The 60948-nt window shown below is 45.4% G+C and overlaps 4 protein-coding genes across 4 annotated transcripts in view; 3 read left to right on the top strand and 1 right to left on the bottom strand.

The window, feature by feature from the left end:
- Window positions 1–896: 896 nt before the first annotated feature.
- PAOX (polyamine oxidase) lies at window positions 897–17322 on the top strand. The gene is made up of 7 exons (XM_081191746.1): window positions 897–1089; window positions 6931–7420; window positions 9176–9375; window positions 11235–11490; window positions 13642–13754; window positions 16144–16301; window positions 17107–17322. The coding sequence occupies exons 1-7, from the start codon at window positions 912–914 to the stop codon at window positions 17248–17250; spliced, it is 1539 nt and encodes a 512-aa protein (XP_081047872.1). The 5' UTR covers window positions 897–911; the 3' UTR covers window positions 17251–17322.
- A 3599-nt stretch (window positions 17323–20921) lies between these two features.
- MMP24OS (MMP24 opposite strand) lies at window positions 20922–24096 on the bottom strand. Its single transcript, XM_081191951.1, has 2 exons — window positions 23954–24096; window positions 20922–21355 (listed from the first exon to the last, which is right to left on the bottom strand). Exons 1-2 carry the CDS (start codon window positions 23989–23991, stop codon window positions 21061–21063), a joined length of 333 nt encoding a protein of 110 aa, XP_081048077.1. The 5' UTR covers window positions 23992–24096; the 3' UTR covers window positions 20922–21060.
- Window positions 24097–24170: 74 nt separating this feature from the next.
- Window positions 24171–37578, top strand: MTG1 (mitochondrial ribosome associated GTPase 1). Its single transcript, XM_081191873.1, has 11 exons — window positions 24171–24304; window positions 26664–26730; window positions 27786–27888; window positions 28853–28933; window positions 29195–29251; window positions 30294–30384; window positions 30563–30624; window positions 33038–33134; window positions 34654–34735; window positions 34853–34965; window positions 35715–37578. Exons 1-11 carry the CDS (start codon window positions 24199–24201, stop codon window positions 35810–35812), a joined length of 957 nt encoding a protein of 318 aa, XP_081047999.1. The 5' UTR covers window positions 24171–24198; the 3' UTR covers window positions 35813–37578.
- Window positions 37579–44283: 6705 nt separating this feature from the next.
- The window catches only part of CHUK (component of inhibitor of nuclear factor kappa B kinase complex), a 30053-nt gene continuing 13388 nt past the window's right edge, over window positions 44284–60948 (top strand). The window contains exons 1-11 of the mRNA XM_081191637.1: window positions 44284–44434; window positions 46804–46898; window positions 47776–47890; window positions 49174–49243; window positions 51883–51971; window positions 53924–54013; window positions 54305–54429; window positions 56024–56131; window positions 57480–57615; window positions 58522–58716; window positions 59601–59703. Coding sequence (XP_081047763.1) covers window positions 44315–44434; window positions 46804–46898; window positions 47776–47890; window positions 49174–49243; window positions 51883–51971; window positions 53924–54013; window positions 54305–54429; window positions 56024–56131; window positions 57480–57615; window positions 58522–58716; window positions 59601–59703 — 1246 coding nt within the window. The 5' untranslated portion in view covers window positions 44284–44314. The remainder of the gene's footprint in view (window positions 44435–46803; window positions 46899–47775; window positions 47891–49173; window positions 49244–51882; window positions 51972–53923; window positions 54014–54304; window positions 54430–56023; window positions 56132–57479; window positions 57616–58521; window positions 58717–59600; window positions 59704–60948) is intronic.

Genomic DNA, 60948 nt, shown 5'->3' with positions numbered 1-60948 from the left:
TTCCTTCAGAATGGAGAGGTTTGATCTTCTTGCAGTCCTCCAGCACCATAATTCAAAAGCATCAATTCTTCGGCGATCAGCCTTCTTTATGGTCCAGCTCTCACTTCTATATATCACTACTGGGAAAACCATAGCTTTAACTATACGGACCTTTGTTGGCAAGATGATGTCTCTGCTTTTTAAGATGCTGTCAAGGTTTGTCATTGCTTTTCTCCCAAGAAGCAGGCGTCTTTTAATTTCACGGCTGCTGTCACCATCTGCAGTGATCATGGAACCCAAGAAAGTAAAATCTCTCACTGCCTCCCTTTCTTCCCCTTCTATTTTCCTGGAGGTGATGGGACCAGTGGCCACGATATTCGTTTTTTTGATGTTGAGCTTCAGACCATATTTTGCAGTCTCCTCTTTCACCCTCATTAAAAGGTTCTTTAATTCCTCCTCACTTTCTGCCATCAAGAGTGTGTCATCTGCATATCTGAGGTTGTTGATATTTCTTCCGGCAATCTTAATTCCGGCTTGGGATTCATCCAGCCCAGCCTTTCGCATGATGAATTCTGCATATAGGTTAAATAAGCAGGGAGACAATATACAGCCTTGTCGTACTCCTTTCCCAATTTTGATCCAATCAGTTGTTCCATATCCAGTTCTAACTGTAGCTTCTTGTCCCACATAGAGATTTCTAGAAATTTAACCCCGGCGCAATTTTTTATTTTTATTTTTTGCATTGCCCGCTTTCCCACGGTCCTTCCGCGCATCGCCTCCAAGCGCCGCCACGAGAGCGCACCAGAGCCGGAGCGCAGCAGGCGGGGACCAAAGACTTCCGCGTTTCCTCGTAATCACGAGGGTTTTAAAAGCTTGGCCGCCTCCTTCCCGGAAGGGAGCGAGGGAGAAGCCGCCTGGCGCCCTGGAGAGCCATGGAGCGGAGGGTCGGCCGAGCTCTTGTCCGGCCGCGGGTGCTGATCGTGGGCGCGGGGCTGGCCGGGCTGGGCGCGGCTCAGCGGCTCCTTCGCCGGGGCGGCCGGCATCTGGGCGGCGTGCGCGTCCTGGAGGCCACGGGCCGAGCCGGGGGCCGCATCCGCTCCGGGAAGCTCCGTAAGAGGCGGCTGGCCGGCGGGAATCGGGACCGGGGAGAGCGGGGCGGAGGGCGGGCGCAACCCTTCCGCGTAACGCGAGGCGCGCCGGAGCGGACTTTGCGCCCCTTTGCGCTTTTCCCGAGAGAAAACCCGATCATAGAACTGCCCAGTTGGAAGGAACCCTGAGAATCATCTGGTCCAGCCCCCTGCAGGAATATGCAGCTGGCCCATAAAAATATAAAAATGCAGGAATATGCGGCTGGCCCCTAAAGGGAGGGATCGAACCTGCAGCCTTGGTGTTATCTAACCAACTGAGCTATGCTGAAACACGTGTCTCCACCCTCCTGGCTTCTTGTTGTTGTGTTTCCTCGTGGTTACTTTGGAGTGACCCCCATCACACACACAGCCTCTAAAAAAATATTCTTTGGGGTCAGGGTCGGATTCCTACCTCCCTGAACAGCCCAGAATATTCACACATATTGGCATTCAAGAATGAAAAGCTTTACTTCTCCCATGGTTGATATGAGGAAAGTGGCTGGAGCGGATGGGTTTCTCAGTTGCTTTTGCTCCCTGCTAGGGTTGCAACTGGTTAAATAAATCAACTAAAATATTTTCATCGGTACTGTGAATTAAGTGGGCAGCAAGGTTTTGGTGTCCCCCCCCCCCTTTCAGCAGTATCCTGGATTACAGTGGTACCTCGGGTTACATATGCTTCAGGTTACATACGCTTCAAGTTACAGACTCCGCTAACCCAGAAATAGTACCTTGGGTTAAGAACTTTGCTTCAGGATGAGAACAGAAATTGTGCTCCCGTGGCGCGGCGGCAGCAGGAGGCCCCATTAGCTAAAGTGGTGCTTCAGGTTAAGAACAGTTTCAGGTTAAGAACGGACCTCCGGAACGAATTAAGTACTTAACCCGAGTACCACTGTATATTCATTTGAAAATGCAATTGACTAATCAAGTGAATCAAATCATTGTGATCTAATCTGTGAAGATGTACTGAGTCACTGAGAACCCTATTTCTTAGCCTGAGCATAGCTGCTGCTCTCATGCTTTTCTGGTTTCTTCACTTTCCCACCCACTTGTGTTCTTGCAAAACAACACCCCCCCCAAAAAAAAATCCAGCACAGCCTTCATCCTCTGCAAGTCCCCATCACTGTTGACAGAGAAGGCAAGCCGTGCTTGGTCTCTGTTCTCCAGCCTAAGAAAAGTGCTTTGGAGAGCAGCAACAGGGCTGAAATTTTCTTACACCTAACCTAAGCAATGTACAGGGACGCGGGTGGCGCTGTGAGTTAAACCACAGAACCTAGGACTTGCCGATCAGAAGGTTGGCGGTTCAAATCCCCGTGACGGGGTGAGCTCCCGTTGCTCAGTCCCTGCTCCTGCCAACCTAGCAGCTCGAAAGCACGTCAAAGTGCAAGTAGATAAATAGGTACCGCTCCAGCGGGAAGGTAAACGGCGTTTCCGTGTGCTGCTCTGGTTCGCCAGAAGCGGCTTAGTCATGCTGGCCACATGACCCGGAAGCTGTACGCCGGCTCCCTCGGCCAATAATGTGAGATGAGTGCCGCATCCCAGTGTCGGCCACAACTGGACGTAATGGTCAGGGCTCCCTTTACCTTTAAGCAATGTACACGTTAGTGGCTTGAAATACAGAATTTTCCCCAGCCCCCCGGCCCCCTTGCATTTCAAGTTTGGTGAGGAAGTCGGATGGAAACTGGTTTGAGGGGTAGAAAATGCACAAAACAGCAGTGTTTCTCAAGAAACTACAGGATAGCTGCGAATTGTGCATATGGCTTCAAATACAGGGGGCAAATCATAACGTATACATAGCCCTAGTTTCAGGTGGTACTGTGTGTTCTCCCATCTTCTCCCCCTCTGCCCATCTGCTCTCTTGCCTAAAAGCAAAGATCTGCTTCTTCCATTATAGTCTCCAGGAGTTTTGACTGGGGGCGGATGGATGCAGGCAACCTGCCTTAGTAGGCAAACTAAGGCCTGGGGGCTGGATCTGGCCCAATTGCCTTCTAAATCTGGCCCGCGGATGGTCCGGATCAGCGTGTTTTTACATGAATAGAATGTGTGCTTTTATTTAAAATGCATCTCTGGGTTATTTGTGGGGCATAGGAATTGGTTCATTTCTCCCCCCAAAAAATATAGTCCGGTCCCCCACAAGATCTGAGGGACAGTGGACTGGCCCCCTGCTGAAAAAGTTTGCTGACCTAGACAAAGGATCACTCCCGTGTTGCTGAAGGGGAAGAATTTGCATGGCCAGAACTCTCCACAACAAACTGCTTCTAGTTTTGGCAACAGTAGCAGTAAATTAAGCCTGCACAGAATTCGGTGCTGCTCAGTGCAACCCTAATAATAATAATAGTAATAATACCGTATTTTTCGCTCTATAACACGCACCAGACCATAACACGCACGTAGTTTTTAGAGGAGGAAAACAAGAAAAAAATATTCTAAACAAAATAGTGGATATATGATTTTTGTGGTTCATGCTGTGGCCACAGACATGTGATCTGACAGTGAGTTTGGAGTAGCCCAATGCAAAAATCCTGAGGATCCATGTGGATCCATGCTTTGTAACCACGGAGGAGGGAAGGAAGGGGAACCATGGATCCTCTGCTCACGACTGCAGCAGATCCCCCCCGCCACCCATAGGCATTCCCTCCATAACACGCACAGACATTTCCCCTTACTTTCTAGGAGGAAAAAAGTGAGTGTTATGGTGCAAAAAATACGGTAATTTATTATTATTATTTTTATATAAAATTTTTATTGATTTTACAGAATTTTAAAGAACAAACAAACACTTAAAAAGACATACAAACACGTATAATTTCATAACATTTTTTCATAAACCTCTTTTCTGAGACTCCCCCATACCCCCCCTTTCTGCATCCCAATGTCCATAATTTTATAGCAACTCCCAATTGTTACTTTCCAACCTCTGTCATCTTAGTTATCTCTGTGATCTGACCTTATATCACTGTATCCCTTTATTCCTAAAAACCACAACACTCTAACATTCATCAAGTTTATAATAGTCCTTAAGATAACTTTTGAATTTTCTCCATTCTTCTTCCACCGTCTCTTTTCCTTGGTCACGGATTCTGCCTGTCATCTCGGCCAGTGTCATATAATCCATCACTTTCATCTGCCATTCTTCCAGAGTGGGTAGATCTTGTGTCTTCCAATACTTTGCGATGAGTATTCTTGCTGCTGTTGTAGCATACATAAAAAAAGTTCTATCCCTCTTTGACACCAATTGGCCGACAATGCCCAAGAGAAAGGCCTCTGGTTTTTTAGGGAAAGTACATTTAAGTACCTTTTTCATTTCATTATAGATCATTTCCCAGAAAGCCTTAATCTTCGGGCATGTCCACCAAAGGTGATAGAAGATACCTTCAGTCTCTTTACATTTCCAACATTTGTTATCGGGCAAATGATAAATTTTTGCCAGCTTGACTGGGGTCATGTACCACCTATAGACCATTTTCATAATGTTTTCCTTTAAGGCATTACATGCCGTAAATTTAGTACCGGTGTTCCATAACCATTCCCAGTCAGCTGACATAATGTTATGGCCGACATCCTGTGCCCACTTAATCATAGCCGATTTAACTGTTTCATCCTGTGTATTCCATTTCAGCAGCAAATTATACATTCTTGATAAATTCTTAGTATTGGGTTCTAACAGTTCAGTCTCTAGTTTTGATTTTTCCACCTGAAAGCCAATTTTCCTGTCCTGTTTAAAAAACTCCATTATTTGGTGATATTGAAACCAATTTTGTACTTTATGTTTCATTTTCTCATGACTTTGTAATTTCAACTTATCTCCATCCTGTTCCAAAATTTCCCAATACTTCGGCCATCCGACCTCCATATTGAGTTTCTTCACTGCCTTAGCCTCCACTGGTGACACCCATCTAGGGGTTTTGTTTTCCAACAGATCTTTATATCTTATCCAAACATTGAACAATGCTTTTCTAACAATGTGATTTTTAAAGGCGCTATGCAGCTTGATTTTATCATACCATAGATATGCATGCCAACCGAAAGCATTGTTGAAACCTTCCAGATCCAAAATGTCTGTGTTCTCGAGGAGCATCCATTCTTTCAGCCAGCAAAAAGCTGCTGCCTCATAGTACAATTTTAAGTCCGGCAGGGCAAAACCCCCTCTTTCTTTAGCGTCTGTCAATATTTTAAATTTGATTCTGGGCTTTTTGCCCTGCCAGACAAATTTCGAAATATCTCTCTGCCACCTCTTGAAACATTCCATCTTGTCAAGAATCTGCAAGGTCTGAAACAAAAATAACATTCTAGGCAATACATTCATTTTAATCACTGCGATTCGGCCTAACATTGACAATTTCAAATTTGACCATATTTCTAGATCTTTTTTGATCTCTGACCAACATTTTTCATAATTATCCTTATACAAATTCACATTTTTAGATGTCAGATAAACCCCTAGGTATTTCACCTTCTTGACCACCGTCAACCCTGTCTCCTCTTGGAATTTCTCCTTTTCCGTATCTGTTAAGTTTTTTCCTAAAACTTTGGTTTTTTGTTTATTCAACTTAAATCCAGCTACCTGGCCAAACTGTTGGATTATTTCCAGGACCTTTTTCGTACTAGTGTTTGGCTCTTGCAAAGTCAATACTAGGTCATCTGCAAATGCTCTTAGCTTATAGTGTTTAGCTCCGACCTGCACTCCTTTAACCTGCTGGTCATTCCTAATCATATTCAGCAATACCTCCAGAACTGAAATATTATTATTATTTATACCCCGCCCATCTGGCTGGGTTTCCCCAGCCACTCTGGGCAGCTTCCAACAAAATATTAAAATACGATAGACTATTAAACATTTAAAGCTTCCCTAAACAGGGCTGCCTTCAGATGTCTTCTAAAAGTCTGGTAGTTGTTCTATTTGACATCTGGTGGGAGGGCGTTCCAAAGGGCGGGTGCCACTACCGAGAAGGCCCTCTGCCTGGTTCCCTGTAACTTGGCTTCTCGCAGTGAGGGAACCGCCAGAAGGCCCTTGGCGCTGGACCTCAGTGTCCGGGCAGAACGATGGGGGTGGAGACGCTCCTTCAGGTTTTATTTTAGGCAGCAGGCCTCTTTTGCAGGAGAGTGCGTTGGAGAACAGCGAACTCATTCTCAACGTGTGAGAAAGGTGGTGAGGAGCCTCTAGGTTTGCAGAAACACAGAACAAATTAGAAAACTAATAATAATAATTTTATTATTTATACCCCTCCCATTTGGCTGGGTTTCCCCCGCCACACTGGCCGGATTAAAGCATATACAGTGGTACCTTGGTTCTTGAACTCAATCCGTTCTGGAAGTCCATTTGACTTCCAACACATTCAAAAACCAAGGCTGGTTGGTTCCGGAAACAATGCCGACAGCCGAAACGGACGTTCAACTTTCAAAAAACGTTCACAAACTGGAACACTTACCTCTGGGTCTGTGGTGTTCTGGAGCCGATTTGTTCGTCGACTGAGCCGTTTTGGAACCAAGGTACCACTGTATAAAACATATAAGGTGGGGACACAAAAACTGCCCAGTCAAGATGTAAGCATGTTGTGGGGAGAAGGGGAGGCACAAAAGGAGGAACAGAATGGAGCTTTTTTTGAAGAGGACATGGCTGGCTGGAACCCTGAGCATTTTGCCATTTGCAAATTTACAAGCACTCCTGCTGAGGGTTTTCCAAAAGTCTGAAGGCTCCAAGTATCTGAGACTGTGGTTTCCCTCCTTGTCTGATAGCTGGAATAAGCAGGCCTTAAGGGATTAGTCTCTTTGAGGCTTGATGCTGTGGAAACATTGGAAAGCTGATTCTTTCCCTCCTTCCTTCTAGGAGGTAAGGTGATTGAGATAGGTGCACATTGGATTCACGGGCCCTCCAAGGAGAACCCTGTCTTCCAGCTGGCGTCGGAGCATGGACTCCTGGATGAGGCCGCCATGTCTGAGGAAAACCAGCAGGTGGAAATCGGGGGCCACCCCTTGGGGCCTTCGGCCTGCTTCTCCAGTCGGGGCCAGTTGCTAAGTCCTGACATCCTTGACTCCATGGGGCTGCTCTTCTTCGCTCTCTTGGAAGAAGCGCGCGAGTTCGTGCATGCGGCCAAAGTGCCTGTGCCCAGCGTGGGCGAGTACCTGAAAGAGGCGATCGCTCGGAAGGTGAGAGAATGGTCAGATGATGAGGAGACCAAGCGGCTGAAGCTGGCTGTCCTCAACTTATTCTTCAAGCTGGAATGCTGTGTGAGTGGGACTCACAGCTTGGACCTGGTGGCTTTGGGGCCCTTCGGGGAGTATACCATGCTTCCTGGCTTGGACTGCACGTTTCCCAAGTGAGTGGTTGCCCGCTTAAAGGTAAAGGGACCCCTGACCATTAGGTCGAGTCGTGACCGACTCTGGGGTTGCGGCACTCAACTCGCTTTATTGGCCGAGGGAGCCGGCGTACAGCTTCCGGGTCATGTGGCCAGCATGACTAAGCCGCTTCTGGCGAACCAGAGCAGCGCACGGAAACGCCGTTTACCTTCCCGCCGGAGCGGTACCTATTTATCTACTTGCACTTTGACGTGCTTTTGAACTGCTAGGTTGGCAGGAGCAGGGACCGAGCAACGGGAGCTCACCCCATCATGGGGATTCAAACCGCCAACCTTCTGATCGGCAAGTCCTAGGCTCTGTGGTTTCACCCACAGCGCCACCCGCGCTTGGCTCTCATTAAATAATAGGTTGGCTTCTCTGGTTCCCTTGGGGATGGGCTGATCGGACATCCCAGCTGTGGCTTGATTTTGCAAGTGGGACATGGGTGGCGCTGTGGTCTAAACCGCTGAGCCTCTTGGGCAGGGGTAGGCAAGCTAAGGCCCGGGGGCCGCATGCGGCCCAATCACCTTCTCAATCCGGCCCATGGACGTGTTTTTACATGCGTAGAATGTGTGCTTTTATTTTAAATGCATCTCTGGGTTATTTGTGGGGCATAGGAATTCGTTCATTTCCCCCCCAAAAATATAGTCCAGCCCACCACATGGTCTGAGGGATGGTGGACCGGCCCACGGCTGAAAAAGGTTGCTGACCCCTGCTCTTTGGCTTGCCAATTGGAAGGTCGGCGGTTTGAATCCCCATGACGGGGTGAGCTCCCGTTGCTCTGTCCCAGCTCCTGCCAACCTAGCAGTTCAAAAGCACACCAGTGCAAGTAGATAAATAGGTACCACTCCAGCGGGAAGGTAAACAGCATTTCCGTGCACTCTGGCACTTGTCACGGTGTCCCGTTGCTCCAGAAGCGGTTTAGCCATGCTGGCCACATGGCCCGGAAAACTGTCTGTGGACAAACGCCGGCTCCCTCAGTCTGAAAGCGAAATGAGCGCCGCAACCCCATAGTCACCTGTGACTGGACTTAACCATCCAGGGGTCCTTTACCTTTACCTTTACTTTGCACATATAAGTTTACGGAGGACATGTTTTTTCCTGGGGGGAAAGTTTGTTTGTTTGTTCATTGCAGGCCCAGTTGCACTGCCATGCCTGCCAGTAGTGGCTAAACGTAAGGTGTGATAAATAAACTCAAGCAGACAATGGTCTGGATTAGAAAGGGCCACAACTTTATTGAGTACAGATATAGGTGGATATTTGGCTCAGGCCCCCACAGAAAAAAATAAAAGTAATTATTTAATTTTTTTAAGGTAAGGAAACTCAGTCCCCCCCCCCAGTTCCTGCTACAAAGAACAACAACCCTGATTTTATTTCCCTTTCCCTCACTTGTTCTGTACCTTATCTTGCTTCCCACTGTGAGCAAACTACCCCTATGTGGGGGAGGTAAAGGAATTTCCTTGACATCTGAAGGGAGGGCGTTCCACAGGGCGGGCACCACTACTGAGAAGGCCCTGTGCCTGGTTCCCTGTAACCTCACTTCTCGCAGCGAGGGAACCACCAGAAGGCCCTCGGCGCTGGACCTCAGTGTCCAGGCTGAACGATGGGGGTGGAGACGCTCCTTCAGGTATACTGGGCCGAGGCCATTTAGGGCTTTAAAAGTCAGCACCAATGCTTGTGCCCGGAAACGTGTCCAAGACCAGGCTACCTCATTTTGTCTTGCTTCTCCCCCTTAGTGGTTACGAGGGCCTCATAGACTGCCTGATGGCATCTCTGCCGAAAGGGACTGTGCAGTTTGACAAGCCGGTCAAGACAGTTCACTGGAATAGTTCCTGCTTGGAAGAGGCTCCCGCAGGCCGAACCTTCGGAGTCCAGGTGGAATGTGAAGATGGCGAGAAGTTCTTCGCAGACCATGTCATCGTCACCGTGCCTCTAGGTGAAATTTCCTTGGCTTTCTGATTCTCCCCTCCAGCTGCTGTGCCTTCGATCTCTGAGAGCACACGCTGTAATCAGGATTGGCATTCATCGCATCTTTCTGGGTATGAAGTGAGCTTCAAAGACATTAGGGCTGAGGAGAGGATCATCTGAGAGGCGCTAGACAAGGGAGTCTCTCTCCAAACACTGAGCAGCGTTTCTTCAGTTCTGAATGTGAGACAGCCTTTGAAATTTGTTTTTCTCTCCAGAACTCTTAGCTCTGATTCCAACCATCAGTTTAGCAGCAGGTAGTCTCATGTGGAGGAGCCCCCATCCCATTTCTGCATGCAAGGATCTGAACAGCAGTAAATGGATCTAACAAACGATTGTTTGACTTTAACTGCTTGTCCTTCCTCTCAACCCCACACTCTTGCCGCCAGGTCAATTTAGGAAATCTTCCCAGGCTCCCATCTTCAAAGCCTCTCGCCAGGCCAGGCCCTTGCCAGCCTAGCACACACAAAAACACACCCGTGAAATTTTGCCCCTGGATGAAATGAGCTTTGCAAGTCTTGATTGCTTGGACGGGGGGGGGGGTGTGCACTTGTGGGTAGAGAGTAATAATAATTTTATTATTTGTACCCTGTCCATCTGACTGGGTTGCCCCAGCCACTCTGGGCAGCTTCCAACATATATAAAAACATAATAAAACATTACACGTTAAAAAGCTTCCCTATACAGGGCTGCCTTCAGATGTCTTCTAAAAGTCAGATAGCTGTTTATTTCCTTGACATCTGATGGGAGGGCGTTCCACAGGGAGGGCTACCAAGAAGGCCCTCTGCCTGGTTCCCTGTAACCTCACTTCTCGGAGTGAGGGAACCGTCAGAAGGCCCTCGGTGCTGGACCTCAGTGTCCGGGCTGACACTCCTTCAGGTATACTGGACCGAGGCCATTTAGGGCTTTAAAGGTCAGCACCAACGATGCTGTGGGTTAAACCACAGAGCCTAGGACTTGCCGATCAGAAGGTCGGTGGTTCGAATCCCCACGACGGGGTGAGCTCCCATTGCTCAGTCCCTGCTCCTGCCAACCTAGCAGTTTGAAAGCGAGTCAGAGTGCAAGTAGATAAATAGGTACCGCTCCAGCGGGAAGGTAAACGGCGTTTCCGTGTGCTGCTCTGGTTTGCCAGAAGCGGCTTAGTCATGCTGGCCACATTACCCAGAATCTGTACGCCGGCTCCCTCGGCCAATAAAACGAGATGAGCGCCGCAACCCCAGAGTCGGTCACGACGAGCTAATGGTCAGGGGTCCCTTTACCTTTACCAACACTTTGAACTGTGCTCGGAAACGTACTGGGAGCCAATGTAGGTCTTTCAGGACCGGTGTAATATGGTCTCGACTGCCACTCCCAGTCACCAGTCCAGCTGCCATGTTCTGGATTAGTTGTAGTTTCCGAGTCACCTTCAAAGGTAGCCCCACGTAGAGCGCATTGCAGTAGTCGAAGTGGGAGATAACCAGGTCATGTACCTACTGAGTGAAGGTAGAATTCGCACCAGCTTCTCTGCCCAGTTTTATCTCAGGCATATTTGTTCCCCAGAAGGTTGCCAGAAGGGAATGAGTCTGTTGGGCGGAAAAGGTTCCCTGCCCTTGATCTTGTGGCATTCTTGCGTATGGCTTCACAGGGAGACCCACCCCTCTAAGTCATGGCTTGTTTTCCAGCAGCAGGAACTTGGTCGGTAACAAATCCAGAACTCTTCTGTAAATCCTATGGGGAGATGATTCCCCCCCCCCAGTGCTTACTAAAGCGTTTGTACAGTCTGGTCGTGGGCACATTCCCCCAAAGTCTGTTCTTTTACTAATCTCTGTCATGTCTTTTCCTTCTCCCTAGGTTTCCTCAAAGAACACGGCGAAACCTTTTTTAACCCGCCGCTTCCATCCCGGAAGGTGGCTGCAGTCGAAAAGCTGGGCTTTGGGACAAACAACAAAATCTTTGTGGAATTTGAGCAGCCATTCTGGGAACCAGATTGTCAGATGGTTGAGGTGGCGTGGGATGGAGAATCGCCCCTGGCTGAGCCACCCGTCGACTTGGAGGCTATTTGGTACCAGAAGATTGCTGGCTTTGTTGTTCTCCATCCGGCAGAGAGGTACATGGGAAAGACAGGCTGGAATGGGTTGCAGGGCAGGCCATTCCAGGATAGCAGTCATTTGAACAAGTCATTTGAAGAAGTGTGCATGCACACGAAAGCTCATACCAATAACAAACTTAGTTGGTCTCTAAGGTGCTACTGGAAGGATTTATTATTGCTTTTGCTTTGTTTTGTTTTGTTTTGTTTTGTTTTGTTTTGTTTTGTTTTGTTTTGTTTTGTTTTGTTTGAACACAGGAAGCTTATCACATGCAGATCAGGCAAACAAGTTGGGTCTTTGCATTAAACCAGGGTGGATTTGATTTAAATCACCATTTAAATCACCATTTAAATCACTAGTCAGTAAGACTTAATTTAAATCTTTTTTTTTTTTTACAGAAAGACTCGTTCTTGCTGGTATAATCTCAATATTTACAACCAGAGGGAGGTTTCATTTTTGGAATAATAAATTTTCAGAGTAGTTTTTACAGTTACATCAGAAATTACTGATTTGGTTATACTATTAGAAATACATAGACAGATAATTATGACATTATTGTGAGGTTTAATAAGTTAACTGTTTATATTTGGACAACTTTTGTGCTGTACTTTATTGGAAGGAGAAAAATAATCATTTCCTGAATAACAATTTAAACATTTTATTTAACTCAAGCAATAATATTATTGCATATGTATTCATGTTTGTTAACGATGTGGTTAAACTTTTTTTAAAAAAATAAAATAAAAACTTAGACTGAGTTTTAGCACACATGAAAAACTTAAAACAAATCCTTATTTCCTGATGAAAAGCCTTTGGACTGTAATGTAACTTAAATAGAAAACTATCTTTAGAAAGATTTTTCCTCCAAAAGCATTTTATTTTAAAAATCTGATTTAAATTTTTAAAAATTGTTTTAAATTTTAAAAAATCTGATTTTTCAAAAAAATAAAAAGTTAAATCCACCCTGCATTAAATTGATGTGGGGTTATCAGCAGACTTTTGTGCAGCATTTCTATGGCGGCTGAGAGATGCAAACAAAAATATAGAAAGAAAGAATCTAAAAAAAGTGATACAGATGTCTTTGGCAGGACTCAGGAGAGCTAGACCCTCCCTGGACCTCAGAGCTCCTGACCTCTAGCCTGGATGACTTGATTACACAAATTTGTTGGGAAAAAATCAGATATGCCAAATGAATTCTTTACACCAAAGAAGTGGTACTCGTGTATGAGGGGTTATTTCAAGAGGACAAATAGCTCAGTCGGTAGAGCATGAGACTCTTATGGGTTGTGGGTTCGAGTCTCATATCGGATGAAAGATTCCTGCACTGCAGGGGGTTGGACTAGATGACCCTCGGGGTCTCTTCCAGCACTACAGTTCTGTGATTCTAGGAGCTGTGTTAAATAGCAGTAACAAAGCAAGTGGTTTTTATCTTGCTGATTAAATAGTAGCAGTGCACCAAAACCCACTAGTGCTCAGGAAAGAACCCCAATAGTGTTAAGTTGTGGGTGAACATATCAGACGACACAGTGATTCTTCAAACAGCTCTTGTTTATTCAGAGGCCAGAACAGAACTGAGCTGAAGGTCTCAGTCAGCCTGCTTATATAGAGCTCCAGTACAACGTTACTGTAACAACTTTCTAAAACTATCCAATCACTGAACGTCACTTTCGATCCTTCATTTGCATAACTATCTACAGTATCCCCCTGCTGGCCCAGGGTGAGAACTTCAGTACATAACAAATAGGAACTTCAGTCCAAAGCTACAGAAACGTCAACAAGAATAATTAAAAATTTTGTGCTTTCTATCTTGTATTTTTGTGTTGCAAACCACCCTGGGATCTATGGATGAAGGGTGGTATGCAAATTTTTAAAATATATAAGAATCAACTCCATACAATTTGACAGAAAAATGGCCAACACACCACCAATAATAAAAATTATCTGGGAAACTCTAAGCCACTTAGGCTGGGCGCTGTCCTCTTAGGTAAATTGCTCTAAATTATTGGGGAAACGGTTAGAATAGCTAAGAATAAAGTGTGTGTATGAACATACAGCATTGAAATCTACTTTCATAAATCTACCACTTCCAAAAAATGGATTTTTATGAAGATGAAAGTAATAGGACCAGCACCTGTGGACTCTAAAAAGCCTTTCTCCTCTTACCATACTAGATACGGACATATCTTATGTGGCTTCATTGCTGGGAAAGAAGCTGAATTCATGGAAACCCTCACAGACGCAGAAGTCCTTTCTGCATTAACAGAAGTATTTCGTAGAGCAACAGGTACGCATGACTTCTTAGCTGTTCGCAAGCGTCGGAACAAGGGGTGCAAAAACAATGCGTTATTCTGTTAAAACCGCTGGCCTAAGTTTTGCAAAATGTCTCTTAATTTTGTATAATAAAATAAAATAAAATAATAATAAATAATAATAATAATAATAATAATAATAATAATAATAATAATAATAATAAAATAATAATAATAATAATAATAATAATAATAATAATAATAATAATAATAATAATAATAATATGTATACCCCGCCCATCTGGCTGGGTTTCCCCAGCCACCCTGGGCAGCTTCCAGCAAAATACTAAAATACAATAATTCATCAAATATTAAAAGCTTCCCTAAACAGGGCTGCCTTCAGATGTCTTCTAAAAATCAGATAGTTGTTTATTTCTTTGACATCTGATGGGAGGGTGTTCCACAGGGCGGGTGCCACTACCAAGAAGGCCCTCTGCCTGGTTCCCTGTAACCTCACTTCTCGCAGTGAGGGAACCACCAGAAGGCCCTCGGAGCTGGACCTCAGTGTCCGGACTGAACGATGGGGGTGGAGATGTTCCTTCAGGTATACTGGGCCAAGGCTGTTTAGGGCTTTAAAGGTCAGCACCAACACTTTGAACTGGGCTTGGAAACGTACTGGGGGCCAATGTAGGTCTTTCAAGACTGGTGTTATATGGTCTCGGCGGTCACTCCCCATCACCAGTCTAGCTGCCGCATTCTGGATTAGTTGTAGTTTCCGGGTCACCTTCAAAGGTAGCTCCACGTATAGCGCATTGCAGTAGTCCAAGCGGGAGATAACCAGAGCATGCACTACTCTTGTGAGACAGTCTGCGGGCAGATAGGGTCTCAGCCTGCGTACCAGATGGAGCTGGTAAACAGCTGCCCTGGATACAGAATTGACCTGCGCCTCCATGGACAGCTACGAGTCCAAAATGACTCCCAGGCTGCACACCTGGTCCTTCAGGGGCACAGTTACCCCATTCAGGACCAGGGAGTCCCCCACACCTGCCCACCCTGTCTCCCCAAAACCGTACTTCTGTCTTGTCAGGATTCAACCTCAATCTGTTAGCCGCCATCCATCCTCCAACCGCCTCCAGACACTCACACAGGACCTTCACCGCCTTCACTGGTTCTGATTTAAAAGAGAAATAGAGTGTCAAGAAGGTGCCCGATAGATTTTCCTAACCTATCTTCTCTGAAAACTAGGTATTTATGGCCAAGATATTCTCTACTTTTGAGAATGCAGGCTGAAAGGTTTAGGAGTTTGAGGTGAAAAAGTGACTGACAAGATGATCTACTCTATGTTATCCTGAGATGGGTTGTCCTCAGTTGTACCAGGGAGGTGGGTGCAACTTCATTGATACTTCCTAAAACCAGGCTCAGGTGGTTTTTAATTGCAGAACTGAGGGGCTCAACAGCCAATCACAACCCATGCTTTATGCCTGGAAACGCTTTGGCTGTTGCTGAGGCTCATGGGAGTTGGAGTCCAACAACATTTGGAGGGACCCTCAGGTTCCCTTGCCCCTGCTATACATAATTCCTAGGTCCCTGTTTTTCTTTGAATTGTCAAATCTCAGTTAAACCTGATGAAGCCGAAGTAGTCTGTTCTCACCGGAAGAACCGCTTTAGTTCAGGTTTGGTGCTGCTTTAGATAAGGTAAAGGTGCTGCTTTAGAAAAGGTAAAGGACCCCTGACAGTTAAGTCCAGTCACAAACAACTCTGGAGTTGTGTCGCTCATCTCGCTTTACTGGCCAAGGGAGCTGGTGTTTGTCCGCAGACAGTTTCCGGGCCATGTGGCCAGCAGGACTAAGCCGCTTCTGGTGAAACCAGAGCAGTGCACAGAAATGCCGTTTACCTTCCTGCCAGGGCGGTACCTATTTATCTACTTGCACTTTGACGTGCTTTCGAACTGCTAGGTTGGCAGGAGCAGGGACCGAGCAACGGGAGCTCACCCTGTCGCGGGGATTCGAACCGCCAACCTTCCGATCGGCAAGCCCTAGGCTCTGTGGTTTAGACCACAGCGCCACCTGTGTCCCTTGCTGCTTATCTAGCCATGCCTCAGTGTCCTGGGTAAATTGGCTGAAGTGGCTTGCTTAACACAGCCGTCTCGTGATGTTAAAGGTACAGTGGTACCTCGGGTTAAGAACTTAAGTCGTTCTGGAGGTCTGTTCTTAACCTGAAGCACCACTTTAGCTAATGGGGCCTCCTGCTGCTGCTGCGCCACCGGAGCACATTTTCTGTTCTCATCCTGAAGCAAAGTTCTTAATTTCTGGGTTAGCGGAGTCTTTAACCTGAAGCGTATGTAACCCGAGGTACCACTGTACGTGATTTGAAATTGGGGCTAGCAGGCAAGATACTCACCCTCTCTCTGTGCACTTGGGTCAGGAAATCCACAACTTGCTCCTCCGAGGAACATCCTGCGCTCAAAATGGTACAGCGAGCCTTACACCAAAGGATCCTACAGTTACGTGGCTGTTGACAGCTCCGGAGATGACATAGATGCCCTCGCTCAGCCCCTTCCCAAAGACACATCTGATTCCAAGGTAACCCATTCTGGATTCCTGGATGTATTGGAGTTTGTCTCTCAGCATCTATCGGAACATCCACAAGCCACAACACACACTCTGCGTTTGTTTGTTTATCGATTGAATTTATATACTGCCCTATCAGAACGTCCGCAAGCGACAACACACACTCTGCGTTTGTTTGTTTGTTTGTTTGTTTATTGAATTTATATACCGCCCTATCGGAACATCCATAAGCCACAACACACACCTGGTGTTTGTTTGTTTTTTACTGAATTTATATACCGCCTTATCAGAATGTCCACAAGCCCCAATACACATCGTGTGTGTGTGTGTGTGTGTGTGTGTGTGTGTGTGTGTTTGTTTGTTTGTTTGTTGAATTTATCTACCGCCCTATACCCGCGGGGGGGGGGGGGTCTCAGGGTGTTTCACAGAATAAAATCAAGACATAAAACCACAAAATACATAATAAAAGCAACAACCCAATTGCCCCCCGGCCAAAAAAACACACACCACATTTTAAAAGGGCATAGGATGTCAATCAGATCAACCAAAGGAACATTTTTGCCTGGTGCCTAAAGGTGTATAATGAAGGCGCCAGGCAGACTTCCCTGGGGAGAGCATTCCACAGGCAGGGAGCCACTGCAGAGAAGGCCCCGTTCTCGTGTTGCCACCCTCTGGACTTCTCCAGGAGGAGGCACATGAAGGACGTTGCGTTAACAGAGACATTGTTTGATTTTCCATGCGTCTTGACTTTTCTGCCTCCCACTAACGGGTTTTCACCCAAACAGGGCTAAACTAATACTGCTATTTCTTGTTGCAGCCGCCACAGGTTCTGTTTGCGGGAGAAGCTACACATCGCACGTTCTATTCGACTACTCATGGTGCCTTGTTGTCAGGCTGGAGAGAAGCGGATCGTCTCCTTGACATCTACAATATGTCCGAATCACCACATGCTGCATTGTAAGCCAAAAGCTGAGATAGCAGTGGTTTCTTTTCCTGCTCCCAAGTAATCATTAAAAATGGCATGTCAGTATAACTACCGCCCCAGGCACCCAGTTTTTTAAATTGAGATAAAAATGCCTTGGGGGAATAATTTTTCTCGAGTTGATCACTGGAATCACAGTTGCAAAACGACATAGTTTCCACTGTGTGTAACAAATAACATCCAGTGTTAATGATTAGCCAACTCCCTGTTTTCTGGTCCTGAAATATAATTTCTTACCCTGAAAGCACTGAGCTGAATCTTTGCATTTGTTTTCTCATACTGAGGCAGTGTAGTACTTCGTTAAATTTTGTCGGTCTTCACACAAAAACATCAAAGAGCCACTCATCTCACGCCCCTCTCAAAACAGGTGCCGTAGAATATCTTAAACAAATCTTACCACATTTCCAGTGTGCTGTGTATTTTAGTATATTGGGAGCAGGGCATCCCTGTAGGGCATGGGTAGGCAAACTAAGGCCCGGGGGCCGGATCCAGCCCAATCTCTGTCTAAATCCGGCCCGCGGACGGTCCGGGAATCAGCATGTTTTTACAAGAGTAGAATTTGTCCTTTTATTTAAAAGGCATCTCTGGGTTATTTGTGGGGCATAGGTAAAGGTAAAGGGACCCCTGACCATTCTGTCCAGTCGTGGCCGACTCTGGAGTTGCGGTGCTCATCTCGCTTTATTGGCCGAGGGAGCCGGTGTACAGCTTCCGGGTCATGTGGCCAGCATGACTAAGCCGCTTCTGGCAAACCAGAGCAGCGCAAAGAAATGCCATTTACCTTCCCACCGGAGCGGTACCTATTTATCTACTTGCACTTTGACATGCTTTCGAACTGCTAGGTTGGCAGGAACAGGGACCGAGCAACGGGAGCTCACCCCGTCAGGGGGATTCAAACCGCCAACCTTCTGATCAGCAAGTCCTAGGCTCTGTGGTTTCACCCACAGTGCCACCCGTGTCCCCTCTGTGGGGCATAAGAATTCGTTAATCCCCCCCCCCCATAAATATAGTCCGGCTGCCCACAAGGAACAGTGGTCTGAGGAACAGTGGACTGGCCCCCTGCTGAAAAGGTTTGCTGACCCCTGCTGTAGGGAGCTGTGTTCAATAGTCCTTGACAAATTGCAGGGGAAGGAACAGTATTTTGACAAGTGATGCAAGTGATGCTTGGGTCCCACGAATATAGAAGGCAAAGGACGTGGAAGAAGAAAAAGATTCCTTGTCTTTTCAAAGTAGGGAAATTTTTGCTTCCCACTGTGTTAAACCTGCAGTTGATAGAAAATGCAGAGGAGAAGAAGACAAGCTCTGGGGAAGTATGAGTTGTTATGAGGAAACAAGTTCGGAAGATTAAGGATTAGAGAAGTCTTGTGTTTTTGAGCAAATGTGGATTGAATTGGAGCTATAATCGTTTAGCATGACATTAAACTGTTAGAAGCTACAAGCAAACAAAAGGTAGTCTCACACTGATGTTTTGATGAGGCTTGAAAAGTTCCTTAGCAGGTTTTATTTTTAATTAAGCATGAACAAGATTGTGTGCTCTACAAGTTAACTTTTGGAAGAGGCTGTTACCCAACATGATGAGGTTTCATAACCAATAACTTCAACTCATTATTGATCCTCCTCAGTGGCAGTGAAGGCGACAAAGACATTCTTTGCTGCCTCCATTGCATCCTCAATGTGCGTCCAACAGAGTTTTCCAGGGAGCACAGGGACTTTTATGGTTGCACCTAGAGGAGGTGGTAGGACTGACAATGGCTTGCTGAGCATGCATTCTGCTGAATATGAGACACAGTCTCATATTACTGACTCATCACATGCTACTGTGCTTTGTCTTCATAGCAATAATTGCTGAAAAACCCTTATTGCAAAGATGTGTGCCATCAAATGCAGCAGCACAGATACTGCTTCACCAATAGGCTCAGGATACTCAATGATAACTGAGTAATTTTGGTCACATGAAGCCAAAATTCCTCCAAATATTAATATTTGAAGGTCCTATCTATCACGTGTCAATTCAGTGAGTTGCATCTGTACAAATACAGCTTTGTGACATCAGAGCAATGTCACTCAAACGTCTCCTTTTTTCCAGCAGGAAAGTAATGGGGAAATTTTGACTAAGCAAATTTCAAATCACCTTTGGCTTAACAATTAACTAAGCCTGATGGCAGATTTGGTGACAGCTCATCATAAGGTCCTCGTACATGGAGTTGTTTTGATTGACTACTATAGCTTGCCTCTGATACATACAGCAGTTGCTGCTTTTGCTGCTGCTCATCAGAAGTGAGCAGTTGTAGTCAAAACAACTGTTCCTGGATCTGCTGTCTGACGTCAGAAAGAGTTTCCCAAGACTTGAACTTTCTGACACTCAGTTACTGGTGTCAATAAAACAACAGGTTTGAAGTCGTATTCGTCATACCAGTTAAGGATTAAAGCAGTACAGCGATTCCTCGGTTTATGAACTTACTCCGTTCCGGAAGTCCGTTCTTAAACCAAAACTGTTCTTAAACCGAGGCGCGCTTTCCCTATTGAGGCCTCCTGCCGCCGGTGCCCTTCCATTGTTCAGATTCTGTTCTTAGACTGAGGTAAATTTCTCAAACCATTTCCGGTTTTGCAGAGTTTGTAGACCAAATTGTTCTTAAACCGGACTGTTCTTAAACCGAGGTAGCTCTGTAATGATTTTGGGTCGGCTTATAAAGCCTGCGATCCACTTGCACGTGCTTTGTGACCCACAGGAAACACTAGCCTAGAGGATAAATTGTGCTCCTCACTGTTCACCCATAAAATCAAAATAAAAAAATTCCTTCCAGTAGCACCTTAAAGACCAACTAAGTTAGTTCTTGGTATGAGCTTTCGTGTGCATGCACACTTCTTCAGATACACACTTCCATTACATGCGGCTCAATGTGGTGCCTTCCATGGTTCCAGTTATAGGTAGGTAGCCGTGTTGGTCTGCCATAGTCAAAATAAAAAAATTCCTTCCAGTAGCACCTTAAAGACCAACTAAGTTAGTTCTTGGTATGAGCTGTGTATCTGAAGAAGTGTGCATGCACACGAAAGCTCATACCAAGAACTAACTTAGTTGGTCTTTAAGGTGCTACTGGAAGGAATTTTTTTATTTTGACTATGGCAGACCAACACGGCTACCTACCTGTAACTGGAACCATAAAATCAAAGTTACAGCATTGCACTTCCCATCGTTAAAGCGCTGTGATATAGTTCATATTCCTCTTGCCATGGTTGGTCTGTTGAAAGTAGTGAGGAAGAGGGTTAAGACCCATCTCTAGTGGGGTTTACCAGGATGAGAGAGAGACTGACATTGGCATTGGACAGACATAATGGCACTCACAGATAAAGCGCTTGCCCGTGTGTTGTGTACATGCTCCATCAAACATCAGCAGCTACCTCTACCTTCATCCAAGCATCTTATGCATGACCAAGCATGTTACCTGTGACTTTTGTTGTTTTTGTTTTGCCCCTAACAGAGCGGTTCTTGGGATTACAGCCCAGAATTAGCCAGGCTAGAATCAGGATGTTGCCCAAAGCTTAACAGCAGTTTACACAGGAAGCGGAGGGAACATTATTAGAATTACACCAGGTGGCAACAAGGCAACTCAAAAGGACAACCGAGTTTCCCACACAAAGAAGGTCCAAAAAGATTTCTTTCCCCACCCCAGACCTTTAATCACAGATCTTGCAGGCGCTTTCCCTCAAGGTGGGTGCCGCTGCTCCGTTGAGAGGCTGGGCCAAGACCTGTCCGTTGTGCCGGCTCGTGTTGGCAGAAGGCACAGAGAGCTGCTAGTACCAGTTGGTGCAGGAGATGAGATAGCGGACGTCATCCAGCAGGTCTAGGAGCCAGCCTGTGCGCTGGCTGGGGCCCCGTTCTCGCTCTCCACTGGAGGAAGGTGATGGCAGTGGTGTCGGGATGTGAACGGCATGTTCCTCGACGGACACCTTTGCAACCTCCACAGCTGGAATCTCCACAGCTGGAATCTCCACAGCTGGAACCTCTACATCTGGAACCTCTGCAGCTGCAACGTCCGCAGCTGCCTCTTCCTGGGGGTCCCCCGACGGTGCCTCTTCACTGCTCATTCTGAGGTTGGGGACAGAAAGAAACCTTGGGGTTAACATTTTATCACATGTGGTGGGAATGTAAAAAGGTGAAAAGCTTCTGGGAGATGATATATAATGAGATGAAAAAAATGTTGAAATATACATTTATAAAGAAACCAGAAGCATTTTTACTGGGCATTGTAGGGAGTGATATAAACAGAAAGGAATGTAAGCTCTTTTTATATGCAACAACGGCAGCAAGAATATTATTGGCCCAAAAATGGAAACAAGAAGAATTACCGACGAAAGAAGAATGGAGGATGAAACTAATGGACTATGCAGAACTGGATAAACTAACAGGAAGGGTTCGAAATTGGCAGGACCAGAAATTCACAGAAGACTGGAGTAGATTTATGGATTATTTGAAAAGTATTTGTGAAGATCAGACGCCATTTGTAGGTTTGCAAGAAGTTTTGTGAGGAGTATTATTGGAATTATTGCAAAAATGGATAAGGGGGAGGATGATTAGTTAAGACATTTAAAGGCAATATAAATTTAAGAAATGCATAAGAAGTGGTTAAAACGGTGGATCATCAGAGGTGCTGAGGGAAGTCCAAAAAGATTGTATAAGTGATAAAGATTTGTGGTACGTATTATAATTTATATGTTAATATTAATAAAAATTATTATTAAAAAAAAACACCTTGGGGTTAGGCACAGCATTTCAAAATATCCATTTAAACAACCTTAAATCAATGACTTCTTCTCTTTCCGTGGTTCATTTTGCATACCATACATCCCTGCATATTGTACATGAACTAAACCATTTGGCGATCCATTGTTACGTCCATCAAAATTCTTTTATACTGTTGAATTTATCCTAATGCTACCAGTGTTTTTAAATAAACACAATTTTCACCCATATAATCAGTGAACATTTTCCAGTCTTCTTTAAACGTATATTCTTCTTGTTCTTCTTGTTCTCTTATTCTATAAGTTAAATCTGCAAGCTGCGCGTATTCCATCAATTTAAGTTGCCATTCTTCTTTGGTTGGCTCGCTCGTTTTCCATTTTGGGGCTAACAAAACACGGGCTGCAGTAGCAGCATAAATAAATAATCTTTTTTGGCACCTGGGAATTTCCCTCTGAATTATATCCCCAACAAAAAGGACTCTGTTTTTTTGGAAAGTTAACTTTTAAACATTTTTTTCAATTCATTATATATCATTTCCCAATACTCTCTTACCCTTCTATAAGTCCACCAGCGTTCAAAATTAGCCAGGCACGTTTTACGACTGGGAATTGTCAGGAGGCGAGCACTTTGAGGAATCTTGTCGCCCTGTAGGGTGACTGAGACTCAATAATAAAATTACCGCCAATGGCGCCGAGGGCACAGGAGGAGAAATGTCACCCAGCCAGACTCCAGAATAGGTTCGCTGACTCTCCCCCGCCACTGTGCAAGTCACCTTTATATAAAGTGGCGCTTAGACTTTCTGTTTTTGCTCCTGTAACCTTGGTTCCAGCAGCCAGGTGACAAATAGCTTAATTTCTATCCTGGTTTCTAACACTGCCTGCATCCATCTTTATACTGAGACCCCCCGGGGTATTCAATAAATAATAATAATAATGTACTTAGGAATGGAAGCTAAGAGTTTTTAAACTCATTTAAGTGCCAACATGCCAGCATGAGACAGGATAATAACACTAAGGTACCCTCAAAGGTTGTCATTCAGTACTCTCTCATCTACAGTCTCAATGGCTGTGCTGCAACAGGTGCCCTAAACCACCCAACCTCATTTCTAACCCGAAATATAGAGTGGACAACACTGCAGACCCATCGTTCTGCAAACGTATGGACTGCACTTGCGTTTTCATTGACGGGGCAATGTTGTATACAGTGGTACCTCGGGTTAAGTACTTAATTCGTTCCGGAGGTCCGTTCTTAACCTGAAACTGTTCTTAACCTGAAGCACCACTTTAGCTAATGGGGCCTCCTGCTGCCGCGCGCTGCACAATTTCTGTTCTCATCCTGAAGCAAAGTTCTTAACCTGAAGCACTATTTTGGGGTTAGCGGAGTCTGTAACCTGAAGCGTATGTAACCTGAAGCATATGTAACCTGAGGTACCACTGTAAATGCTAAAACAATCTTGCACACAATATTACAGCTGAGCTGAGGAAGTTAACGAAAAACTTCAACTTTTTATTTGGGTTGAGGGGTGTGGGTCCCTTATTCGGAATAGGATTCCTCGCAAGAAAAGGGGAAAGTTGACAGCTATGGGGTGGGTGGGTGGGTGTAAAAGCCCACATACGTATATGGTAAAATCCTGGTTTTCCCTTCTGCTCCCCCAGTGTTTCCTACGGCCAGCAGTCATTCCATTAAACAGAGCAAAAAAACCAAACCACCACCACCTAATGTCAACAGAAATAACAACAATAAATAAAATACTGCCTGAATGCAGCGATCAGCATACTCCGTGCAATTCTAGGGCTCAGCAAGGACCACGAGGTCTGTATCCCCACCCTCAAAAAAATACACGGTATTTTCGAACCAAACTACGCAGAAAGGTGCGTTCACACGTTTGCGTGAAACACGTGTACGACCCTTCCGGGTCAGAACACTTAAGCCTTGCTCCCCTACCTGCCTAAGCGACGGGCACCGCTCTTCGTTCTGCGCATGCGGCCTGGGGTGCCTTACGGGAGCCTTATGGGAGCGCCGGCGGGCATCCGTTCCCGACTGCTGACGTCACAGAGGCCCGCCCCTCTCTCGGATTGGTGGGGCGGGGCCTTTGTTCCGTTGCCGTAGAAACAAAACCGGGCCTCTCTACCGGAAGTGCGTATAGCCGCCTGACAGGCAATTGCCGAGAGAGGCCGAAAGAGGCAGGCATGCGACTCACGTCTCTCTTGCGGGCGCAGCTCCGAGGCTGGCGGGAGCGGTTCGATTGCGGCGGCCGGGATGTGGCCCACTGGTTCCCCGGGCACATGGCGAGAGGCACGTTGGGCCGGTGACCACTCGGGTGGGGAGCGGGGGCAAAAATAGCGCGCAGGCTGGACTTCCGGTAGAAACCAGGGCCGTGGCCTCTCTAGGCCGAGGCGTCTCTGTGGCGTGGCTCAAAGCCCTTCTGAGCCAGGAGGGCTTGTTTGCTTGAATATTCGTTTTGTTGTTTACTCGTGTCCGACTCTTCATGACCCCATGGACCAGAGCACGCCAGGCCCTCCTGTCTTCCACTGCCTCCCGCAGTTTGGTCAAACTCATGCTGGTAGCTTCGAGAACACTGTCCAACCATCTCATCCTCTGTCGTCCCCTTCTCCTTGCGCCCTCCATCTTTCCCAACATCAGGGTCTTTTCCAGGGAGTCTTCTCTTCTCATGAGGTGGCCAAAGTCTTGGAGCCTCAGCTTCAGGATCTGTCCTTCCAGTGAGCACTCAGGGCTGATTTCCTTAAGAATGGATAGGTTTGATCTTCTTGCAGTCCATGGGACTCTCAAGAGTCTCCTCCAGCACCAGAATTCAAAAGCATCAATTCTTCGGCGATCAGCCTTCTTTATGGTCCAGCTCTCACTTCCATACATCACTACTGGGAAAACCATAGCTTTAACTATACGGACCTTTGTTGGCAAGGTGATGTCTCTGCTTTTTAAGATGCTGTCTAGGTTTGTCATTGCTTTCCTCCCAAGAAGCAGGCGTCTTTTAATTTCGTGGCTACTGTCACCATCTGCAGTGATCATGGAGCCCAAGAAAGTAAAATCTCTCACTGCCTCCATTTCTTCCCCTTCTATTTGCCAGGAGGTGATGGGACCAGTGGCCATGATCTTCGTTTTTTTGCCGTTGAGCTTCAAACCACATTTTGCGCTCTCCTCTTTCACCCTCATTAAAAGGTTCTTTAATTCCTCCTCACTTTCTGCCATCAAGGTTGTGTCATCTGCATATCTGAGGTTGTTGATATTTCTTGCGGCAATCTTAATTCCGGCTAGGGATTCATCCAGCCCAGCCTTTCGCATGATGAATTCTGCATATAAGTTAAATAAGCAGGGAGACATCCGTTTGTTTATTTGGTTAAAAAAAACACCCCTCTTTTCCTGCTATAAAGGCTCCCAGGCCGGCTTACATGAAATCAGAACAAGACACTCCCAGACTGCAGGCTTAAAATCTAAAATCACATGCGCACATGCACAGCACACAAGGAAAAAAGGGAGGAGGAAAATCAAAACCCACTGACAGCTGTACCTTCGTGGACCAACTGGCAAGGTTCAGGAGCAGGAGGTGCCTCTTGGAGCTGGGCCCTCCAGAAAAGTTGATGGAGTGAGCCTTCTGCTTATTGTCTCTCCCGATAGGGAGTCTGGTAGAACAGTTGCCCCCAGGGTGATAGCCGAAGGAGAGAGGAGGTGGCCTGGCCTGTAGCAACAGAGCTGATGGGGTGAGCTCTGCTCTCCTGCTGCTGGAATTGTACTTGTGCCTGCACATCTTCTTGCCTTCGAATTTTTATTAATTTTGAAGAAATTGGATATAAGCATAACATTATCCAAACAGTTGGTTTCACCCCTCTCCTAGAGCTATATGCATAGTTGGTGGGCGTCAGTCATCAGAGTATTCATTTGGATATGTCTTATATTAGCAAAATCGGCCATATCAGTTGTATCGTTCAGGGGGTGTGACATAGCTGTCAACTTTCAGATTTGAAAATAAGGGATCAGCAGCCTCGAAAATAAGGGATCAGCAGCCTCATCTGTCCCAGGGACAGTCTACGGGATATCTAACAATCCGGGATAGCAGTGGGAAACGGCGCTGGAATAAGGGAATTTCCTGCAAAAAAAGGGAAGGTTGACAGCTATGGGGTGTGATCTCTTAGCTTCTCAAATAAAGCAATTGTCCATTATATGATATGTAGATGATCAAGTTTTCCCCATTTTTTAATTTGCTGTGAGCAGTTGTGCCGTTACCAAAAGAAAAATGATAAGTTCCTTGTGCAATAATTTAATATGAATATCTTTTTAAATTGTTAAGAAACCTTGGAATGGGTTGCATTGCACACCTGACTTGTAATTTTGCATATTTCTGCGAATACCCTTTGCCAAAACAGTTGCACTAGTTCACATGTCCACTGCATATGAAAAATCATGCCTATTACCTTCCACCCTCTCCAGCATGCTGCAGAGGATGTTTTGTCTATATAGCTGAGTATTACGGGTGTTAAATTCTATCTATGTATTAGCTTAAAAGAATCTACTCAAATACTGGTTGATATTGATTTTAGTGGGGGTTTTGTCCATAGACTATTCCAATCTGCCTCTTCAAATTTGATACCAAAGTCCTTTTCCCGATTTTGTTTAATACTTTGTTTTTTTTTTGTAGGGCTGAAGGATATGCAGAAACGCCTTCGAGTGGTCGACTGTTTACTGGAGGTTCACGATGCCCGCATATCCTTTTGTGGAGATCAGCATGCGCACAAGCTACACCCTTTAAAACACATCCTTTCCCTTAGAAAGAATTCCTGGGCACTTCAGTTTTACTCCCTCACAGAGTTAACAATCTTCATGCAGCTTCACTGTCTGCTGGTTTGTTTCCATTTATAATAAAATAACAACAACAACAACAACATATTATTATTATTATTATTATTATTATTATTATTATTATTATTTCTACCCCGCCCATCTGGCTGGGTTTCCCCAGTCACTCTGGGCAGCTTTCAACAGAACATCAAAAACAGAATAAAACTTCAAACATTAAAAACTTTCCTAAACAGGGAAAGATGTCTTCTAAAAGCCAGATAGTGGTTTATTTCCTTGATATCTGATGGGAGGGCATTCCAGTTGGCTGGTTGCCATTGTTGTTGTTGTTGTTTTTCCACCCCCGCTGCCGCCATTTTCCCTGAGAACAACTTATGATGACTTACAGCTAAACATAAGAAAAACTAAGAATGTAGGAAAATAATAATAAAAAAGCAAAGAATTATAGAATTAAAGCTATAGGTAGATGGATAGATACATTAATAGACTTTTAGATATAAGATCTATTAAAACCATACAAGTATGTAATTACAGTGAAAACAGTACTGCATCCTTTTCATTAAAAGTCAGTTCCCAAAAGTCTGTTGGAACAAGAAAGTCTTCATCTATTAAAATTAATGGAATATGCAAAAATGGTAAAACTCACCAGAAGAATAAGAAATCAAGAAGAAGAGAGACTTTTTAAAACAGAATGGGGGGAAATTATTGATTATTTGAGGACGTATTGTAAACAATATGATTGATATAAACATGGGCAGTAAGAGATAACTAAGGAAAGGATAAGGAGAAAATGTATAAATGTATTTGAATTGTATATGCAGTAATAAAAGGATATGAAATCATTAACTGCAGAAGGGAGGGGAAGGCAGGTAAGTTAGATTTTTAAAGATTTTTGTTTTTCTAAATGTACACTAGGCTGCTGCTGTTTTTCTCGTCTCTTTTTGGCTCCTTAGCACATGCACATCCCACTCTCAGGCCGGAACCCTCAGTTGCAGGAAGCATTAGGTATCCGCCCACACTTATTATTGTTGAACAAAATGGATCTGGCAGACCTAACCCACAAACAGGTAAGACCCAAGTAGGTTCTTTCTATATTTGTCACTTTGACAAGCCCACAAACAGATTGACAGGCTGAGAAACAGCAGCATGAGTTTTCCAACTGGGGATCTTGAAACTTATTTTTTAACGTAAATTGTCTTGGGATTCCTTCTGAATCATGAGGCAAGACAGAAATAAAATTTGTATTTTCTCTGGCCCTTCCTGCTGTCTCATGCTGACTGAGGTTCAGCAGGTGAGGACTGGAGAAAAGGCTTTCTCCATCAGAGTGCCTGGTCTATGAAATCACCTTCCCCAGGCAATTGCAGTTGCATTGAGAGAAGACTTAAAAGTGATTTATTCCATTGGACATTTTCTAGCTAAAGGTACATTTCAAAGTTCTTTTTTGACATGGGTTCTCCCCCTTTCTTTTTCTGTCTCTGCTGTATTGTTTTATACTGTTCCTTCACTGGATTTTAAATTGTTCTGTTCTTTTGAGCTAATGCAAGTTGTCAGCTGCCTTGTATCTACTTTGTGAATAAAGCCGAGATACACGATCTTTATAAATCTGAAGGAGCGTCTCCACCCCCATCGTTCTGCCCGGACACTGAGGTCCAGCGCCGAGGGCCTTCTGGCGGTTCCCTCATTGCGAGAAGCGAAGCTACAGGGAACCAGGCAGAGGGCCTTTTCGGTGGTGGCGCCCGCCCTGTGGAATGCCCTCCCATCGGATGTCAAGGTGATGGGCAACTACCTGACATTCAGAAAACATCTTAAGGCGGCCCTATTCAGGGAAGCTTTTAATGTATGATATTTTAGTGTTTTTTGGTTTCTGTGGAAGCCGCCCAGAGTGGCTGGGGAAACCCAGCCAGATGGGCGGGGTACAAATAATAAATTATTATTATTATTATTATTATTATTATTAAATAAACAATATAAATAACTCTCATCTTCTTCATGCTCCCTGATTTCATAAATCTCTTCTTTATATGTTTATAGAGGATTCTAGAATGTTTGGAACAGCAAGGTTTTAGGAACGTCCTCTTCACGGATTGCCTGAAAGATGAAAATATCCAAAAGGTACTACTTTGCTGTCAGGGCAAAGTTATATTCTGCTAAGGTAGGTTAGGAGTGGAAGTTTTACATCCTAAAATCAAGCTTCTTTCTTGTGCTTGTTAGTGGCTGAAATGGTGAGACCCTGTCTCTTAGCACATTTATTAAACTTGGGGGATTGAAAAAAAGAGAGAGACATGGACCAGCAGTCATTTAGGGTCCCTCATTTAGGGGCCAAGAGTAGCCTAACAGTAGTTCCACTGAAACTGCTCTTTTATTTCTTTGCAGATTATTCCCCATGTCACAGAACTGATCAGCAACAGTCCGCGGTACCAGAGGGATGAGGTCAGTTATATTGTATGTAGTCAGTGCTTTTTTTCCTTGAAGAAAAGTTGCTGGCACTGCGTACCGTTGATATTATCACAAGGGGATTCCACACCTGAATACAGAATATTTAACATGGCATTTTAAAAATGCAATTTTTGTTCTGAAGCATGCAAGGGGTAGGGAGATACTAGCAATTATTTGCTGAATGATTTCCAATTAGTGAAACCTCTCGATTGAATCCTGAGCATACAACACAGCTTGCCCTCCCACCTTTTGACATTATTTTATAGAGTTCTGAGAACAGTTACAGCCTCTACCCAGAAAGCTATCCCCCATCCTGCATCCCCCCCTTTCTCCTCCCCCTTTCTTTCCTCCTTTCCCCCTCCCGCCTGAGAAATCACAGGAGGAATTGCTGCTTGTCCCCATCACTGGAGGAGGCAGCCTCATGTGTCCCTGCTCTGCAGCACTGGGAAGCTTTTCCGGGGGAAGTGATGGAAACTGTAACAGGCCCCCACTTTCATCCTGACAGGCAGCCACCACTGTCCGCATCTGTGCCGCGTTACACATTTTTAGCCCCCCCCCCCAAACAAGTACAGTGGTACCTCGGGTTACATACGCTTCAGGTGACATATGCTTCAAGTTACAGACCCCACTAACCCAGAAATACTGCTTCAGGGTAAGAACTTTGCTTCAGGTTGAGAACAGAAACTGTGCTCCGGCGGCACGGCAGCAGCAGGAGGCCCCATTAGCTAAAGTGGTCCTTCAGGTTAAGAACAGTTTCAGGTTAAGAACTAACCTCCGGAATGAATTAAGTACTTAACCCGAGGTACCACTGTAGCCTGATGATAATGGTTCCATTTCTGCAAGCACAGGATAAGGACAGGAGATTAACATCTGCAATCAACTGCTGTGGGGCAGGAAGATGGGGTGGGGGATAGGGAGTGGGGCAGCTGAGCTATTTGCCCTTTATTTCTGTGGATGGATATACTTCTGTTGTCAGCTGTTGTCGGCTATTTTTGCAAGGCTACAGACCGCTTCTGGCCTTTCTGCTTGGTTCCAGAACGCAGAGAGCTGCATCATGGTCATTGGAGTGCCAAATGTGGGGAAATCATCAGTCATCAATTCTCTGAGAAGGGTGCACCTCAGAAAAGGTATGTTTTGCTCCTTCGGATTGGACCAATAGCGCTGGTGCCTGTGAGCAGATTCCATGGCAACAGTTATGGTCCGAAAGGCCTAGGGACCTATTCTGTTGACAGCTACTCTGTATGTTGCGTGTAACTGCTGATCTCTCCCCCTCCCCTTTCTCTCTCCCCTCTGCCCAACCCAAAGGGAAAGCCTCCTTGGTTGGTGGGACACCAGGCATTACCAGAGCAGTTCTTACCAGAATCCAGGTAATACGACGGGCCTTCCACAAATTGAGAAGTGTCTGGGGGGCTGCAGTGCAAGGCTCCTTTTCTGGGTATATGAAAGTGAAGGATGTATCACAGATGGATATTCCGTCAGTGATAAATGGCAGTGCTTGGGTAGTGTTGCCATGAATATGTAGCCTCCCAAAGTGGCGGGGAAAACTTCTGTGCTCACAGAAGCCGGACCTGTGAAGTGTGGGTTCTATGTCTGGTTAGATTTGTGTCGGATGTAAACATACAAGTCAACAGACAGCGCCTGTGTTGTTGTTGTTTAGTCGTGTCCGACTCTTTGTGACCCCCTGGACCAGAGCACGCCAGGCACTCCTGTCTTCCACTGCCTCCCGCAGTTTGGTCAAACTCATGCTGGTAGCTTCGAGAACGCTGTCCAACCATCTCGTCCTCTGTCGTCCCCTTCTCCTTGTGCCCTCCATCTTTCCCACCATCAGGGTCTTTTCCAGGGAGTCTTCTCTTCTCATGAGGTGGCCAAAGTATTGGAGCCTCAGCTTCAGGATCTGTCCTTCCAGTGAGCACTCAGGGCTGATTTCCTTCAGAATGGAGAGGTTTGATCTTCTTGCAGTCCATGGGACTCTTAAGAGTCTCCTCCAGCACCAGAATTCAAAAGCATCAATTCTTCGGTGATCAGCCTTATTTATGGTCCAGCTCTCACTTCCATACATCTGTGTTACATCTTCCTGTGTTACATCTTCCTATTTGCATGAATTGGGAATGCTTGAGGCAGCTGGTGATAATAATTTAAATTTTTTAGTAGAAAAGCAGCACGTCATTTTTATGTACGTGTCAGCGTGTCAGATTAGAGCCAGGGAGACCCAGATTCAAATCCCCACTTGGCCATGAGATTTACTAAACTGGCTCCTGGGCAAGTTGCTATCTTTCAGCATAACTTATCTCACCCGATGTTGGGAGGATAAAATGGAGCTGGGTGGGACTTGACCCAGGTACACTGCCTTGAGCTTCTTAGAAGGAAAGCAGAGATATAGAATCAATAGTAAATAATAAACTTCCTAAAAATACAAAACAGCAGCAGAAAAAAATTACACACCAATAGGCTTTTTAAAGCAATTACATAATACAGCTTCCAGAAAAACGTCAGGAGTCACAAACCTTTCAACACCCTAAGAAGACAAAGCCCAAACTACCGTATTTTTCGCCCTATAGGACGCACTTTTCCCCCTCCAAAAATGAAGGGGAAATGTGTGTGCGTCCTATGGGGCGAATGCAGGCTTTCGCTGAAGCCTGGAGAGGGAGAGGGGTCGGTGAGCACCGACCCCTCTCGCTCTCCAGGCTTCAGGAAGCTATCCGCAAGCCTTGGGATCCTGCCGGGCTCCCCAGGCTTGCGGACAGCAGCCTGCAGCCCGAAACCCGGGGAGCGCAGCAGAGCTCTCCACAAGCCTGCTTTGGGCAGCTCTCCACAAGCCTGGGGAGCCCGGCGGGAGTTCCTGCCAGGCTCCCAAGGCTTGGGGATAGCAACCTGTTCTGGGGGTTGGGGTTGGGAGAAGCTCAGGCTTCCCCAGCCCCACGCCTGGGGGGGAAATAATTTTTTTTTCTTTATTCCCCCCCAAAAAAACTAGGTGCGCCCTATGGGCCGGTGCGCCCTATAGGGCGAAAAATACAGTATATAGAAAATTTAAATTAGCAAATGCTGGGATGAACAAGACAGACTTTCTCTGGCAGTTGTAGTTGGCATCTGTCTGTGTCGAGGGACAATGAAGTACACCCCGGGGGGTCAAACGGCCACAGAATCGCAGGGCCTGCTGTAGCCGCAGAGACCAGTAACTCCTAGCTGCTCCTTCCCACGTCGTTTTTGCTGCATCAGCAGCACCAAAGTGAGCCCTGGCAGCTGAAAGATAATAGAGAAGATTCCAGGTGGATCTCCCTTGGGGAAAGAATTGCAGTTGGGTCTTAGTTATAGAAGAAAAAAAATCCCTTCCCCTGTAGTAACCCACTTAACCTCCATGGGCCGTGGAAGCTGGAGATCTAAGTTGCTGAGATCGGTTACTACAGCTGGTCATTCAGATTGTCTGATCTCAGATTGTTTAGGGGTTGATACGGCAGAAGCAGCACTAGTTTAAATTGTGCTCACCAGCAAACTTTGAGTCCGTGGCAATTCTTAAGAGTTGCTGCAATATTGCTGAGCCTCTGCCTGGCTGCTGTGTTCTGAATCAGTTGAAGTTTCCCAAAGCAACTGTGTGTGTGTAAACTGTTACAGTAATCAAGGCTGGATGTTTCTAGAGAATCTGGGTCTTGCCTCAAGCAGGACGCCTCTATTGAGAAGGCTGCACTGGTTCTTGAGCACTGCGAGTGAGCTGGGCAGCCATTTTTTAAGCGTATTCTTAGAGCATCATTTCCCAAAAGGATGTTAGATGTCTCCGTGTTTCAGGTGAGCGAAAGGCCCATCATGTTCTTGCTGGATACTCCTGGAGTGCTGTCTCCCCAGATTGGGTGTGTGGAAACAGGACTGAAGTTAGCGCTCTGCGGTAAGAGGACTCGGTGCATATATGCTACTTATGGGGTCTGGGTAGGAGAGGCAATTTTATTTTATTTTCATAAAATTGATACGCACCGCTTTTGTAAAACAGCAACTCAAAGGGATCAACAAGAAGAATTCTTGACCTTGCTGGCTAAGCAAGCAATGCCCCAGGCAGGGGATGGAAATAGCCACATAGGATCCATTGCCAGGGAACCAGAAAAGTCAATTTTTTTCTTAGAGTCTGAAAAAAAATTGGACTTTTGGGAGCAAAATGAATATATTTCAATCTTTTGGGGTGATGAGTGAAATATTTTTTGAAAGAATTATGTTAAAATGTTATAATTCAGGCTGCTATAACATTTCTAGCCCACAGACTATAAAAGAAATCATATTTGTGATAATAGCATTGCTACTTTTGTTTGACTCCACTACTGAACAAAGCATTGCACTTTGGCCCAGATTCCACTAAGGAGTTGTGCTGGTGGAAGCCAGCAGAAGTCATGCTAGCACAATACGGCTTCCTCCACTCTCATCCCATGTCCCCCCAATAGTTCTAGGGGTTCAGGAGACTCCCTCTAGAACAGCTTGTGCTGACAAAGTGACCATAATACTGTGATGTTGAATTCCTTGCTTTATGCCTGATGTTGCAAATGTACTTTTTAAAGTTGCAGAATACAGAGCATTCTTAGGCTTTTGATCCAATCTGGGAATCTGCTGCTACAGCATAATAGCAAGGCATAGCCTCCATCATTCCACATTGTTCTGTGAACCACCCCGAGACCACCATGTATAGGACTGTATATAAATACAAATAATAAAACAACAATAACAAACCTGCAGCTATGAGGCTTGCTCACAAGTCCAGGGCTGGCTCTTTAAACCATCTTTCTGTATTAGTTCCTTGCCTATGGCTCTGCATATTGCCCTGTGTATCCTGACCCATGAGGGACGCGGGTGGTGCTGTGGGTTAAACCACAGAGCCTATGACTTGCCAATCAGAAGGTTGGCGGTTCGAATCCCTGCGACGGGGTGAGCTCCCATTGCTCAGTCCCAGCTCCTGCCAACCTAGCAGTTCGAAAGCACGTCAAAGTGCAAGTAGATAAATAGGTACTGCTCTGGCGGGAAGGTAAACGGCGTTTCCGTGCGCTGCTCTGGTTTGCCAATAAAGCGAGATGAGCGTTGCAACCCCAGAGTCGGCCACGACTAGACCTAATGGTCAGGGGTCCCTTTACCTTTACTTATCCTGACCCATACTAATATGAAGCTTGAAAGGCAGTAGGGGCAAGCAGGGATCACGTGCTCACTTAAACCTCTTTGGAGTCGTGGATTCTGCAATGCTTGGCACCCCAGCCCAACCAGGTTTTGGAGGTGTGCTGCATCTTGCCCAAATGAACATCTGGCTCAGCTTGGGCACTAGAGCGCCTTATTGACGATATCTCCAGCTGCTCATTCGGCGTAGGGTGATGCTTGGTGGGTATAGATCGGCCCAACTCTGCCACAAACCCCTCTGGCCATTTTTCACCCAGGAGCGATCAAGGATCACCTGGTGGGCGAGGATGTCATTGCCGATTACCTTCTTTACACACTGAACCAGCAGCAGCAATTCAGGTGAGACAATCCCTTAAATTCCAGGTTGGGGTTGGAAACACTGGATATGGGAGTCTCCTGGTTTTTTTTGTTTTTGTTTTTAAAAGAAACCTCTCCTTTTGTTCCTTGACCATGCAGTTACGTAGAACGTTATGGGCTGGATGGTCCTTCAGATAACGTGGAGAGTCTACTTAAGAGCATTGCTCTGAGCCTGGGCAAGACTCAAAAAATCAAAGTACTGACTGGCACAGGTGAGCCCCGTCCTCCTCTCCCTGCCACCAGCTGTTTAGGCTGTGTTAAGGTGTCCGCCTGGAAGTTTTGCAAATTGGGGTGGAAAGAGTTCAGCCTAGAGGTAAAGCACATGTAGAGAAGCACCCAGGATCCCATGTCTGCTGGCATTTCCTGACGTCCTGCACCTCGGAAGGCGAGGTTTGGTGATCGCCTTTGTGTGGTGCTGCTGCTGTTGCTCCCGACATAAGTGACGATGGGTGTGGCGTTTGCCTCCTAGGTGGGTCATAAGGGTTAAAATGAGTGTGATATGATTGGCCAGTGGAAACTGATAGGAGGAGTTGGGGTTAGAGGGGGAGTTGTGTGAAAGTCAGTTGAGAGTTGAAGAAGGAGGAGGGAGGTTAAGTCTGGGTTGGTTGAGTTGTGTGGTGAGAGAGTGAGAGGATAGATAGTTGGAATAATCAGTTTGAAGTTGTTAGGAACGCATAGGACAGACAGTTAAGGAGCTAAGTTTAAGAAACTACCGAGGAAAATTAACAGAAACCATAAGCTTGTTCATGCCTATAAATAAACTTGATTATTTGTTAATGTTAACAACTGCCTGGACTCCGTTATTACCCATGAGGAGAAACGGGTTGGTGGCAAAGAAGAAAGCAATCACAGTGGTGGCACAGGGTCAATAGACCGTCAAACGTCCGGGGGCCCTGTGTAATCGCCACAATGGGCACAGACAGTTCTGTAATTCGGTCTTCTCCATCCTTTTGCCCGGCAGGAAATGTTACCGTCAAAGCACCAAACTACAACGCAGCAGCGTCCGAGTTTATCCACACTTTCCGCAAGGGACTCCTGGGGAAAGTCATGCTTGACTAAGGGCAGCAGTTTCCTAGGCGGTGCTGAAGTTTTCTCCTGGGTCGTTCTGGAGGATTCTCCCTGGGACAGCAGTGTGCCGTCCTTAAGCCTGGAGCCACTGGCAGGTTTATCTCCTTTGTGGATGCAGTTGCAGAGCCCCGTGATGAGGATGGAGCAGGCAGCAATGGCCATAACTGGCTACATTTCTCCCTCTTTTCTGTACGTCTTCCCTCACTGCCCCACCTGCCGTTCCTTCTCCAGGTTGCAGCAGCTGGACGAGTTTTTTATTTTGAGAGAGAGGAAGGCCTTTCTTCAGAAGCTGAAGCACAGTGATCGAAAGGAACCTGTTACAGGTTGCGGTGTCTGTGCGAAGTTTGTCAGCGAGTTGCACATGCAATAAACTAGCTGATGACCCTGAGTACCCTTGGGAGTATTACTTCTGGCGTGCTTTCACTGCTGCTTTCTGCTTTCCCTGCGCCAGTATGGGGTAGGCAATGATTCTCAGCTTGCCTCTGCTTTCTAAGCAATAACACAAGAGTGCTGCCATTCCACTTCCATTTTAAAAAGTGATGTAGATTCTGTCGATTTTTAACTTGTTTGAACTATGTATGTAAGCTGTCTCCAAATGGTGGCTAAAAATGGTTTTAGTAAATGATTTTTAAAGAAATAGTTCCAGTTCAAAGGAGTTATTTCTGCCTCCTGCTGCCTTACTCTCAGCAAGGACTGCACCTCGCCTTTGTTGCCTCCTGCCTGCTCTTACAATATATTATTAAAATGTGAATTGGCCATGTCTTGGGGCAGATCTGTTGTACAAAGTTGATCTGATGCAAAGGGACATTTTACTCAGGCTGGAAAAATTGGCCATAATTCGGGAGTGACTGAGCTGGTTAACTTCTTCCCTTTAGAGTGGTCTGGGAGGTTGATTTGCTTTGCTGTCTCCAGCTTCTTTGCTCCTTGCTGGAATTTTGTTGACACTGGGAGCCAGTGTGGTGTAGTGGTTAAGAGCGGTAGTCTCGTAATCTGGAGAACCGGGTTCACGTCTCCACTCCTCCACATGCAGCTGCTGGGTGACCTTGGGCCAGTCACACTTCTTTGAAGTCTCTCAGCCCCACTCACCTCACAGAGTGTTTGTTGTGGGGGAAGAAGGGAAAGGAAAATGTTAGCCGCTTTGAGACTCCTTAAAGGGAGTGAAAGGCGGGATATCAAATCCAAACTCTTCTTCTTCTCCTTCTCCGCTTTATTAGGGGCCGATGTGGATGAGAAAGGAATCTCAACTATTTATTCCCCCAGTCTAGCATGAAAGGATTTTCCATTGTAATGGCTAGGGGCTGCCCAGATGGCAGAAATAAGATGAAAGCATTCAAAAGCAACGCTTGGGAAGTAATAGCGTTGGGGCAGACGGGAGATGTTTTAAGGACGTAGCAGTTCACCTGTGAGGCAACATGAGGATTGCTTCCTCGTTGGATTTAATAGAAGAGCAGCCAAGAGTTGAAACTAAATTTTGAAGATGCTCAGGTAGCGAAAAACTGACCTATTCTTATCTAACAGTTTTTATATCAAATGTCTGAGACATTTATCAGGGCATTTATCAGGCCCAGATCCTGGTATTGCCCCCCTAATGTATTTCACTGTATTTAGAATAAATTATGCAGGTGTACAGGTAATCTGACAAATAACACGGTAAATTGTCCGAATTATTCTCGTTGTCTGCGGTGCTCTGTGATTTGCTTCGCTGTAAAAATAACTACACGGCTCATTGCTCTTAAAATACAAGATTTCAAAATGAACATGAACATGGATTAATTCTCTTTTTTTATTTTCACATCACCTTTCAAACACGAGAAAAGAGTGTTGAGACACAGTGTCACGAATTGGGCCTCTCCATTTCCCCACATTTTGTATAGGTGAGGGCTACCCATGATTACAAAGTACAGAAGAGGTAATTTTGTAAACATGCTACTTACATGGAAATATCTCGTGTGGAATCTCTCAGGAATGAAGCACCCTTCTCGCTCCCACCCCCGAGGCACCGGAGACAGCACATGGTACTTGTTATTTAGCTCCACAGATTTCTTACCAAACGTCATAAAATCAAGGTGAAGGATCTTCACGTTTGACTTATTACAAAAGCTACTGTAAAAAGTTACTTGTCACACAAAATGTGGTCCAAAGAGTTGGAACTGGACTGATAAGGACTTAGCGTAATGTGCACACACATTTTAAAACTGTTTTCTTTGTGACGAGCTAAGCGAAAACCTAAAAACAGGAAAATAAATAACGAAGACTGAACTGGTGCCAGTGTTGGCAGTGACTGCTGAGCAGCGGCAGCTTGGAGCTGTGATGGAGAACATGTGAGAGGCAGGCCATGTCTCCTAGCCAGGCACAAGTTGTGTCGCTATTCATTCTGCTGCAGTTGGCCCCTAAGATTTGGCAGTAAGACTTCAACCCTAAGCATGCTGCCACCATGGAATAAGTTTCCTTTTAAATTTGTAAACTTGGCTTACAGCTGAAAGAGAGTGGTTTTTAATGGCATTTAAATGGACAAGGAGCCACTGACTTCATTGGGCACCTTAATCCGAAGCGGAGCTCCTGCTATACAGCTAGTTTTAGCTGAAGTTCTTTGAAACTTTTTGTACTGCCTTTTTGTACCAATTCGGACAATCTGTCCATTTTGCCTAGCAGTCTAACTTCTGCTGGTTCTGGAGGTGGGGGGTGGGGAGCAGCCTTAGGCAGAAGTCTTTCTCTGCCTCTGCTACCTGAGATCTCTTTAACTAAAGATTCCAGGGATTGAAGCAGTCACTTTCTACAGTGATACCTTGGTTTAAACAGCTTAGTTTATGAACAACGTGGATTAAGAATGCCGCAAACGCAGAAGTAGGTGTTTTGGTTTGTGAACTTTGCCCTGGAAGGAGAACATGTTCCGCTTCCTGTCGAGTGTGTTTCATTTGTAAATTGAGTCCCCAGCTGCTATTGGAAAGCACGCCTTGGTTTAAGAACACTTTGGTTTAAGTGTGTAAACCAAGGTACCACTGTATATGCAAATCATGAGCCCTGCCTCTGAGCTATAGCACTTCCCCTGTGTCCCCCCCCCCCCCATGGATGGCTATAGCTGATCATCCTGAACTTTAATAAAGCCATATTAGTGTAGAGGTGCAAGCGGTTCACACATCTAGTTCATGTACCTCTGTTCCATCTCCAATAGGTTTTTAACCTTCCCTTGTATGCAAGGGGGCAGCTCTCATATTTTGGCTATGGAGAAGATGAATATGGAATGCCAAGAAGAACATAGTATTTGCCCTTCCTGTTCCCTTTCCATAATAGTGAAAACCACTCTTAGTCTGTACGTTCTGGAAGGGCAACGTATAGGTCTGAAGTTGTTGAGTGTGCCCTGCTTGACGGAAGTTGAATATGCATACATACAGCTATCTTTTGCACAGGACGTGGGTGGCACTGTGGGTTAAACCACAGAGCCTAGGACTTGCCAATCAGAAGGTTGGTGGTTCGAATCCCCGCGATGGGGTGAGCTCCCGTTGCTCTGTCCCTGCTCTTGCCAACCTAGCAGTTCGAAAGCACGTCAAAATGCAAGTAGATAAATAGGTACCGCTCCGGCGGGAAGGTAAACGGCGTTTCCGTGCGCTGCTCTGGTTTGCCAGAAGCAGCTTAGTCATGCTGGCCACATGACCTGAAAGCTGTCTGCGGACAAACACCGACTCCCTCGGCCAATAAAGTGAGATGAGCGCCGCAACCCCAGAATCGGCCACGACTGGACCTAATCGTCAGGGGTCACTTTACCTTACTTTATCTTTTGCACCTTTTTTCTTTCTTACAATGACCCCTTCTTACTTTGACCATTCCTAGTACTTTAACAGAGCCTGTGCAACTCAATGGTGGTCACAGTAAGTTAGCACAAAAAATAACTCCCATCTGTTTGAATGACCATGGGGTCGGGAGGTATCAATCGCCCTCGCAAGGAGAGGGCACCGTTCCTTCCTGCATCACAGTAAAGCACCATGCTTAGAAAACCCCTCCTGGGAAATCTGGCAGTAACAGGAGGAATCTGGAAATCTTTTGAGCACCTTCGGAATCAGGCACAGGGCAGGAATTTGGCTAAATCCGGGTGACAACAGCAACTGATATGGCTTTAAACGTGGTGCTGGTCTGCTGAGTGACATGGCTCCCACAGGGATCTATCGCTCCCGAGAGACTGGGTACCACTGGGAACATGATTTGATACCTTGTGCAAGGAAACAAGATTCAGATAACCCGAATACAGCACCTTTTGGCAAACAGCACATCCAACACCCCCCCCCCATTGTAATTCCAGCATTCCTTATAGGAAGCATCCGTGTTCGAGCCCGAATCGGGGAAAGGAACAACCCAGAGCAGTTGCTCCACAGTAAAATTGGAGAACATTGGGGAAAGGTTGGGGAGGACAGAGTAAAGGCCCCTTGCAGGCAGTGCCCCCCCCCTAGAGGGTAAAGAATCTGGCCACGCACAGCAGGCAGGCAGGCAGATATGAAAGGTGCCAGGATTCGGCGCCCGAGGTCCACGCCCGATAGTTGTAACTGCCCTCGCCGGTGCTGTTGCCAGACTGTGCCTCTGCGTATTCCGGGCCGCCCTCGCCAGCGGACCTCATCCTGCCGGCAGCCACGGCCGAGGCCGCTCCTGCAGCCGCGCCACCTGCCGCCGCCGCAGCCGCCACCCGTAGTCCTGAGCTGTAGCGGGTTGAAGATTTTGACCGCCGCGTACTGCCACGGGCGCTACCCCTGGCTGCCCCTCGGGCGCCGCCACGCCCTCCTTTGCAACTGGTGCCTTCGAAGAAGACGGCAAGCAGCAGAATGAGAGTCCAGCAGATGGCCGCGCTCCATTTCATCCTCGCGGGAAAGTGGGTCAGGCCTGTAGTGAAACGGAAACCGGCGCATCAGCAGCAATGTTTGGGAAAAACACGACACCCGCAACGGCATGTTTGAATGTGAGGATGCTACCCTGCCCGAGTCTCCGGTAAATTAACGCTAAAGCCACGTTACAGTGGTACCTCGGGTTACATACGCTTCAGGTTACAGACTCTGCCAACCCAGAAATAGTGCTTCAGGATAAGAACAGAAATTGTGCTCCAGCGGCGCGGCGGCAGCAGGAGGCCCCATTAGCTAAAGTGGTGCTTCAGGTTAAGAACAGTTTCAGGTTAAGAACGGACCTCCGGAACGAATTAAGTACTTAACCCGAGGTACCACTGTACAGTGGTACCTCAGGTTACATACGCTTCAGGTTACATACGCTTCAGGTTACAGACTCCGCTAACGCAGAAATAGTGCTTCAGATTAAGAACTTTGCTTCAGGATGAGAACAGAAATTGTGCTCCAGCGGCGCGGCGGCAGCAGGAGGCCCCATTAGCTAAAGTGGTGTTTCAGGTTAAGAACAGTTTCAGGTTAAGAACAGACCTCCGGAACGAATTAAGTACTTAACCCGAGGTACCACTGTACAGTGGTACCTCAGGTTACATACGCTTCAGGTTACATACGCTTCAGGTTACAGACTCCGCTAACGCAGAAATAGTGCTTCAGATTAAGAACTTTGCTTCAGGATGAGGACAGAAATTGTGCTCCAGCGGCGCGGCGGCAGCAGGAGGCCCCATTAACTAAAGTGGTGTTTCAGGTTAAGAACAGTTTCAGGTTAAAAACAGACCTCCGGAACGAATTAAGTACTTAACTCGAGGTACCACTGTATTTACTTACTGCATTTCTCTGTCACCCAAGAGCCAACGTCCTCTGTCCATAGCACAAAATATTAGCTAAAACTGCAAAATTTAAGTGTGCACAAAATTAAACCTGAAATCTGAAACAGGTTAACTAAAACAGCCGTGACACGAAAGCGAAGCCAGACAGGACAGTAGCGCAAAGGGTCTGAAAAACACTTAAGGCATGTTAAAGACTAAAATGTCTGCCGAGATAAGATGCTTGGCGATGGAGGCAAGGCGATATAGGTGCCAGGCGAAGCTTTGCAGCTCTTGCAACCCCTTGCCTCACCACCTCCTGCAGCAGTACTCAAGAGGGGAAAGGCAGCAGGATGTAAACGTGGGCAACCTGATAAAATACACAGCCATCGCTGTGCTAGTACCACTGGTTACCTAAGAAACACGGTCCCTTTGTGCTTAGCCAAAGCAAGAGCGAGCCCGGGCTTCTCTGCGCCACGGAACGTGCGCCTAGGGCGCAATTGCCCGGGGCGGTTTTGGCACACCAGGATCACGCCGGGAAGGCGGCAGGGGCCAAGGCAATGCCCGCGGCCAGGAGAATGAGAGGTGGGGTGGGGGGCAAGGGGGAGAGGGAACCCCAGGGTCAGCGGGCGCCCCTTCACGCGCACCCAGCAAAGGGGAGGCCACCGTAGCCTCCTCGACCTGCATGCAAGGATGCCCTTACTGCCGCCCCCACCGGCCGCCAGGGGTGCCAACTTGTAGAAAATATTGGAGGGGGTAGGTAAGCCCCACCCCACATCACTGATCGCACGACGGGGCGCACCCAAGCCATTGGATGGGCAATGCCCATTTTTTGCGGCAGGCCCTCCAAATATTTTATGGGGGGCAGCGAAGGGACCTCGGCCCCAGTACGTGCTGCAGCCCCCCAGCCCCACTTATCAGCCCCACTCCCGAGCCCCAACGCCACCCTCCTTCCCCCCACCCCGCTTTGCCGCATCCATGGCAGGGCCAAAGCGCGGCAGGCGTCCGCGCGAGGGGCTGGCTCCGCTTACCGCGCGCCCCTGGCAAGCGGATCCTCCGGATCCCGCGCCGCCCCGCGCGCCTTGCCTGCAGGCAGCACCCGCGGGCGGCGGGGAGGCGAGGATCTGCCGGCTGCCGCGATGGGTAGGGGATCCCTCCGCCGTCCGGTGGCCCACGGGGGGGGGGGGAGGCGAACCCGATTCGCACGATGCCTGCAGCCCGCGGGGGAGCGGATGGACCGGTGCTAGCTGGCGCGCGCGCTCTCTCTGTCTCTCTCTCTCTCGGCGCGCGCCTACCGCCGTGCCCACGTTCCCAGTGCACGCGTCGCCGCCCCCGCATCTTGTGGCTGGGGGAGGGGGGCCACCAACACTGCAGCAACGTTTAACCGTTTAAAGCAGAAACGCGTCTCCAGTGAGAGCGATGGCAGTGATCAGTTGCAATCACAGAACTGCAGAGTGGGAAGGGGTCGCCAGAGTCATCTAGTCGAGCCTCCTGCAACGCGGGTATCTTTTGTCCAAAGCGGCGCTCGAACCCTCAGATGAAGAGTCTCATGCTCTACGGACTGGGCCACCAAATCTCGAAGCATAATTAAAATGCAAGGTGAATTTATGAAGATGCATTCATTCATTCAACAGTGTTGATGGTGTAACAATGGGTTTACTGAATGGTTTAGTTCATGCAAAAATATGCAGGGATGTGCGGTCTGCAATAGGGACGCGGGTGGCGCTGTGGGTTAAACCAGAGCCTAGGACTTGCCAATCAGAAGGTCGGCGGTTCGAATCCCTGCGACGGGGTGAGCTCCCGTTGCTCAGTCCCTGCTCCTGCCAACCTAGCAGTTCGAAAGCACGTCAAAGTGCAAGTAGATAAATAGGTACCACTCCGGCGGGAAGGTAAACAGCGTTTCCGTGCGCTGCTCTGCTTCGCCACAAGCAGCTTAGTCCTGCTGGCCACATGACCCCAAAGCTGTACGCCGGCTCCCTCGGCCAATAAAGCGAGATGAGCGCCACAACCCCAGAGTCGGCCACGACTGGACCTAATGGTCAGGGGTCCCTTTACCTTTACTTATCCTGGGTGGGTGGGTGGATGAATGAATTCCTATGCTCCACAAATACCCCAGAGATGCATTTTAAATAAAAGCACACATTCTGCTCATGTGAAAACACGCTGATTCCCGGATCATCTGCGGGCCTGACTGAGAAGGCGATGGGCCGGATCCGGCCCCTGGGCCTTAGTTTGCCTACCCATGCTTTTTAAAAAAATGTTTAGGGGTACTCTTATTTTGACTCAAGAAAATCACCATTTTATAGTTCAAATCAGGAAAATAAATAGAGTAAATGGACAAAAGTACAAAGATTCTCAAAAATTTTAGGGGTATGCGTACCCCCAGAAAAAAGGCAGCGTGTGTGTAATAATAATTATTATTGTTGTTTTATAAAATTATATATATATGTGTGTGTGTGTGTGTTATATGTGTGTGTCATACCGTTAAGCCTGCTCGGCTCAGTATTCTACCCAGATGAGATCCCTGCTTGGCAGGGGGTTGGACTGGATGACCCGGAGGGGTCCCATTCCAACTCAACGAATCTATTGAAAACGCAGAATGAGGGCAGAGGGAGAGAAAGAGAGAGATCATTGGTGGAAAGGGAGAGGAGAAGCCAAGCTCCGCCCCTTGCCCCTCCCCCCCCGGTCTCCAGGGAGCGCCTCCCTCCCTCCCTCCGCCCACGACGCCGGCGGCCTCTGGGCCTGCCCTCAAGTCTCGCGAGAGCTGGCGCTGTCTCGGCTGTGAGGCGAGCGGCGGGCCGCGCGGAGGGAGGATGGAGAGGCCGCCGTCCCTCCGCGGGGGTCCGCCCGGCAGCGCCGCCTGCGAGCCCTGGGAGATGCGGGAGCGGCTCGGCACCGGCGGCTTCGGCAACGTTTCGCTTTACCAGCACCGGGTGGGTTCGCGGGGGCGGGCTGCGGGGGGGGGGCGGGAGCCGCCTCAGGAGGAGGGCGGGAGGGGGGTGAACGCGAAGCAACTCGGCCCTTTCGTGGCCTTCGGAACTCCCCGCCTCTTGATAGCAAGGCGCGCAGGCGCCTTCCCTGCGCTGTGGCAGTGCCGGGTTTACGGATGTATCAGCCAAACAAGCTATAGCTTAGGGCCCCACTCTCTTGGGGTGTACATTTCCAAAATATTAGATACAAAACTAATAAAACCTACATAAAGCAACAGTGTTTTGTGTTGTGTAGACTCCCATTTGTTATGTGCAAATGGCTTGAGATACCTATTAGGTCCGTAAATTGCCATATAGCATATATTCAAGAAGAAAAACAGTGCTGACAGTTTGTTGTTGACAAAGGGCAGCTGGAAATATAAAGGGCCCCATTACCTTCAGTAGCTTAGGGCCTCATCAAACCTAAATCTGGCCCTGCGCTGTGGTCTTCTATTATTATTATTATTGTTGTTGTTGTTGTTGTTGTAGCTTAGGGCCTCATCAAACCTAAATCTGGCCCTGCGCTGTGGTCTTCTATTATTATTGTTGTTGTTGTTGTTGTTGTTGTTGTTGTTGTGATGGTGGTCTTGTTGTTGTTGTCGTCTTCTGTTGTTGTTGTTTGTTTATTAAATTTATATACCACCCAATACTTGGAGGTCTCAGAGCGGTTCACAGAACTATATATATATATATATATGCTTTCGTAGATTTTCACGGGTACAGGAATGCAGGTTTTGGTGTCTTCGGGTATCTTCCCGTGTAAGAGTTGGGGTGTCTAGGCGACGTTTCGACGAGGTCTCACTCGTCATCTTCAGGCTGGTGCTTTCGGCTTCTTGTTACTAGAACAGAGCCCTGTTAGCTCTGTTCTAGTAACAAGAAGCCGAAAGCACCAGCCTGAAGATGACGAGTGAGACCTCGTCGAAACGTCGCCTAGACACCCCAACTCTTACACGGGAAGATACCCGAAGACACCAAAACCTGCATATATATATATACACACACACACACACACATATATATATATATATATATGTGTGTGTGTGTATGTATGTATAAAACTATATGTATGTATGTGTGTGTGTGTGTGTGTGTGTGTATATATATATATATATATATATATATATATATATATATAAACTCTATATATATACATATATTCAAAATAAAAACAGCAACCCAATAACCCGCCCCCAGTATGCCTATAGATATATAGTATTCTTATTTTCTTTGTTTGTTTATTCAGAAAAGAGAAGGGAAGGGGGGCATAATAGTAAGTAAATAGAAAAAGGGGGTGAAGGAGGGTATGGAGAAGTAGATACTGAAAAGAAAAGAAAAAACCCCAAAATGATATAATAATAAAATATAATAATAATAATTTAAAAATTCAAAATGTTGAGGTGGTGAGATCTAAAAGATAAAATGGGATGAAAGGGGGGAAGAAGAAGTAAAGTAACTTATCCCCCACCTTCAGATCACAATCTTCCTGCCCAGTTGAGAAAACAAGGTGTCTGCTTTCGAAGCCAGCCGACACCCCCAAGCCAATGCAAGAGGTTTTAAGTTTACCCCTGGCACTTCAGCTAAATGCCCTGCTTTGTCATTTTTCCTAAAACTGCTTTGAAGGAGGTGGCTTTCCCTCTCCCCCCTCTTTTTTTTCTTCGGCAATCGAGCAGAGCAGCATGCCAAATTTCACAAAATAACGCAAAAAAGTAATAATTAATGTTTGATAATCTATATATAGTTTATTAAATTTGTATACTGCCCTTCCCCTGAAGATCCCAGGGCAGTTCACAACAGAAAAATACAAAGCATTAATGCAAAATACATAAAACCAAAACAAACAAACCAATAATTCCCCTCCCACAAACACACTTAAAAAGTGTAATAAGCCTTAAAGAGGTAACTGAGATTAACCTAATTTATTACAAAAGGATACACTTATAAACCAGCCTAACAGATTTCTGAGGAAATGGGTGGGGTTTGGGTCTTTTTGTTAGTGTTTCCGAATGATACACCAGCAATACATATTGTTCAGCTTTATGCTGCTTCCAAACCTGCTTTGACATTCGGGAACATTTCTGTATCTTTTCGTCTTCAGTTTACTGTATTTTGTTTATCACCTTAAAGAAAAGAAGTTGGGTAGGATACCCCTTTGATGCTTTCCCTTAATTTTCCACAAAAAGGGGCTTAAAACGAAAGCATGGGCAGCTGGGGTATCCCAGAAGAGGATAGCTATAGTCCTACAAATGCCTGGACAGCTCCTTCTAGATGTGGAAGATGCTGCTGTGGTAATACATTTTAACCCTCTCTTCTGGTTTCTCTCCTGTCAATTGTAGGATCTGGGTACGAAGATAGCAATCAAGTCATGTCGCTTGGAACTAAGTGTGAAAAACAAAGATCGGTGGTGCCATGAGATCCAGATCATGAAAAAGTAGGTCCTTCCTTGGAGGTTTTTAAGCAGAGGTTGCATGGCCATCTGTCATGTATGATCTGGTATGATCTTCCTGCCTTGCAGGGGGTTGGACTAGAGGACCCATGGGGTCCCTTCCAGCTCTACAGTTCTGTGATTCAATGGTTGCATTTCTGTCACCATTAACCCAAAGGCTGGATCTTTGCTGGTGGGTCCCCCCGAAAGCAGTTTCAATGGACCTTATTCGTGCCAAGATATCTGCTAAACCTGGAATCCATTGGTGGAGAGACAAAAGCAATCTCTCTCTCCCATCCAGGATACAACCACATACAGACACAGTCATGGGGTTGTGAAGACGAAGGGCTGAAGGAAGGATATTCTCCTGCTAGTTGTAGACAATCGTAACCAGTCATATTTTGCCCCTGAGGAAGGTGTATTTGGAATGCGTTTGGCATTTGATGGTTCTGATTTTGCACATCTCAGCACCCATTTTGAAGTTTTGCTGCTGCTTCATTGTTATTTTAGTGTCCCCTTCCGAATTCTTCTTTCTGCCTGGTGGGTAGAGGGATGTTGTAATGGCTGCTGCTGTGCTCTAAGAGGCTTGTTTGGAAGCAGAAGGCATATCGGCCATCCAGTTGCTGTTCTTTGAGAGTCACCACTCGACACTGTAGCAGCATCTTCCGTTGGAAGGCATGCCGCTGCAGCTGCTGTGCTGCTTCTCAGAATACCCATCTTATTTTTCAACAGTATAGGCTTGATTAAGCTAAGTTTGGTTTTATCTATCCCAGTTTTCAAAACAAAATGTTTGATACTGTGCCGCTTCATGAAATTCAGAAGGATTGTCTGTAGTAGTATGCATTTTCAGAATACTTCCAATTTTTTTCCTTTGTTTATTTAGGCTGAACCATCCCAATATTGTAAAAGCCTGTGAAGTGCCTGACGAGATGAATTTCCTTGTCAATGATGTCCCACTTTTGGCTATGGAATATTGCTGCAAAGGAGATCTCAGGAAGGTACGGCCTGTTCCTTTGACTACTGATGCCGTTTAGATTTTGGGTTTGGGACTATAGCTGGGCGCAGTATGTGGAGAAGGGTGATGTGCTGTTATCATTTCCTGAGGTGACTGATGTTCCTGACAACGTTATTTTGGACTTGTGCTGCATGCCAGACTTAGGGAGCATGGGAGAAGTAAGTGTGCAACTGTCAAACTAGATGGGATAAGGGAAACAAATGGTACCCTTCGCTCAAGTTCAGGCAACCTTTTTATGTTGTATTCCCTGAGGGCTGCATACCAGTGTTGGGTGGGGCTGGAACCTGTGATGGATGGGACCAAAGCAAGGCCACGCTTATTTCTCTCAAAAGCAAATGATACTTTTGAGAGCCTCAGGTACCATCTGACATCACTATGAGTCAGATTTGGCCCACCAAGGGTGGGAAGATAACTCTCTGACCTGCTGACCAGAAAAGGTTCCCCACCCTTGGTTTAGTTAGACCAGAGCACCCTCAGAAATTACTTTTCCTTTAGCCTTTTATTTTATTCTGAACTACCCTGAAGGCCTGTTACCAGGCAGAAAGGCGGGATATAAGTATATTAAAGAAATAAGTACAGTGGTACCTTGGGTTACATACGCTTCAGGTTACAGACTCCACTAACCCAGAAATAGTACCTCGGGTTAAGAACTTTGCTTCAGGATGAGAACAGAAATCGTGCTCTGATGGCGCAGTGGCAGCAGGAAGCCCCATTAGCTAAAGTGGTGCTGCAGGTTAAGAACAGTTTCAGGTTAAGAACAGACCTCCGGAACGAATTAAGTACTTAACTTGAGGTACCACTGTAGTCTTGGAACGAGGCAGTGCCCCTCCATTTTAAACGTAACAACTGTATAGGATTCCAGTAGTAGATAGGTAGCCGTGTTGGTCTGCCATAGTCAAAATAAAAAAAATTTTTCCAGTAGCACCTTAAAGACCAACTAAGTTAGTTCTTGGTATGAACTTTCGTGTGCATGCACACGAAAGCTCATACCAAGAACTAACTTAGTTGGTCTTTAAGGTGCTACTGGAAAAATTTTTTTTATTTTAACTGTATAGGATGGTTTTCTGCTTTAAAGATGTTTGTGGACAATATGATAGATTGCTGAAGTAGATCCTCATTTTAAGTGTATACAGAGGCTTCTCTCATATAGGTTTTGTGTTCTCCAAGCAATTGCTTGCTCATAAATTATTTCATTCTTAGAAGGGTGTATAGTATATTGATGGCTGAACTGTATATCAAATGTCAACCTTTTATCCTTCCTTGTAGCTGTTGAACTTACCGGAAAATTGCTGCGGCCTTAAAGAGAGTCAAATACTTTCTCTTCTTAGCGACATCGGTAAGTCAGCTGTTCCCTTTTGTGCATTTGCGACAAGCCTTTGTGGTTCTCAGACTGCTAATTTTGCCTTGAAACTTAGGATGCACAAATCCCTTTAATTTTAGCATTTGTTTGTTTATTTTATTTATAAAACTTATATACCACTTGATTGTAAAAAACCTCAAAGTACTCATGACCTCATATGACTTTCCTTAGCTTGCCTAATTGATTCTGATAGCACTGTTTGAATGTAAAATTATTTTGGATTCTATAGATCGAAAAAATATTTGTCACCAGTTAGAATGATGGTGCATATTGAACTGGAGGGGGCACACCAAATGATGGTAGTAGAACCCAGCCATCATTAGGAGGGACAGAGAGAGCTTTCCTTTTAACGTCTGCCCCAACACTCCTTCCATTTTGGCAATTCAGGAAATGCGGGCCATGCGCTTTCAAATGATGTCTAGAAATATGAATTCTAAAATGAAAACAGATTTTTGCCTTAGATTCTGATCTCAGTTTAGGATTCAGGCATGATACCCCTAACTATATTGTTCTGTCATTGACCACATTCACGTGTAACAACAAACCAGACTTTATTCCTTATTACATATTGGTGCATACTGCCCAGTCATTCTGTGTGCTCCTCCCTGAGTAGAATAAAGAAACCAAGATGACTAGGCTTCCTGTTTCATCCATCTAGGTCAGATACTCCCTAACATGCCTAACTCACTTGTTGCAGTAGCCTAACTGGGATGTTAACCTGAGCAGATATCAATCTTACCAGACTATAACTGTCTGGGACAGAGTACAGTTCATCTACTAGCCTAAGATAGAAAAAAGTACTCCACACTACTGAGGACACTTGACCTCAAGGTTTGCTGTTTACTGCAAGGCATTATACATAAGGCTGCCATTGAAGACAAATTGGAAACTGCAGCTGGTGTACCATTGGCCAGGTTGTTCTCCCGGGTGGAATGGTTTGAGCACATAACACCAATCCTAGCATGGTTGCATTGACTGCCAGTTTCGGAGCCCAATTCAAAGTGCTGGTTTTGACCTATAAAGCCTTTTGCCGGTCAGAACCCCAGTACATCAAGGACTGCCTCTCTCCACATGAAGCCGGACTCTGCACTCATCATCTGAGGTTCTTCTCCATGTGCCTTTTCTGAGAGAGGAACAGAAGGTAGTGATATGAGAACCAGTGTTCTCTGTGGTGGCTCTCTTAACAGAGAGCATGTTGTCCCCAGAGAGTGATGCCTGATGCAATCTCTATTTGTAGGGAGCAGCCAAAAGCGTTCCCATTCACCCGGGCCTTTGGACCTTAATTTTCTGCTCATCTTTTAGTGGGGTGGGGTTCAGCTGGTTCTGTTTTTCTATATTACTTACATATTTTAGGATGTTTTATCCTTGTTTTTAATGCTAATTTCTGTAAGTTGCTTTCACTTTTCGGGGTGGGGTGTTTCTAATAAATATAACAAATAATAAGGCTAAATCAAGGAGTATTCCCAGGCTAGCAACCTGATAATTTAGGGAGGTTGCCATTCTGTTCAAAACAGGAGAAATTTGACATTGCCACTAGAATAACAACATTTCCACGTCCAAAAACTTCCATACACATTATAACTCGCATAAATACTATACATATTTTGTTTTATGTTTTATTTACACCATTTGTATACCACTTAATATATAAGAAAATATCTCTAAGCAGTGTATAGAAAACTGAAACAACAAAGAACTTAAAGAAGAAAAAATATGACAAAAATGCAGTTCATACAAAAATATCACTGTATAATAAGCACCATATTGAAATAATTCAACATTTAGAGCTAAACCATAAAATGCAGGAGAATAAGAATACAGCAGTACATGAAACACCAATATGAAATAAAACCAGTCACAAAATGCTGACTGCTTCCAGTATTTCACAATTGGTGATTAAAATTGTGCAGAGTATTAACAAATGTGGGATGCTCAAAATGTGAAGAGTGGCATGCTAAAATCACCCAGCCTGTGATGTTGTTCAGAGTCCCCTGCATTAGGCATTTGGATTTTGTAATACTTCCTTTCAGTGTTAAGCAGCACTCAATGCAGTTCACAGAATAAGAATAAATATAACACTGTTGGCCCTGACATCTATGTCATGTAGGTCCCTGGCCTGCCCTTCCCTGACAGCCCTGCATTGCATATAGATTCATCTGCTCAGAAACCTATGTACAACACACATATTGGGGGGCCAGGGTAATGGAACCCCACTGCGCATTCTACATGTTGGTGTGGCTAGCATGTGAGGAGAGCTCAAATAGCATTAAAATCCATTTCTTATCTTGAGGATTCGTGTAATGTCTCTCCCCAAAAAAACAAGCAACAACAATCTCATTCACATGTAAGACAGTTTCAGCACAGAAATACAAATAATCTAAATGATCCACTACTACTAGAAACCTTGTAAGGTGGTGTATTCAAAGCTGGCTGATAGAGTAGAACTGAAAAAATGCACACTCGGCTAGAGTAATTTCATCCTCCCGTACCTCCATCTATGTTCTGCTGTTTATATACTTCATAGATAGTCAAAGAAAGACTGGATGTAAATTTCTCTAAAAGGTATTTTTCTCCTTAACATCCCCCTCCCCTTCCAAAACATATTGGACTTCTAGGTTATGGTATCCAGTACTTGCATGAAAACAGAATAATACACAGGGACCTAAAACCTGAGAATATTGTTCTTCAGGAAGAAGGTGGAAAAGTAAGTGACATGCCTTGGATGATCTGAGCGGATTATCTACAAATATTAATTTTGCTTGGATGCAATAAGAAGTACATCTGTGGCCTATTTTTCAGCCATCAGCTGCAAAATCTGGTGTATAGTTTCAATATTCTGACTGGAATCCTTTCGTAGTGTCAGTGATGTGGAGGGTAAAGGGACAGCTTGCATAGCTCTGCTATGGGTCTACTTAGTCATTATTCAGCTGTCGTGTTGCGGAGGGGGTGGAGTTCGAAGCAAACTAACGAGAGGCAGGGAATTTGCTGGGACTATTGGGACCACCTTGATTCTTTTTGACCATCTTCTGCAGAGGAGGGAATGGGATAAGAAGTTGAAGTGAGTACCAGTTCTACCCGGGAACCTCAAGGATAGAAACAAAAGAGTTGGGAGATCTGAGCTGTCTGCTGCAGAACCCCCTACACTCTGCTTAGGCTGTGCCAGATAAGCTATAGTAAAGTTCTCCTTGAGGTGAATCGGATGGAATTTACTCGTACTTTGGCTTTCTACACACAGACACAATGAGGGAAGTGCTTTCCTGTGATTAATCCCCCCTTTCTCCCCAGATTGGCACCTCAATGGGAGTGTGCTAATCAGGTGGGAACACCTATGAGGTTGGTTTTGCCCTATGTGCAGGATTAGGTCATGCTTCTCCATGACTTGGCATTGCACCTTGAGCCAGCTTCCACAGCACTGGGTACACGTGAACAGAGTCTCTTGACTGTCATCTTGGGGGGGGGGGGGAAAGCAAATTTCCAAATTTTCCTAGTGCTAGTAGCCCTGGTAGGTTCCTCATCTTTCTACTGCAATGCCACTTGTTTCACTTTGTGCAATTCTCTGGGGCTATGTGCTATTATGGCCCTCTGTGGCAGTTGAATCAAATGGTTGAGGGGGTGGTGTATGGATGTTCCCTGCCTTGTCCGTGTGGAGGAGGGAGCGAAGGAAGGAAGGAAGTAGTAGTTTATTGCTCTTAAGTGATGCAATCCAATACAAGGGAGGATTATGTTTAAAACTGAATAAATTGAGCTAGGCAGCAGATTACAGTTCAATGATGATTTCAGGTTGGTGAGATTCTGGGGCAAGAGTAGTATGGATAATGACTATTAGTTTAAGGCATTGAGTCCTGCTAAAGCAACTAATCAGACAGTTCTGGCTGTAGACTTCAGAATGGAAGATCAGAAGTCAGCATGGAGATGGAAAAAACTAATTAAAAGATTACAGTACAAAAGAAATGACATTAATTGTAAAAACACAAATTCCCTTCCTTCTAAATATCTCGAGTAAATGTGAAGTCTTTGTGCTATGGGTATCTAGGCATGGGTGAGTTTTCTATAGTCAGTGGGTGTTGGTTTTAACGACAGATTCACTGTGAGAAGCAAGGAAAAAAAGGAATCAAATATGAACCTGTTCTTAAAAACCAAAGAGAGAGAGAAATATGAACCTTAAGCTGCAGGCTATGAGAGGTAGTTTAACAAACACCAGTAAAACAGAATAAAGTACCTAAGAAGATTTGGGTGAGAATTGTGATTCTGTCACACAGAGTTTAAGGTGATATTCAGATGTCAAAAGACAGCTGGCAAAATTAAAAGTAAGGGAAAGTAAAAAGAGATACCTTGGCCTTCTTGAGGCTGCTTAGGACCATGGTAGAATTTCCTAAAGTGTGGAGAGGAAAGGAAAGAGCCAAAAACTTGGAGGAGAAGGAAGAAGTTTGTAAAGAAACATGAAGGACGGGGGGACAAGAAAATGGGTCTGTATGCCACTTTGGTACCAGTAGCTGAAAAGTGGTTGAGGCATTTTGTTAATTAATTTAATTTAACTGAGCAAATTGCAGAGCTCCTAAAACTGACATGGGTGAAGATGTTTGATTTGATGTTGAAAGCAGCAGAAAGGTCAAGTAGCATAAATGAAGAATATACTGTATTTGATTTCATTTCCAGATAATTCACAAAATAATAGACTTGGGATATGCCAAGGATCTGGATCAAGGAAGCTTATGCACATCTTTTGTTGGGACCTTACAGTATTTGGTAAGACTTTTAAAGATGTAGCTCACTGCAGCAAAAACTCCCCCAGTTTTCATTTCTATGCATTATGCATTGCATCTCTTAACTATAGAATTATAGCGAAATACTTGCAGTGTTCTTCATATGTTTTTTGTATTGGGAAGTTTTTAACGTTTGATGTCTCACTGTATTTTCATATTATGTTGGAAGCCACCCAGAGTGGCTGGGGCAACCCAGTCAGATGGGCAGGGTATAAATAATAAAAATTATTATTATTGCCGTTGTTATTGCATCTTGTTTACTTTTTTTTTTAAGGCACCAGAACTCTTTGATAATAAGCCATATACAACTTCTGTAGACTTCTGGAGCTTTGGAACTGTTGTCTTTGAGAGCATTGCAGGATTTAGACCATTTTTACATAACCAGCAGCCTTTTACCTGGTAAGAGTTTTTTTCCCTTTTTTGTATGCAAGAAAGTTTTATTTGTTTGACATATTTCGCCAAGTATTGCACAAAGGTATACAAGTACAAACCATCACCACAGAAGATGAAGAAGAGCTGGAGGGGGCTTGAGAGCAAATGAATACATTCAAGATCAGTATAGACAAATCTGTTGATCCTTTTCCACACAGGTGGGTGCTCCAAAAATATTCAGGCTGGCATAGGAGAGGGAGGGCTTGGCTATAGTACCAATCACACACTATGAAGTTTAACTATGCTTAATAAACCCCTAGGAACAATGACAACAAATAGTTCCTCTGCAAGATCAACTGAAGCTAATTTGATTAGTGCAAGGAGGGATCTGTAATCAGCCTCCCATTCATTCCAGGAGGGGACAGGCAGGAAAGACCTGGGGAGGAGCACCCCCTCTTTCTTGCAAGCCAAATTTACTTTTCTGATTTGTGGCCCAGCTTAACAGCACTATTTAGGCCACTCAAAGAACCATACTCAACATGAAGCTTTTTAAACAATGGTTTGTCCAATCGGCACTTGCAGTGTAAATGACCGGGGATATGGCCACTATCTCAAACTAACGGGCTATTAGACAATTGCTTGCCTTTCCTGTCCACCCGAGAAGAGCTAGTAGAGTAAAATCATATCAGTGTTGCATATACCTGGGAAGCCCCTCTTTTGGAAGTGGACTACTTGGAAAGAGTCCACCCATCTTGAAGACAAGAGGAAATCAAAAGGGTTTTCCTTGTGAATATTCCTTCCCCAAATAAGTCTCTCACTTATCTGGCATAATACCTTCAGCTGGTCAAGGGCTTTCCAGGCTATCATTTTGTGGAGCAGTTGCTGGGGATCTAAATGCACTTGCACCAGCTCGTGTTGCAGCTGCTAAATATTGCAGCGTTACTGTAATATTCAAGCACTCATCGGGCAATGTTCTGTTCCTTAGAAAATGAAGAGGTCATAGCCACTCCAAGGAAGCAATTATGAGTGTTGTGTTGCATGTGGGTGTCACAAGTGCCTATAGATTCAGCCAAGGATATCACCGGTGATGGATTCACATGTATTGACTTGGCTTACTAGCCAGCCTCTTTTGTGACTGTCATAATCTTCTTCCCTCTGAGATATGAAGAGGATTAAAGGCAGCAGAATGAATTTCTCCCATTTGAAAAGGTTGGGGAGGTCCTAGCAAATGCAAAGGACTTGGGGGGGGGAGAGAGGAGTCTTATGTCACTTACACTAAGGTACGAATAGAATAAGGAATAGCAGGAAAAACTCTTGCCATTGTTTTCTCCCAACCCGAGTTTACATAAGAGAGTCAGGGAAAGGGGATGCTGGGTATTTTTCTCACCAGAGGGCGGAGGCATAGCCCCTGGTGAGCTAGCAAGTAAATTGTGGGTTTCTGTCTGATAGCACATGATCACCTTCGGGTAGCTCCAAGCTTTCGGCTATACACAATTTTTGTTTGTACACGTAACCCTTGGAACTGAACCCTCTACATAAGATAAGGGATTACTGTAATCTCTTTCACAGTGTGTTGAGTTGTCAGTTATTTTTCAATCCTTCATTCACTGTTTTTCTACAGGCATGATAAAATCAAGAAAAAAGATCCAAAATACATTTTTGCGTGGGAAGAGATGACTGGGGAAGTTAGATTCAGTCCTCACCTGCCAAATCCCAACAGCCTCTGCAGGTAACATTAAATCCCCTGCTTTCCTTTAAATTGCTCGAATTCTGCAGTGCAAATCTGTTCAGCTGCTCTTTTTTCTTAATACAGTGTCAGGTGGAGGTTCTAAGGTATAATCTTTTACCAAAGTATATTCTGGTCCAAATACATTCTAGCTTGCTTTTCTCTGATAGTTACAAGCAGTGCTTTTTTCTTGGGGGACTCAGGGGTATGTAGACCCCTAAACATTCTGTGAATCTTAAGTTTGGCCTCATTGAGGGGCAGTATTTCATTATGAGTAGGAAAATGAGAGTATTCCTAAACATTTTTAAAGAAAAAAAGCACTGGTTACAGGTAGCATACCTCATCTAAAATGATAGTTGTCTTTTGAAGCTCTGGAGTAAGAATGAGCAACCTTTCTTCCCTGAAGGGGATATATTCCCTCAGAGAGAATTTGTTGGGGGGGGGGGTCACATGCTAGCAGTGGGTGAAACTAAAATAACCCCACTATTTTTTTCCCTTTGACTGTAAAAGAAATAGTGTTAATTATTTTCAGTTCATCACCACCACAAACTCCTCCTGCCTTTCTCTCTCTCTCTTGTGCATACATCTACACTTTTTACATCATTTTCTCACTTATGCACACACAGAGGGATGCCTTTTTAAAGCATAGCTTCCCTGGAAACCTCACTTTGCAAAGCCTTCTTCCCCATGTAGGCAAGTAATGCTTTTGATGGTCTTTCATTCTCTGGTATCTCTTATTTCTTTCTGGGCTGCAGGGAATCAGAAACTGACCACAGAGGTCTTGAACCACTCTGGCTGCTGTGTTCCATGTTTCCTCTCTCATGTTTTGGCAGAATTTAATGGGTATTTTGTTTGTGTGTAAATAGGTGAATGAGCAAACAAAGATAGGTTTAAGACTATTTTAACCTTTTGTACACCTATCTTCCTTGTTAACGTAGTTAGGAACTCAGATGAACCTTGGAAGCAAAGCTGAGAATGGAAAAACTCTAAAGAACGTGGCATATGCAAGAGAATTTCGAAAAAAAGAAAACTAAACTGGCTAGATACAAATCTGATGTTCTTTTCCAGATTAATGTCATGGAGGATACTGTGCCCATATCAGTCAATTTTGTTGGTTTATGTATGGGAAATATATCCATGTCAAAGCTGTTCTGTGGTTTATTAATCTTACACAAATGTCTATCCCCTCCTCTTGTTACTGGTTCCGGCATCCTTGTGTTCATAATGTACATTATATGGTTACACTAGTAAGTATCTAGTAAGTAAGATCTTTTGATAAACTAGGTATTAACAGTTGTTCACGGTTAACGGTTGTTAACCATTGTCTACTGTGCTTTTGTTTTTGGTTTAGTATAATTGTAGAAATGATGGAGAGCTGGCTGCAACTGATGCTAAATTGGGATCCACAGCAGAGAGGGGGTGGTCCGGACCCAGAAACTGGTAATTTGAGATGTTTCCAGTTAATGGATCAAATACTGGGTTTGAAGGTAAGTTCTGATACGGCATGCCCGGATTAAAAGGAGGTTGTTTAAATGCATTACCATTACACAAGCTAGTAAGCTACCTTCATTTGTTCTCTGAAATCTCGTAACACAATTTTTGCAGTGCTGTGGCAGAATGCTCTGCTTTGGCTAAGGAGGGGTAGGGAACCCGACCTGGCCAGTGGGTCAGCCCTCCTTATCTACTGCTAGCAAGCCAAATATAGCCATTCATCTGTCATCACAGTGTCATCAGGTGATGGTAATAAGGGCTTCCAAGTATCACGCAGGACTTAGTGCTAATCAGCAGGCTTGGAGTCACTGCTTTCTGCAGCGCTCAGTTGCATTGTCAAGTTCCGAACAGGAAGCTCTGTCACAATCCAATCCAGCCATGGCTCTCCCTGCCTCACACCTGGTTTCACATACAACATTAGGTGCAGGCGGGTGGGTGTGGTTTGAGGGAAACTGCCTAATAGGCCAAATTGGAACCTGAACCTGTGCCAAATTTGGTCCATGGGTTGAAGGTTCCCCAGCCCTGGCCTAAAGGATAGAAAATACCATTGGCAATTTGTAGAAGCAAGCCTGCGGGAGTTGCGGGGAGAAGAAAGGCTGTTAGGTCTTCAGGGGAAGGCACTGTTGACCCAAACTTTTATTTAAATAATTTTAATACTGGGGGCTTACATAATAATTTTTTAAAAAATCAACTTCTTAGCAACGTAAGGTAGAGACAAACTCCTGAATTCTGCTTAGAGGGATTTCTGCTTAGAGTGATATAACATACATAGGCATTTTTATGTATGTGTATATAGTCATCTTCTTTTTGGGGGGGCAATGAGTTGGTTTTCCTTTTGGTTTTCTCTGACTAAATTACTGTTGGTTTAGGGTTGAGTATGTGTGCCTTTCTTTCCTTTTCAGATAGTTCACATCTTAAATATGACGTCTGCCAAGATCCTGTCTTTTTCATTGCTCCCTGAGGAAAGTCTCCATTCTCTCCAGTCTCGCATTGAGTCGGAGACTGGGATAAGCACAGGGAACCAAGAGCTTTTGCTTGAGATGGGAATTTGCCTAGACCCTCGGAAGCCAGCCTCTCAGTGTGTTATTGATGGCGTAGTAAGTTTCCCTTTTTAATTCCAGTAAACGGGAATATATTCCAGTATTTGCAGCAGAGCACAGCCTTTTATTTGCCTGCAGTTAAGGGTGAAGTTTCTGTGGTGTAGTGGTTAAGAGCGGTAGACTTGTAATCTGGGGAACCGGGTTCGCTTCCCTGCTCCTCCACATGCAGCTGCTGGGTGACCTTGGGCCAGTCACACTTCTCTGAAGTCTCTCAGCCCCACTCACCTCACAGGGTGTTTGTTGTGGGGGAGGAAGGGAAAGGAGAATGTTAGCCGCTTTGAGACTCCTTTGGGTAGTGATAAAGCAGGATATCAAATCCAAACTCTTCTCTTCTTCTTCTTCTTCCTCCTCTGCTCTTCCCCTGTACTCCTTGTATCTTTTTCAGTTCATACATGAGTTTTCTGGTTCTGTTGAGACAAAAAAATTAAAATATTGACGATTCAGACTCAAAGAGTCGTGTTCAGCAGACTATTAGAATTGTAGAGTTGGAAGGGACTCTGAGGGTCATCTAGTCCAACTCCATGCAATTTGTGAATCCTGCCTACAGTCGGTTCTGTCAGCACATGGATTTTCCTTGTGGGGCAGAACCTTTTCCTTCTGTGTGCACCCTAAATCTGCCCATCCAGAGCAAATTTGGGAGTAGTCTGGGGCGTGTGAGCTGGGGGGGGGGGACAAGGATGGTCTTGTTGTGCTAGGAGCAACTTTTGCTTGCACAACAATTTAACACAATCCATGTAGTTTTGCACAGTTGACTTGTGCCTGGGGTGGCCGCCTCTTTTTTTTGTCTTAAGTGTGTAATCATGGTTCTCTGAATTACAGCTACTTATTCAAGGTTTCTGTGGGAATTCTTGACTTGTTTGTTTCTCTTTTCTCCTTGGCAGAGAGGCTGGGATAGCTACATGGTTTACTTGTTTGATAAAAGCAAAACTATCTACGAAGGCCCCTTTGCTTCTAGGAGTCTGTCTGACTGTGTAAATTATATTGGTAAGTATATTGCAGTTCAGACCTAATTATTAGTTGTTACGAGCAGGGACATAACTTTCAGAGCCGTAGCAATAAAATACTATTTAGGAGGACTAATTGTTCTGTATCTGCTGTGACGCAGTGCAGCTAATATATTTCATGATGCCATTACTGTAAGGGGAACGCAATGGTCGGTTGTTTCACAAATTCAGCCCATAATAGTTGCAAGAGCAGTGTATTCAGAGGTGACGTTCCTTGCATTTCCTTGGTTAGGATTTTTGAAGCATTATAGTAGACATTTTTGTGTGCGTTAATTGCCAAATACAATGCTTGATAAAGTTTTATGAGGAACTTCAGACCATTAATAAGACATTCTTACGAGAACAAACCAATTATGCCATATGTTTTTGGACTTCCCATGTTTTTGTTCATTTTTATCACGGTCTGTTATTTATGCGCAAGAGTTTTACCCTCATCCTTGCCCCACCAACCTTTTCTTTTGTTACAAAATCTAGCTAGTCATTTCCCTTCTTGTTTCATCCCTCAGTGGGTGGGATTGAGAGTCTTCTTGTTCCTTTGTACCTTTGCAAGTTGCGCTAGCAGTACCTCAGGCAGCTTTCTCCTCAGTGAAGGCAGTCTAGAAACAAGAAGAGCAAAGCTTCCCTGTACTATGTAGTGATAGCTTTTTTCAAGGTAGAAGGGAATATTCCATCTGTGTATGAAACGGATGGAAAGTCTTCCATAGCAATTAAAACTCTATTCCCTGTACTTGAAGAATCAGGTCTGGAAGAGCAACATAGCTGCTGAGTCCCACTCTTGCTTTCCCACAATTTCCTGCTTTATGAGTCCCATGGAAAACTCCAATCTTTGTTTTAAACATTACAACACCAATTTTATTGTGCAGTTTGATCAGTCCAGTGGAGGGACCAGCCTAGACATCCCCACAAGCCAGAATCATCAGAAGAACTCAATCTCATGTTTTGCTGTACTACAGTGGTACCTCGGGTTAAGTACTTAATTCATTCCAGAGGTCTGTTCTTAACCTGAAGCACCACTTTAGCTAATGGGGCCTCCTGCTGCCACCACGCTGCTGGAGCACGATTTCTGTTCTTAACCTGAAGCACTATTTCTGGGTTAGCAGAGTCTGTAACCTGAAGCGTATGTAACCTGAGGTACCACTGCATTCCATTTGATATGGTGATGTGTTAGATTTCAGGTGTTCTTTTTAAGTGCAGTTCGAAAATGTCTCTTGTTTAGACAGTTAAA

This window comes from Podarcis bocagei (assembly GCF_964188305.1).
Source record: "Podarcis bocagei genome assembly, chromosome: 4".
Classification (NCBI taxonomy): domain Eukaryota; kingdom Metazoa; phylum Chordata; class Lepidosauria; order Squamata; family Lacertidae; genus Podarcis; species Podarcis bocagei.
Note: the sequence above shows the minus strand (reverse complement) of the source record. Positions and strands in the feature narration are given on the sequence as shown.

Bases quoted from the DNA above. Each gene is read 5' to 3' on its own strand.
- MTG1 (XM_081191873.1), top strand. From the start codon at position 24,199: ATGCGACTCACGTCTCTCTTGCGGGCGCAGCTCCGAGGCTGGCGGGAG. The intron at 28,934-29,194 runs GTACTACTTTGC...ATTTCTTTGCAG, and splicing joins AAGATGAAAATATCCAAAAG to ATTATTCCCCATGTCACAGA. The intron at 29,252-30,293 runs GTCAGTTATATT...GCTTGGTTCCAG, and splicing joins CGCGGTACCAGAGGGATGAG to AACGCAGAGAGCTGCATCAT.
- PAOX (XM_081191746.1), top strand. From the start codon at position 912: ATGGAGCGGAGGGTCGGCCGAGCTCTTGTCCGGCCGCGGGTGCTGATC. The intron at 9,376-11,234 runs GTGAAATTTCCT...CCTTCTCCCTAG, and splicing joins CATCGTCACCGTGCCTCTAG to GTTTCCTCAAAGAACACGGC. The intron at 16,302-17,106 runs GTAACCCATTCT...TTCTTGTTGCAG, and splicing joins AAGACACATCTGATTCCAAG to CCGCCACAGGTTCTGTTTGC.
- MMP24OS (XM_081191951.1), bottom strand. From the start codon at position 23,991: ATGCGCAGAACGAAGAGCGGTGCCCGTCGCTTAGGCAG. The intron at 21,356-23,953 runs GTAGGGGAGCAA...CCCCAACCTCAG, and splicing joins GGTGCCCGTCGCTTAGGCAG to AATGAGCAGTGAAGAGGCAC.